We start from the raw sequence: 72,089 nt of genomic DNA, 5'->3' as shown, positions 1-72,089 counted from the left end.
TAACTCTAGCCGTTCGAAGCATCATACCATCCCAACACCGAACATCTCAACTGTCCAATACTATCACTGAATCTTAGACTGAAACAATAAATCATCATACTCCTCATCCTCGACTTCTCAACTCCCGTCCCAACATGTGAATCATCACGAGAACATGGACTCGACTACCATACTCAATACCCATCATAGACAAAAGAGCCACCGCTCTGATATACTCGTCTGGATTACCCGCTGATACCGCTACCACACGCCCTACTATACCAATTAGGGTGTAATATGGTCCTTGACCATCTCAGTCCCCACTGACTACCTGCTCATGATAGATCATTTCCCCACGGCAGACCTGCTGCCTGATACACTGGAGGAATAATTGACATCAATGTCAACCCATAGGGTTTACTCCTAAACTCATAACTGAAATCTCACGTTTCTCCTGTTTCCAACAGAAACATAAATAGGACCCATCAGGTCACAGAAGGTGACATCTCCTCCATTGACTGATCGCTCACTCGGGCCAAAATCCTTCATAAATTCCTTCTCTACAAATCCTTGAGTCTTGCGACTACATCTGACATCTTACCAATACTACTCTGAAATGCTCCCGACCTCCCTCTCAAGGGATGCCTCTTCGGACTCAATCATGGCCCTCAGGCCTAAAACCCCATCGCGTCCAAACTCCACCAATCAATCCCGAGCAGACAACCGGAGAATCACAATCATCATATGCTAAGAACCATGGTACTCATCCCATGACATCTCACCTCAATCGGCCACAATACCTGGCACTCGAACTATAACATCACCCCCTCGATCTGCTAAGATGCATGGTACTCGAACCATGGCATCACTTCCCAATATGCTCCGATGTATGGTACTCGAACCATCACATCACTACTCAATCCGCTCTCGATCCATAACATTATTCCTCAATCTACCCCGATGTATGATACCCGAACCATAACATCACTCCTCAATATGTTCCGATGTATGGTACTCGAACCATAACATCACTCCTCAATCTGCTCCGATGTATGGTACTTAAACCATAACATCACTCCTCAATCTGCTACTTAGAACCTTCAGATTACTCCCTGTATCGAGTATGGGTCCTCTGCTATCGGTAGTACGGGACCATACTACCTGCCACATCTACCCATACTTTCCACACGGACCATCCCAGAGCTCCTAAGTAGCTACTCAACCTTCTCGTTCACCAATTCCACCATGCGTGCTCGCTCCTCAGCGAAATGCTCTACCCCGCTAGCGTACTCATCTGGCTAAGGTTACTCCCTAGGCTCTTCCTTGGTCCTCCCACTTCTCCGCCATCAGCTGCTGAAGAGCTCCTAATGATGCCAGACATCTACCTCCTGGATATCATCATATTCACTCGGTAGCTGACTCTCATCATCGAGATTTCCACAAAGCACGAAGCAAGCAGCATTCGGGCATCAAAGAATACATAGAAATCACTCTGGGTAATAGCTCCGCTTGCTCTGCTCATTCTCCCAAAGTACCACCGAACTCTGCAACTCTACCCCTCGCGGGTTCTAACTATTCTCTCGATAAGCACCACAATACTCATCTAAGTGTCTCTACTAGATTACTCCTCTACTCAAATCCCCTAGAAGGATTCCAACTGTATACTCTCACTCATACTCAAAAGCACATCACATATAACAACAACTCCTAGGCTAAGACATCACAAATCAGGCCATTCTATTCCTATGATATGAAGAACCTAGCCTGTCTCTAGCATGCATAATATCTCATAAAATGTATCATAAATATCTCATAACACAAAAGTAGGGGTATTTTGGGAAATCACCGTTCGGGCTCTGGCTGATTGTACACACTGCTCTTTCTTGCTTTCTCTTTGAACTCTTATTCACTTTTAGAAAATCATTTCCTTGAAAACTCTTCTTACTTCCTCAGTTTGAGTCCAGATTACCCGAAGGTGCATCCGAATCTCTCAAACCAAGGCTCTGATACCAACTTGTAACACCGAAATTTTCAAAACAAAATTTTCATTTAAAATAGTTTATCTCTTTAACACTTTTCATAAAAAATTTCTTTTTGTTTTAATTACAATACATGACTCTTTTGTTCAATCAATTAATAAAACAGGATCCTCAAAACAAACTCTTCCTTTAGTGTGTACAATCGAGCCGGTGCAGTCCCGTGATCCTGAGAAAACCTGAAACATGTAACACAAAACACTGTAAGCACAAAGCTTAGTGAGTTCCCCAAAATACCACGCATAACACGTACTAGCTACTCGAGGCTATAACTCTGCGGGCCCTTGAGCCCTAACTTTGTTGACCCTTGGGTCCTAGCTCTGTGAACCTTCTGGTTCTAACTATGCTATACACATGGCATAAATCACATAGAAATAATAAATCCCAACACATAAATAGCATACAAATACATTGGCACATCTAACTCTGTGGACCCTCTCGTCCTAGCTCTGTGAACCTTCCAGTTCTAACTCTAATATACTCTGATACACACACGGCATAAATCACATAGAAATAATGCAGTGCAACACATCACATAAATAGCATACAATAACTCTGTCACATAACTCTATTACCACTCAAGGTAAGGTATAGTGAGAAGACTCACCTCATATATCTCGGTAAATCTCTGACTCGGTAGAAATATGGCCTAGCCTCCGCCTACTCACATAAAGTAAATACTCTCATAAATAAAACTCTCGAGACTAGATTCAACTCTCTCTTGGCAACCTCATAAGGGTTAAAGACCATTTTACCCCTCCCTTGGCCTAAAGGCCACATTGTTGACCACCCTAAAAGTCAACAATAGTCAACGGTCAAACTTTGACCCGACTCGTCGAGCGCACTTCGGCGACTCGGCGATTCTACACGTGTCCACTAACTCTTTCGTCCCGCTTGGCACGTCGAGTCCATCCCCTTGCTCGACGAGTCACACCTGGCATGAATCGCGGGGCCACCCCGACTTAATTCGCCGAGTCTCAAGAACAACTCGTCGAGTTCCGCCTTGAACTCCAGTCCTCTAATCCCCCTCTGACTCACTGAGTTATTTCCCCAACTCGGCAAGTCTACTCACTGTGCGATTTATGGGAAACCCTAACCCTACTCGCCGAGTCTGATCTTTAGGCTCGGCGAGTTCATGCCATGCACAAACTCCATTGACCTCCTGACGTCAGATCTGTTCCTTTAATCCATAGATCTGACCTTCCCAAGCATGATAATCACGTAAAGTTCAGACCTTGACACTTATATAACATCTAGATGGTTTCACTTGGTGATTTAGCCCCAAAAATAACATCCTAAGTTCATGGCTCCCAAAATAACTCATAAAGCTCCAAGGATTAAGGTCTTTGGACCCCTTTGAGTCTAGATCCAAAGAATAAACTTGAGAAGGGACCAATTGTTCCACATATCCATCCTCTATAGGGGTTAGAAAACCCTAACTCTAAGAATCAACACCAAAACTGAAGAAGGTCCGAATAAATACCTCAAGATGAAGTCTCTGAACTCTGGAATCACCAGAATCACACCTGCTTCAGCCTCCTCTTGCCTTGGTCACCTCCTTCTTGCAATCACACCAACAAAATGATCAAAAATGGCCTCTCCTTCCTCACAAACGCTCTAGATCTCGTAGGGTTTCTCTCTAGGGTTTGGTAGCCGCAAATGACGGCCCTAAGGGCCTTTAAATAGGTCCCAAACCCTGGAAATTAGGGTTTCATTAAACAGCGTGGACTCGTCGAGTCCATTGATGAACTCGCAGAGTCCATCTATGAACTCGGATAAGAATCCGCAACCATACTCGGCGAGTCTAAGTACCAACTCGCCAAGCCCCTTCCCAACCTCCAAAAATAAAGGAATAAAATATTATACCTGGGAATCCGGATGTTTCACATAAAAACGTTATTGATATATAATAGATATAATTTATGTTCACTACCACCACCACTATTTGATAAATTATAACATGCATACTTCATGTTCACTAACACTACCACTATTTGATGAACTATGATATGTATAGTTTATGTTCACTACCACTACCACTATTTGATAAACTATAAATGGTATAGTTTATGTTCACTACCACTACCACTACTTGATGAACTACGATAGGCATAGTCTTGGTCTTTGGTTTTTAAGACTACATTCAATCTAGAATTGTTAGTTTTTAGCCATAATTACTAAGTGTTTATGCTAGAGTTATATAGAATTTAGTCGTGATCGACTTAGAATCAGTGGGTCCACTTTATTTCTTGTTCCTTGTTTGGTTGTGGGCCTAGGGTAGACCCATTACATTCGACGGTCTATTTAACTTCAATTTTATATAACTTATATACACTTAGAGATTATAGAAGGAAACTATTGGAAATTCTAGGATGCACTATTTTATAACATAGAAACTTACGATTCACTCTTTCAGGAAAATATCAGATTTTCTAGAATAACTTTATCGCTTTTACAAGGAAAACAATTTCTTTTTCAAAATAAAACTCTTATGAACTCACCAACTTAATTGTCGACACTCTTTCAAAACTACTTGTATTCTCAGGAAATCAATAAACAGGTAATCAAGTGCTTTTGAGGATGAGACATTAAGGCGTCAAACATTTCATTTTTGTCAACATAATGTAATTGATTTCGAAACATGTAAACCTATACTATGGTGTAACTTTTTCAATTATATTGATGTTGGTTGTGTTTACTTTGATCACTATTGCAATTGTTGTCATGATACTATACATGAAGTCCTCCACCCCCGGACGTTTCCGCCATCCTTGGTTTGGGGGTGTGACATATATCAGTTGAAGGTATAGTGGGTGCCTCAACCCTTCATCAAGTTATGTTAAGTGTATATATTGATTTGTGGGTATGTATACTCTCGATTATTTGGTGATGGAATTTTTGTTCCTAGTCGGCTTGAGTTTGGCAATTGTCCTTGGTTAGTGGAAGTTTGGATGTCAATCTGGTCTTGTTCAACTTTCCAGTGTGACCGTGGTTTAACATATTTTTTATCTTGGGATGTCACTTTTATGGGTTGATATTTAGGGTCAATCCGATCGTGGTTCAAAAAATATTTTTGAATAATTTTGGAATTTTCCTCCAAAAGTGGAAATTTTTTTAGGTTAGTTACGCATTGGTGGGATCTGTTTTGTTTCATTTAATGTGATGTCCTGATTTTCAACCAAAAAATTTCATTTTTATTTGCTAAAAGCATATCAGAGTATAATTACATTATGCAGAAACATGTTGCGAATGCGCCTGTGTATAATCGAACCTTTCCATTCTTACAAATCAATGAAGTACTTGAAAAACATTTATATTCAACAGGGTAAGCACTAGTGAGTTCCCTAAAATACCATATACCATAATACATATACATGCATACAAACAAGGCGTACGATCTTTCAATAATTTGTATCTTAGACTTATGGCCTGCAAATTTCATCTTCAACACGGGTCTATGTGTACTTACGGCCTACACACCATTTCGTTAATACGGCTCTATGTGTACGTATGGCCTACACGTCATTTCATTAACATAGGTCTATGTGTACTTACGACCAACATGCCATTTCATTAACAAGCATGCCTATTGGCTCCCGACCACTTTGTCCTTCCACCATCATCTCCTAACTACATCTAATATCATAAATATTACACAAATAGATACTGCACATTAGACTCTACTATCACATGCACGTTTATACTTTCTACTCTACCAGTTTACACTTAAGCACATAAAGATTATACTATCAACTTTACTCTACTATCTCTCTATCCTAACATACATGGAGATGTATTGTAATACATAGTATAGTGAGATAACTCACATGGGCAATTACTCTGATGATTCACAACTATCTGGGTAGTTCTATTGGCGATCCAATTGACAAATAACACGCCTAATGAGTATTAACCGATAATATTTTTACTTATTACTCTCCATGATAATCTGGTAATGAAAGCTAGCTCTTTCGCTAATACCAAGAGTTCAATCAAATAAGGACCAACCAAGCAGGATAATTGGGAGGCATGACCGTTTCAGCGTATATCCTTTCTGAATTCAATTAACCAAGCCAATGTGACCATTCTAGCCACCTCTCTAGTAAATTGATCAATCAATATTATAACTGAAATTACTGATAAATCTTAATTATAGATTCATAACAACAACTATGAATATAAATATAAGTTACACATAAAGTGTAGTAAGTGCAGCTTAACTTATAGGAGTTTCTAGCGAAAACTAGGATTTATGTTGGCAAGACTTCGATACCGAGCACTTCTATCTGCCCGAACTTGTTCCATAGAGTTTCATAAGGTGGAGTTCTCCAAAGTCTAAAGGGCAGCTTCTCCGCGGTCCTTCGTAGCGAAACACTTCCCAAGCCAGGAGTTAACCTCCTGCAACGATGGGATTACGTTTACTATGAGAAGTATGGCATCCACATACAACACCAGAAAGCTAACTGTACTCCCAGTAGCCTTGACATATATACATGACTCATCCTCGCTTCTCATCAATAATAATAAGTTAGAGTTAGGAAGTTAGAAAGTTAGATGCAGAAATATAAGGAAATATAAATGACAACAAGTATTATATCAAGTATACACTTAAGTTGATTCTTAACAAGGAATGCAATCTGACCAAGTTAGTGTGTGAGATCAAACTTAATGATTAAGTCTAGAAAGACTTGATCCAAAGAGAGATTCCAAACAGTTAAGATTATATGATGAGTAAGAAGGAAGTAAGATAACTGATGAGATTCAAGATGAGTAGAGATGTATATCATTCAGAAAGAGAGAACTCTATTTATAGAGTCTCAAAAATTACAAAAAATCCTATCTGTTAAAAGTTGCCACGCAGGGCACATTGGACAAAAGAGAGTACTAATAGAGAAACGGGTAAAAGACTAAGGCTAAGTGTTCATGACGATGATTGGGCTTGCTGATCTTGATTGTGGTGCTGAGTTTGACTGTGGTTCAGGGAATGATTGTGGTACTTGATGATAACTTCGGGTCTCTTTTAAGGTTAAGATGGTCACTTCTATGTTTCAACAATTTCCCGAAAGTGACCTCTTCAACTTTTCTTTCAAGTGTTGAGCTTGAGGAACTTGATGAGAATCCACCAGAACTTCCTAACTTCCTAACTTCCTTAAGCCACACAGTTCTCCTTGAGATTTCAAACTTCACTTCAACAGTTGTGTGTTTAGATTTGTTGGCTGCATTATGAGTAATCTCTAATTGCTTCCGGATCATGCGGTTCATGTCAGTCACTAGGATGAAGTATTTTGTTTCATCATTTAAGCGTTTGAAAATGACTCCAAGATCTGGAAAGTTAGTTGCTCCAAGAGATATTTCATGAAAGCCTTCAGTCAGGACCGAAGCTGGTTCAAGAGGTGGAAGGTTGAACTTCTGAGCAAGTGTCAGGTGGATGTCCGCATCAATTCTTGCAAAGTCACACATAGTCTCTTTTAGAATGGTACATGCCATTTCGTACGCAGTCTTCAGCTTTGGATGCTTTTCAGACTTGTTCTGAAATACCTTTGCAATCAGGAAGATTTCTTTCGGGTTCATGCAACGAAAATCAGCTTGGGTTCTGATGTAGTCCGAGTTTCTTCTGGTGACGGTATATTAGATGAATTCTGCCTTCATGAATTTTCAGGGCTTGTAGTTTTTAACTACGGTGGGTCTGTCGTTGGACCAGATCTTCTCGATTGCAGATCCATGTTTGGCATGAAATTTGTTAAGTCTTTCAAACTCTAGTGGCAACCTTTTATCATCGGGAAGACTGCGGTCAAAGGTTTCAAATACTATGAAGTATTTCGCATTGGGAGAGATGGGAATGTCCCAATAACCATCATGAGGAGGTTCAACGTATGTGAGGTAAGGATTGTAATCGTTATCAAGTAATATTCTGTGCGGATTGACCCAGGAGTTGATGAGGGATTCATCCATTGTGATATCAACACCATTTTCCCTCCATATTAACTCAGCGAATTTAACTAATCTCCAGTCAGGTTTCTTTTGTTTGGTAGCGGGAGAGTCGACGGAGTGTTCTGATGACATATAAGAAGCTAAGTTCTTGAAATAAGGGGGAGTCTCGGGTCGCTCGGGAGAAGGATGAGATTCTTGAATTGGCGTTTGTTGCGGTGGTGACTGATGACTTAGACTTCTTTGGGGAGAGGGAACATGTGTTTTCTTTTGTGGAGATAGCTGCGGTGAAGGTTGAGGAGTAGGAACTTTTCCTTGGTGTGGATGAGAATGCTGATGAGATATTTGATCCGAGTTTTGATCTCCACTTCCCCCTCTTGAGGAAGGAGCATTTGGTACTTCCTCAAGCCATTGCTTAAGACCATCAATTTTGCTACAAACTTCGTCAAATTGAGTCTTTAGTGCATCAGCAAGTTGTTGGTTGTTTGGGATTTCGGGGTTAAAGAGTAATCTGTGAATCTCCTTAGTGAGGCGCAAGATTTTTGGACCATGAAAGCTGGAGGATAAGGACCTGCAGAGGCTGTTGATGGTTGATTGGAAGGCCAAAATGGCAGATTTATATGCATTGTGCGTTTCATCAGCAAGTTTATGAGATTGAGTAGATTGATCTGAAATGATGGATTGAAGATCATATTTGATGAAGGATACTTCAAAGATAATTTTTTCGGCGGTGGTGATGAAATGTTGATGATCGGCCTTGCGATTGTTATCAAGGGCTCGGATGCCCGTTTCCACTTTACGAGAGATGCGTTCTACGGCAAGACACTCTCTGGCTTCAAGTCTTTCAATGCGGTCAATGAGAGACTGTAGTCCAGGCATATAATCAGGTTGCGGTTGGGAATATTTCACAACATCAAGGATTTTATCAACTTTATCTTGGAAACTCAGGAATTCTTTTCTAGAGACAGCTTGCTTCTTTTTGTTCTTCTTCTCCTTGGGCTTAGAAATGGACTGCTGGGATCCATTGGACTCCTCTTCTTCATCGAAAATCATCATGGGATCATTCGAGGGCTCTGGTTGGTTGACTTCATGAATATCAATATCATCAAAACCAATGGTGGGTGATGAGCTGACTTCGATCGCAGTACCATCCACTTGAGAATCATGCATTGGAGGAGGCTTGGATGGACCTGCATTATGTTGAGCAGTTTGAGAATTGCGGAAGGTCTCGGGCATTTCATCCATCCAGTTCTTGACCTTTAGAATTATAGCCACCGTGTTGGGATTGTTTATGGCGTCGTCCCAGTATTTGGCTACAGTTTGAATGTCCTGCTTCTTCTATTGACGTTGCTTGGTTTGTTGATATTTTCTTGCTTGAAATTCCCTTCGAAAAAGCAACATATTTCTGGGCTTCGGATTCTAGGCTTGGTTTGTAATGCCTCCAGGAATCATTAGATTCATCACCGTCAAATCCTTGAAAACGCACCGAGGTGTCCCTCGGGTTCACAGATCCTTGCACATTTGTGCTCACTGTGCCTAAACCACCTGGAAAATATGTAAGAAAAGTAGGATTTCCGGATCTTCCATGGTCTCCTTGAACCGTGGTCAAGTTTTTCCTAGGCTCCATTCTGGCATGAGCTGAAGAATCGCCCTGTGGTTGGGTAGGTGTATTGAGTGTTTGGATTACAATGTCTAGAATGGAGTGCAACTCATGTTGTTGAATGAAATGAAGTCTGGAATCCCTGGAGACCTTAGGGCAGAAGAACCAATTAGATCCTCTTGGGATCTTGTTGGGGGTGAGTCTCCACGGTGAGATGAAACGAGCACACTTGTTGTGTTCGAGTAGTTGGTTAGCGTAGTAGCAAATGGGTCTGCGGGGACCCCAAGGACTACCGGAGCCTTTTGAGAGGCTACGATATCAGTCCGGTCATGCATTTGGCCAGAGGGTTTGGTTTTACCTTTTATTGAGAATAGAGATAGGAGCATAGTCGAGATCAGAATCATCAGAATATTGATTGGACTCGGAGTCATCATCTGATGATACAAGTTGATGTTTTCGCTTCTTTGAGGGTTCTGCTTCCTTGGCAGCTTTGGCTTTCATGGATGTTTTACGTTTCTTGTGAGTTTTACCAGTTGAATGTTTTATTCCCTTGCTGCGGGGGCCTTGCTTGGGAGAAACTAACTGTTTGATTCTAGAGGCTAAGGGAACATATGATAGAGTAGTAGAAGATGGAGCTGCGGATCGCTCTGATTGATTGCGTGCGGTAGAGGCTAATATGTTCTGAATTAGGAGAGCTGGGGTAGGAAGCTATGGGTCAATACCTTCCATAGCCTCAATGTTATTTGTGACTATTTGGGTCTCAAGTCCAACTGTAGTCAAGATATGAATGGGTAAACGTCAGATTGGTCTAAAGATAGATTGATCTTTAGAAGGAGCGTACCTTTTGAGATTGCCTGTGATAAAGAGATTGATGTCGTTGCCCATATTGAGGTTAGCATCTTGATGAAGATCTGAGATGCAGAGTGCTCAAAAACTAGCAAAAGTAAGCTCGGTTGGATTTCCCTTTGGAGTCTGCTTAAGGATGTATTGGAGAAAATCATCCCATAGGATTTGACCGTAGTTTTCACCATGGCCCGTGAAGATGCTCCATACTATCTCATGTAATTTGAGGCCCATGTAATTAGTGGTTCTGGTCCTTCCTGATAAACTGTGGTTCACAAAATGGCACACAGACTGCCATACCGCAGGGAGCTGGTTCTTCTTAAACTCTCCAATACCCTTGATCTGCTTCTGGTACCCCATTTGATACAGAGTGGAGGTGATGTCTGTGACACTTGGTGAAAAGAACTTGGTCGAGGGATACACCAGGAGGTTGATCACAGTAAGAAACTTGTCTTTGGTCAAGATGACCAAAGAATCATCCACCAAGTTCAGATGAACTTCTTGCAGATTATCGAGAGGGCGATATGTTGAAAATGCACATTTGAACAATGTGGAGATGGGAACCACATCAGTGAATGCGTCGAATGGTCCAAAGAGTGGATGATTGCAGAAGAACTTGATCATGAGACGAATCGAGTCATTGTAGGAAGGATGATCATCGAAAATTGCCCTAAAATTGCTAGATGTCATTAAAGGTGATTAGTTCCATGTAGCAGAATCGGAACCAATTGGTTGAGCAGAGGCTGATGCTTTTGATTTTTTCTTTGAGATTCCTGATTTCACCATTTTGAAAAACTTGAACAACTTGCAGAAAAACTTGATGTGTAAGAGGGAAGAAGATGAATTTATTCGCCTTTGAGGGATCAGAAGGCGTAAAACTTTCTTGGGGAAGAAAAGAGGGTATTTATAGTGGTGGATTTCAAATAATTATTGTTTTTACCCTAAAGAAAAGCGGTTAAGGGTAAAAACCTTTGGTTTTTTTGTTGGTGAATGAAATCATTATCACCCACAAAAACATTTAACAAAAAGTTTTTTTTTGTTACTTTTCAACAATTGCATTTAATGTAATGTCAGGCCCAATACTCCATGTTTGAAGAACGTGTGGTGAAGGGCAATAGTCCGTTGAATAAATGTGGAATTTGTAACGGATTTGAAATTTTGGGGTAAGTGGAAAACACAGTATAAGGAAACGATTTTCTAAAAATATTTCTTTTATTGGAAACTGTTTTATTTTGACATCACACCTCAAATAGATCTGACAAAAGATTTATTTGAAAGGAGGAACTGAAACGATCATATGCAACAAAACGAAAATGAAGGATCATTAAATAGCACACAATGTTTCAAGAATTTATGAAGTAGTTGAAAGTTTCATCACTTGTGATTGCGGTTCGAGTTTTCATTATGGATTAAGACTTCATTGCGGATGACTGGTTAGATAACTGCGGTAGTAGAAACTGAGAAGAACACTTAAACACAATCAGAAATAAATATCAATAAGGACCCATGAAATATAGTTATGATATATGGTTACGGTATATATGGCATATTGCGGTACATAAGAATGTACTGCAATACACAATATACTGAAACTATGTAGGATAGATATATTTAGCTGGGACCGTAATAGTGACGAAGAGTGGTCTGTGGTACCTATCAATTCAAGAGGAATTGCGGGTCCAGATTTATCATTCCTAACATTTGTAAGAAACTGTTAAGTTTTGTAGAGCCATGTGCCTTTGTGAATACATCAACAATCTCTTCATGAGTATGAACAAAAATTAGTTCAATGTTTCCTTTCAGAATGTGGTCTTTAATGAAGTGGTGTTGGAGTTCAATATGCTTCGTTTTAGAGTGATGAATAGGATTATGAGAAATCGTTATGGCACTCTCTGAGTCATAGTAGATCGGTATCCGTAGCATTCTGTATCCGTAATCCATAAGTTGCGTTTTCATCCACAAGACTTGTGAGCAACAGCTGGTTGTTGCCACATATTCAGCTTCCGCGATAGACAGTGAGACACGACTTTGTTTCCTTGATGACCAGCTGACAAGTCTTCCACCATGAAATTGACATCCATCGGATGTGCTTTTCTGTCTAATCTACATCCAGCATGATCCGCTTCTGTGAATGCTTGTAGGCTGAAGTCATTCTTTGTGGGATACCAGAGGCCTAGAGACTTGTTTCCCTTTAATTATCTGAGAATCTGCTTGGCTGTGGTCATATAAGATACTTTCAGATCGGCTTGGTATCTTGCGCATACTCCTGTTGCAAAGACAATGTCTGGTTGGCTTGCAATGAGGTACATCAATGAGCCAATTATTCCTCTATAAGTTTTGTGATCCACAGATTCTCTGGAACTATCAGCAGAAATTCTTAATCCGAATTCCATGGGAACGTTGGCCAAGGAACAATTGTCCATTGAGTATTTCTTTAGCAGTTCAGAGGTGTATTTATCCTGATGGATGAATATCCCTTGATGGACTTGTTTTACTTGAAGTCCTAGAAAGAAATTAATCTCTCTATTCATGCTCATTTGGAAGTTGTTGGTCATGAGCTTTGCAAATTCATCCACCATCCTTTGATCAGTTGATCCAAAGATGATATTATCCACATATATTTGTATAAGCATAAGGTGATTACCATTTTCCTTTCTAAATAAGGTGGGATCAATCACTTTTCTTTTGTATCCGGATGAGACAAGAAATTCAGATAGAGTCTTGTACCACGCTCTTGGAGCTTGCTTTAGACCGTAGACCGCTTTCTCAAGCTTATAACAGTGGTCTGGAAATTCAATACTTTTGAAGCCAGGAGGTTGCTGAAGATAAACCTCCTCTTTCAAGTCACTGTTGAGAAAAGCACTCTTCACATCCATTTGATGTATTTTAATGTTCTTGTGAGCTGCATATGCTAAGAAAATGCTGATAGCTTCCATTCGTGCTATAGGGGTGCTTGTTTCATCCTAGTTAATACCTTCAAGTTGACTAGACCACATGGCGACTAATCTCGCTTTGTTTCGGACTACCGCATCGGATTCATCTAATTTGTTCTTGTACACCCATCTGCTACCAACAATAGTGTGACCTTTTGGCTTCGTAACGAGTTGCCACACTTTGTTTCTTTTAAACTCTTCTAGTTCTTCTTGCATTTCTGTAATCCAATTGGGCTCCATTAATGCTTCTTTGATGGTTCAGGGCTCGACTAAAGACATAAATGCTGCATAGTGATAGTGATTTGATAAGTCTTGTGAGGATCGAGTTAGGATGCCCGCTGATGGGTTTCCGATGATTTGACCTGGTGGGTGATCCTTCATCTATACGTGTAGATGAGGTTCAAGATGGTCAGCAGCTGCGGTGGATGGGATGTCTTCAATATCTGAAGATTCTTCAGTTGGGGACGGTAGTTCCCCCTGGACTTGTGAGCATCCCGCTGTATTGTCTTGAGTTAGGAAGGTGTGATTAGAGTTTTCTTGATCAAATGATTGAGGTTCCCCCTGGATTACGGATGGGAGTTCCTCTTGAACCTGAGAAGGTTACCCCTAGATTGTTTGAAATGTGATAATCCTTGGGTCAATTCTTGTGTTAATGTTCTGTATATTTTCATCATCTGAATCAGAAGAAACATCTGAGGGTAGAGATCCTCTGTAGATAGGAATTGGAGCTACATCATCAAGTACTGGAACCTCGATGGCTGTTACTTGATCCGGAGTGGAGCTTTCCCCCTTAACCGGCTAGGTGGAAGTATTGAGTGATACTTCATCAGATAAAGATGGACCAGATACATCGGCATGCTGCTGTTGAGCTTCCAGGGACACAAGAATTTCGGATAACTTCGCGGTATCTACAGGTTCAAAGAGATCATCACATTTTATTTCAACTATGTTTAATGGACCTAAAGAGGCAAGAATATCACTTTCTAGGATTGCTATGGTCTCGGTTGATGGAGCGATGTTTCGGTGCCATAGCCAACTAACTTCAGATACTACTTTAGATAGAAAACATAATTGCGGTTTGCCAATGATTAGAGAAATGTCTAGAGGATAGATGGTTCCTTCGGACTTGGATTTGATCAAACAGGTGCTTCTATCACTTGTCATTATGTAGCAGTACTAATTGTCAAATTCAACTTTGTGGCCTGCTTTACATATATGGCCTACATTGGTGAGATTGTCTTTAAGGCTTTCTACGTAAGCAACGTTTTGAATAGAGAAGTTTCCCGTAGTAAGAACACCATAACCTCGGATTATCCCATTTGCGTTGTTACCGAAGGTGACATTTCCACCATTGTTGATTGGCCGAAAGTCCCGAAGGTATTCAAACCTTCCGGTCATGTACAAGGATCAGGCACTATCAATTAACCATTCCTCTTCTTGTTCCTCCTTGCACAATACCTGAGAATTACACGGTTAGTTTGGGCATCCAAACAAGTTTGGAGCTCGGGGCTCCAGATTAATTTTTTATGGATGCATGAGCCGAGGTTGTAGGGACAGGTTGTGTCAACTTTGAGTCCTAGACCTGGGTACTTGTAAGTTTTTGGAGATTTCGAAAAGTTACGAGGTCTATGACAGATACGAGGATTCAAAAAAGTATGTGAGTTTTGACAAGTACAAGTTATGTGAAAAATACGAGGTTGGGCTCAAGCAAAACCCTTTTGATGAGAATTAGATGAGCGTCTTTTAGCACTTTCCCTAACATTGTTTCTAGTCAACGGTCTGAAGGATGTGGGATTATGTTTAGGACCGGTCTAATGATGAGATCTGACATTTGTGCCTTTACTAGTTGAGTCAGAGTGCCTTGTCATATTGTGTGCACATGACTGTTTCCTAGGATGTGTCATTGCAAGATACTGACATGATTTGAGATGGGTTGGTGTAGGCAAGATTCCTTTCAATTTTGGGTTGTCTAAGGAATAGATTATATAACCATTGCTTTGAAAAGACTTTTCTCGTTTTTGAGTTTTGTTAGATTTCTTTGAAAAGGTCAGAGGAATTGTACATTCCTTTTTGCGTGATTCTCTGACAGTCGAGATTTTAGAAAGATAGTTTGAAAAAACTGGTTTTTCTGGACTCTTGGAATTTGAAACATTGACTTGTCTTTTTGAAAAACTTTTCTTCCTTTTGATATCGAACTAGAGTTCCTTTTTTAAAGTCATTTTTGCTAAAGTTTTTGGTGTACCGCAGTTAGTGAGATTCAATTGTGGTTTCTTTGAATCCTTAGATTGTTTTTGAAAACGAGGACTTGACTCATCCGAGCTGGATGGTTCAGGATTCTAGGAACATTGACCGTATTCAATGTTTTCTATGAGCAGTTCGTGATGAATTAGCTGAAAGGTTACTGAACTTTTGACTGGGGACTGCGGTAAGGATGATTGGACTACCACATACTAAGATTGTGTTGTGGGACACTTTATGAGGGACAGTTGGTCAGCCTTCGGTGTAGGACTGCAGTCGGCGAGACAGCGATCCGAATGAAGTGAAGAAAAGTTTGTGCAATCTACTGGGTTTTCCATAAAACTTACTTCATCACAAATAGATGAAACCTGAGAGTTGGGATTAATTGTGCCAATGAATGGTTTTTGATCACAGGTGTGATCTGAGGATTCAGGAAGAATTTCCTCTATGACACAATTATTGCTTAGATCATGAAGGCGACCGAAGTGCGTTTTGATGTCCTCAGGGAAGGTTTTCTCATTTACAGGGTAAAGGAACTCTCAGTCCGGAGGGACATAGGGACGTTCCTTGTTAAACCGAGGTGATTAGTCCTTTGCAATATTGTACCCATTGGACCAACCCCAATTATTGATGTTATCTACGATTCCATTGTTCATAAGATTTTTAATAGCTTCACTTTCATTGAACAGTTTTTCTATTAAAAGATTTAAATGTACAATCTCACACTGAGCTAAATCTCTTTGGTTCAATGCTATTTCTAGTTGAGTTTCACTCAACATTCTTGCATCTTTTTCTAACTCTATGTCCTTTTCTAACATAGCTACTTTGAGTCTTTTCTTATCCAGTCGTCCTCTTACGTGAAACATCTCTTGGGACGCTATGTTCTTCTCATCTAGAGGTTTGTTATAGTCTGTCAGGACAGCAGCACATGTGTCATTAAGATTGTCTATGAAGGGTTGACATTCACGCATGCTATGATTTAGAGTTTAAATCATGAGTTTTACCTGTTCGACGATGCTTAGAGTCCCATCATTTTCCATGTAGCAGTAGTTCTTTTCCAACTTTGTAGACCCATCATCATCCACAGTTGCCAGCATGCAACTCTTGCCTTTTCCTTAGACTTGATGTCTTCATCTTCATCTTCATCTCCAGATGACCAGACTTGATGGTCCCTTTTTATATGAGCTACATATGCCTTTGCTTTTTCTTTTTCCTCCAATTCTTGAGCCATTCTAAGGTAGAATGCTCTATCTTTCACTATGTTACCTTTGCAGTCTTTTGCAAATTGATTCTCCTTGTTGCATTTATGACATATTACAACATCACTTTTATCTTCTGAAGAGGTACCAGAGTCAGTTGGATTGATGGGCTTCAGTGCCTCTTTAGGTTGAGTGGTCTCGGGTTGTGGTGGTAGGTGAGGATTCTTGGGATATCGAGAGTGATTATTGAGGTTGCGGTTGAATGGAGGTTTGTTGAACTGCTGATTTTTACGAAAAGAAGGTGGTGGTAGCCGGTTGAACTGTTGGATAACAAGAGCAATAGCATTTTGAAATTCTTCTTCATCATCATATTCTAATTCAGCTTCGTATGGCTGCAGAGGATTGTCATACAAGGGAGAGTAAAATTGAATATGTGGAGCTTGTTCTATGAGAGCAAGTGGTCCTTTGAAGTCAGCACGTTCTTTGAGTACAGTGGATTCTTGTGCTTGCTTGTCACCATAGAGCTTGAAGAGAGATAAAGAGTGGATCTTTCTATCTCCTTGGACTATCATCTTAGCCGTCGTCCAATGTCTTCTCAAACCATTGAGAAACTGAAGATTTGTCTCATGGTTGCTTCGGACCGTGCCAGCATTAGATAACTTAGTGACAATCAGGTTGAATATTTTGAAGGAGTCTTCCAAACTTCCTCCAGTATGAGCTTTGAAATTGTTGAACTCATTGAGTGCGGTTGTGAGCTTCTTATCTTGAGCTTGTTCTGTGCCCTCATATAAGTTTTTGAGAACATCCCAGATCTCTTTTGGCTGATTTGTAGTTTATGATAATGTCGAAGTTGTCGGGAGCAACTCCACAAGAAATTTCATACAAAGCTACAACATCATTTTCCATTTTATCGAGATCGTCTTGGTGGGGCAATTCAGGGTTGGTTGACCTCCTCCTAGTCTGGCTGTGGCGCCGTCGGTTTGAACTGGTGTGAGAATAGGGACATGAGGTCCTTCTTCCACAGATCTCCATACATCTCTTCCAAGTCTTCATAAATATCTTTCCATTCTTTGCGACCAGTGATGATATTCGTTTGCCACAAGTAACGGAGCTCTATTCGAACCACCAACACTTTTGGAAACATTGAGAGATAATGCATGTGCCATATTTCCTTTTTTGAAAAAAAAAATTTTGTTTTTTTTTTTTAGAAATGAGCTTCAGTGGTATAAGTTAGAACAACTGATAATGCAGAATAAAGTTTACCTCAAAGGATCATTAAAGCTTAACATTAATAATAAGTTAGAGTTAGGAAGTTAGAAACTTAGATGTAGAAATATAAGGAAATATAAATGACAACAAGTATTATATGAAGTATACACATAAGTTGATTCTTAACAAGGAATGCAATCAGACCAAGTTAGTGAGTGAGATCAAACTTAGTGATTAAGTCTATAAAGACTTACTCCGAAGAGAGATTCCAAGCAATTAAGATTATATGATGAGTAAGAAGGAAGTAAGATAAGTAATGAGATTCAAGATGAGTAGAGATGTATATCATTCAGAAACAGAGAACTCTATTTATAGAGTATCGAAGATTACAAAAAATCCTATCTGTTAAAAGTTGCCACGCAGGGCACATTGGACAAAAGAGAGTACTAATAGAGAAACAGATAAAAGACTAAGACTAAGTGTTGATGACGATGACTGCAGTTGCTGACCTTGATTGCGGTGCTGAGTTTGAGTGCGGTTCAGGGAATGATTGCGGTTCCAGATGACAACTTTGGGTCTCTTTTATATTTAAGAGGGTCACTTCTATGTTACAACACAAAATATTTGATAGTAGGTAAATGACGATTTACCAATTTCCACCATGAAAAACGAAATTGATTATTAAGTTTTAATTGGATTGAAATTCCTAGATTCCTTTGAGATTCATTAAAATTATCAATGGCATGTTTAAATCTCGATTATGCCCTTCAAGTTTGTGACTGGGTTACCGAGGATTACAAACAAGGTGTGAATAACCATGCAAATGTGCTTGGTACACTCGATGCCATCTTTTACCTAATCAATGTGCCAGTTAAACACACACACTCCATCGATCTATGAAAAACATCAAACTACCATATGCCACCCTTACTAGTCCAAGTTAATGTGTTAGTTAACCACACATGCTCCATTAACGACTTGGCAAGGTGCAAAGTGCAATTTCATGGATTAGCATCAATTTCACATTTTTCCTAAAGTAACTAAGATTGAGAATTTAATAAAACATTTAGTTACTTTATAATTTTCATTATACTTTTAACGAGAAATAATGTCCTATCCAACCCCTTCGGCTAACGACCCTCCACTAATGGTAAGATTGACTTGTCTTATACACACACACACACACACATATATATATATATATATATATATATATAATTATTAAACTTTTAATATTATAATATTATAAGGGTTGAATTTTAAAATTTTAAAATTCTAGGGTTTTGAGTTAAAGTATTCATAAGTGTGACTTTACAAATTCCAAATATTTAGGGCATGTTTTGAAACTCTTCAAACTTTTCATTTCCATAACTTATGAGCTTAATGACTTTTTCAAGAAAAGACTTTTCATTTTCCATAACTTGAGGAGAAGTTATGGAGTCTATAACTTATAAGTTTAATGACTTTCCATAACTAATCATATAAACTAATACAAGTCTTGAAATTATGACAATTATCTTTTAATGAGACAAGCATGATCATTACCATATCAAAAAACAGGTTTCATGGTTCAAAAAACAGTTTGGGGGTAATGATCCTAATCCAGTTCTGGCCAAAAACTCGAAATTCTGCACATAGGAGCACCAACCCGGCGAGTACATGAACTACACTCGTCGAGTTGGTCTGTTTCTGAGTGGACTCGTCGAGTCAGTCAGTGGACTAGGCGAGTTCACCAGTCAGAATGCAAAAAATCGATTTTTTCAACTTTGAAAATCCATAAGCATCAAGTATAACAGAAAAAAATCCTCAGCTCTAATACCATTGATGGTTTTTGATCACTCTAACAACCTTATGGTGCACATGCCACCCTAATTGTTTTGGATCTATGTTTTCTCTAATTCTAAATGAAATTTGATTTTTCAAATCATTGTCCTAACTAGCATACAAAGCATGGGTACTTTAATAACAAAAAAACTAGTTAGATGATTTACCTTTTCTTGTAGCTTGTTAACTTGGACCTTTAAGAGCCCAGCACCCCACATGTGATGCCTCAAATGCTTCACAAAATACCACCAACAATGGAGGACTAGAGAGAGAGTGACTTGCACATAAATCGACTCTTATGATCTCCTTGAACCACTAGTGCCAATTTTAGGAGCATAGGGGCTTCTTTTATAGTGTGGCAAAGTCTTAGATTACATCCATGTAAACCATAATGAACATGACCTTTTATATTACTTAGGACCCATGTGTTAAACCTCCATGTACTATCCATGGACTTATAGCCCATCCTAAATCACAACTGGCCCATACTATAAGAATCATTGATTTACCAACTCAATCCCCGTACATTTAATTAGTCTCTTTTGATCACTAAATTAATTCCAAATTTATTCTTGATCAATACTAATTAAATAATATGATTTCATATTAATATATTAGAACATATAATATATTAATAAATCATAAATAACCTGTTCTCAAAAGTCCATCCTTACAAATTATTCTAGTGAAATGCAACCTAAATGGACCATGCTACTCTCGGGTCAAGTACATAGAAATTATAGTTATGGACTTAGACACCTTATCCAACACTTCAGTCCCTGTGAGTGTCACGACCCCATTTTAATTCTTTTACTTTTTTTAGGATAATACACACATTAAAGTGTGTTATTTCTATTATGTTTATAGAAATGCTATTAAAACTCTATCGAAACTCTGTTCAAACAATGAATATAGTAGAATTGTGGTGTAGTAACTCTATCCAAATATCAAATATAGTATAAATGTATTATAGAACCTCAAATCATAGAATGATTACAGTAAAGTAATGTTGTTGATAGCTTTTCCGGAAACTTGTCATTTAAAGTTAGGGCCATCAAATTGATTCAATATCAATGAATTTAGACGAGACACCCTCATCAACTAAGTATCAAATACTTAGAAACACCTCTGGCATATAACCCTTAATGGTTTGTCACACCCCAGACCAGCGGCGAAAGCACCAGGGGTCGTGACGTCATTGATGGAATCAACGACAAACAACATACATTGAACATTATAGTACTTAAAATGAAACATTACATTCTTCCAAATACAATTGAGTAGAAGGTTTCATTATTGGGAACACGATACTACGGAAACAGGTTCCACAATAAATAATTTGAAACATCAAAAAGGCCAAAACTCATAGGCCAATATAAAAGCAAATAACTAGGATTTTCCAGGAAGTGTGTGACCCATCTCCACCTGATAATTTATTAAGAATACACGTGTTTAAAATACGTCAACATGGTTTTACTTGTAAACCGTACAGTTGTAGATGTCGATCAACATATGATGTATACGTTTGAAATCAACTTAGTTCCTTGTCATGTATTATTGTGTGTTTATTTTACTAAAATAATAAGCCGACATAGTTTCTATGTTCTAAATGTGTGTTCACATATTACACAGAATCTTGTTTCAACCCGTATTAGTACATAGTAATGTATAATTCCTAATTCATATCTTATGCTAATACTATTATTAGCGAACTCTGGGGATACATCAGGTTTCATAATTCGGCTTTGTGGATTGTATCCAGCTCGAAAAATCACATACAAGGGTCGTGCTAATAGTTCCTCGAACGTGTGATCAATGTCGTAAGTGTGCAATTATCACGCGTCTTGACTCGTCGGACAAAGGTTGTAGCTAGCAACCACATACATGGGCCTATAATTCCTCCAATGTGTCATCAATGTTGTAAGTATGCAATAGTTCCTGCAACGTGTTATCAACGTCGTAAGTTTACAATTATTGTGAATCCGGATGCTTCGGATGGAGGTTGTAGCTAGCAACAACATGCGGGTTGTAGCTATAGTGGTGGTCTCCACTAAGTTGTGGTCTTAGTGGTATAGTAACTCACGTAGAAATCCTTAGGAACTCCAGGGCTACATCGAGTTCTATAATCGAGTAGTGTTCTTACTTCAACGGCTAACTCACGTAGAGATCCCAAGGGGCTTTGATGCTAGATTGAGTCCTATAATCGGTCTATATTCCAATTTGTTCAACAAACCACGTAGAAATCCCGAGTTCCACAATCCCATATTTGTGTGCGGTGGACTTTTTACTGTAAAGTGTTATTCTCTTTAAGAGTGAGGCTAGAAAAGTCTCCTAGCGGAATTCTGGCAGCATAACGGTTGCGTAATTTTCAAATCCATATTTCAACTCAATTGAAATCATCAAAAAGTTTAGCAATTTGAGTATGTACAATATGTCGCAAACTAGGTGTGTATATGAATGTAGAATATATTATAACAAGCTCCTATAATATTACTTTTTGTATCCATTTTATTAGAATATACAAGTAAACATATAATCATCAATTCATGAGGTGATTCCTATGTGTATAAATGTATACTTTTAAACATGTATATTTGTCCTGAGTTATGGGATCTACATGTATGTATATAGTGATTATTTATATAATACAGGCATGTGCATGCCTCTCTCTCTATCTCTCTCTCTCTCTCTCTCTCTCTATATATATATATATATATATATATATATATATATATATATATATATATATAGGAAGGATCATTTGAGAACTCATAGTTTCCCAAGAACCCGAGAACCAAAAGTGGAGCGTTGGATCAAAAAAAAGGGATGGTCAAGATGCATTGTGGCATTTTTGTAAATAAGTGGAAAAATAAAGTGACGAGGGCATCAAAATTAAATGGAATTAGGGGCATTTTAGGGTTATAGAAATTGACTCGTACACAATCACCATTCCTTATCAGATCTCTCTCTCTCTCTCTCTCTCTCTCTCTCTCTCTCTCTCTCTCTCTCTTTCGCTGTCCACCGTATATATTCTCCTCGTCTTCATCTTCCCTGCAATCACACATCGGATTGTCTGAAACTTCCCATATCGGCTCGATTTGTTGAAAACAGAAGCTAGGGTTTCGAAATTGAGCGGCTCCACCAAGAAGAATTTCAAATCCGCCTCCCGTTTCGAAATTGCTCGTTCACGTTCTTCCTTGGCGTCTTCTTACTACCTCCTGATTAATATCCACCATGATATCATCTGAAATCTAACACTGATCAATGCTTCATTATTATTGATTATAGACAAGATGAAGGTGCGATCTGTTACCTACTTCATGGGAAACTTTAATCCATTTACACCCGCAGTTGAAATTGATGGGTTTTGAGCATTCTAACACTTCCTAAGTGTACATGCAGCCCTAATAAACCTTGGATCTATCTTTGTCTAAGATTCATGCAAAAATGATTTCCAAGGATGATGATCCTATGTAGCATACATGGGGAACATTTTAACTTAAATGAAAGATAGAATAACATAGCTTGTTGTTGATTTTGATTCCTCGAAACCTTGTGAGCCTAGCACCCCAAGTGTGATGCCTCAAATGCTTCACACAACACCAAATGCTACGGAGTAAACTTGGAGAGAAAGTATAACACTCTAAAATCGGCTCTAGCCCTCAAGTATGCATGTGTAGCCAATTTTGGGAGAAACATGAGCTTTATATAGTGTGTTGCATTAGGTAAACCCTAATGTAACATGACTCTTCATTTCCATAATCCATGGATTAACTCCATGGAGCTTTCAATGGGTGGAACCTAGTTTGATAATCGATGGAGCCTCTTAGCCCACTATATAAGTTATGGATGATTTACATAATCAACCCAAAAATTTAATTAGTTATCTTTTGATCACATAATTAATTCTAAATTAATTTTTGATCAAACTAATTAAATAATATTATTAATATATTAGAACTTATAATATATTAATAAACCAACAGTCTCCCACTTGGATAAGTCTAATAACTATAACTGCAAGTATGACTTCAAGAACCGATCGGCAATCGTAGCTCTTTCAAGGTCTCTCGGAACTGAGAAGATGATGATACGCCATTTAAGATAAGTGATCATATAATCCTCTATTCTAGATATGAGCCGGACAAATACATGGAACAATGTGTTTCTTATTGTCCAGCAGTTTGTTTCCCGATTTCCGATTTGTTTGACAAAGAACTTAATTGAACACATCAACTTAGTTCGGATGGGGCCCGGTACATAGGTCAAAACAAAATCATTGAGGGGCCCATATATCTGCTTCTAATCCAAGAAGGAACATATAAACTTCAACTCATATGTTTGCTCTACTACTTGTTGAATTATACACAAAAGCACGTTTTATAACATCGAGCTACCAATGCGTTTTCATACAATCAATGCATAACCAACTCATAGGCAACAAATCATATCTCTAGGTTTGAAGACTTATATGATGTTACCGTCTCACGATCACTCTAGATAAATTCCATGAAGTGATACCAGTGAGCGTGGGTTGATTCCAATACTCAGAACTTGTGAGTACTCATGAAGTGCTGTCCTAAAACTTGACACATACAACCAACTTCATGACAGTATTTGTTCATATCTACTTCCAACATATGACCAACTGTGGAAAATTTGGATAATATGTAAAACAAAACATAATATTCTGGAAGTCAAAACATGCAAAAGAAATTCTAGCAAACGATTGACAGAAGATAGCAACACTTTACTCATAAATAAAAACAACTTTTGTTCATCATCAAATGTCAATTACACTTTACAAATTTCCAAAGTTATCTAACTACTAAAACTAATATCATCCTTTAGCCCTATTCTCCAAGCATGTTGATGATGCTTAACCCGACTCAGTCCCTTCGTGAGGGGATCTACTGGGTTCTCATCTGATGATACCCTCTTTTTCACGAGGAATTCTTCTTCTATGCGATGTCTGATAAAGTGATATTTTCTGTCGATGTGTCTGGATCTCCCGTGATCCCTTGGTTCTTTAGCTAAGGTAACAGCACTTTCACTATCACAGTAAATTTCCATAGGCTCCTTTATAGCTGGTACAACCCCAAGGTCTCCAATGAAGTTCTTCAACCATATTTCCTCTTTTGCTACCTCGCTCGCTGCTATACACTTTGATTCACAGGTGGAATCAGCCACTGTCTCCTGCTTGGAACTCTTCCAAGTGATTGCTCCTCCGTTTAGGGTAAAGACCCAGCCCGAATGAGAGCGGAAATTATCCCTATCAGTCTGGAAGCCAGCATCACTATACCCTACAACTCTCAAGTCATCACTCCCACCGAGGGTAAGGACCCAATCCTTAGTCCCCCTTAGGTACTTGAGGATATTCTTTACCGTAGTCCAGTGTGCCTTGCCAGGGTTCCCCTGATACCTGCTAACCATCCTCAAAGCAAAGGCTACATCCGGTCGAGTACAAGTCATAGCATACATGATCGATCCTACAACCGAAGCATAGGGTACTCGACTCATTTCTGCTATCTCAGCCTCAGTACTCGCACCTTGAGTCTTACTCAATCTGGCGTTACACTGAATAGGTAACTCTCCTTTCCTAGAGTCCTGCATGCTAAATCTCTTCAGCACCTTATCCAAGTAGGTACTCTGACTAAGTTCAATTATTCTTTTACTCCGGTCTCTCAATATCCTTATCCCTAGAATATAGGTAGCTTCTCCGAGGTCCTTCATAGAGAAACACTTCCCATACCAGGACTTAACTTCCTGCAGAGTTGGGATGTCATTTCCTATGAGTAGTATGTCATCCACAAACAATACCAAAAAGCTAACTATACTCCCACTAGCCTTGACATATACACAAGATTCATCTTCACTCCTAGAAAAGCCAAACTCTTTGACTTTATCATCAAAGCAAAGATTCCATCTGCGAGGTGCTTGCTTTAATCCATAAATGGATTTCTCAAGGTTACACACTCTATTAGGGTACTCAGTATTGACAAAACCCTCTGGCTGACTCATGTAAACATCCTCAACCAACTTTCCATTAAGGAAAACAGTTTTGACATCCATTTGTCATATTTCATAGTCATAAAATGCAGCTATGGCTAACATAACCCTAATAGACTTAATCTTGGCTACTGGAGAAAATGTCTCATCATAATCAACTCCCGGAGTTTGAGAGAAACCCTTTGCAACCAGTCGTGCCTTATAAGTGTGTACATTACCATCCATGTCGGTCTTCTTCTTGAATATCCATTTGCACCCTACAGTCTTATGACCTGGTACATTCTCAACCAAGCTCCAAAATTGATTGTCATGCATGGACTGTATCTCACTATCCATTGCCTCTTTCCACTTGGATGACTCACGGCCTGCCATGGCTTCCGCATAACTGTTAGGTTCATCCAGTCCTACTAGTGTCTCATCACTAATAAGTGTATCACCTTCTGCAGTAATATGGAATCCTTAGCAATGCTCAGGTGCATTCGTAACTCTTGTGGAACGCCTCAGAGGTACGGACTCGTCAGTTGGCTCAACAGGAGTTTCCTCCTCATGTTGAGTGCTAGGGTTTGAAGTACCTTCACCACTTGACTCTTGAATTTCTTCAAGGTCAACTTGCCTCCCACTGTTTCCTTAGCATATGAACTCTCTTTCTCGAAAGAAAGCCCTCCTAGCTACAAAGACCACATTGTCACTAGGTCTGTAGAAGAGGTAACGAAAGGATTTATGTGCGTGGCCGATGAAGATACACCTCTCACTTCGAGGTTCGAGCTTATCATGAGTCTCGCATCTCACGAAATCCTCACAACCCGAAATCTTGATATGGTCTAGTTTGGGTAGTTTACCAGTCCACATCTCATGAGGAGTTTTGTCAACTTTCTTTGTATGGACTAAATTAAGGATATGGGCGGCAGTCTCTAAGTCATACCCCCAAAATGAGATTGGTAGCGAAGATCGACTCATCATGGAACGAACCATATCCAACAAGGTTCGATGACGCCTCTCAGCCACACCATTCAACAACAGTGTCCTGGGAGGTGTCAATTGTGAGACAATCCCATATTCCATTAAGATATTCAAGGAACTCTGAACTAAGATACTCACCACCTCGATCGGATCGAAGCATCTTAATGTTACTGCCCAATTGATTCTCGAATTCCTGTTTAAAGTCTTTAAACCTTTCAAAAGTCTCTGACTTATGCTTGATTAAGTAGATATATCCATATATACTATAATCACCAGTAAAAGTCAAATAATAACGATTAGCATCCCTTGTGGCATGTTTGAAGGGTCCACACACATCCGTGTGTACGAGATCCAACAAACCTTCACCCCTCTCACAAGTACCAGTGAAGGGAGACTTTGTCATTTTTCAAAGTAAGCATGATTCGCAACTATCATCTGACTTTAGGTCAAATGATTATAGGACTCCATCCTTTTGGACTTGGCCTATGCATTTCTTGCTTATAAGTCCAAGACAACAATGCCATAATGATGCTTTATCCAAGTTATTATCATTAACATAATCAATACACAATACATTATTTCCTAAGTTATCTACAATAGATACAGTTTAATACACACCATCACAAGGTAATGCTTTAAAATAAAGAACATTATTAAAGAAATCATTAATCGAACCAACTTCATTATCAAATGAAAAGGTAAAACCTTGTTTATACAATGCATGAAAGGAAATAATATTTCTTGCCATTTCTGGAGAGTAACAACTTTTATTCAAATCTAAACTAAACCCACTACTTATCGATAAAGTATAAACTCCAATCTTGGTGACAGGTAAAGCTTTCCTATTCCTCATGATCAAGTTTATTGTTCCACGCTCCACATTCTCACTTCTTCTTAGTCCCTGCAAATCAGAACAGATATGAATACCGCAACCGGTATCAAGCACCCAAGAGTTAGAATAGGGTGAGTTATTAGATAAGATAGTGTAAATACCTGCATGGTTGGGTTTAACTTTCCCATCCTTCACATCTTGTTAGTACTTGGGGCAGTTCCGCTTCCAATGTGTCTTTTCATGGAAATAGAAGCATTCAACCTCTTTTGGGTCTGTAGAAGGAGTGAAGAAACCTTTCTTGGTTCCATTTGAAGAGGAGACTTCAAGAGTCTTACCCTTGGTAACCTTCGAGGGGCTCTTCCTCTTCTTACTCTTCCCTTTCCCGACTTCCAAGACAGGGGCGGAGTTGATAGGAGTAGGAGTAACAACTGACTTACCCTTAAGACCACTTTCCGCGGTCTTTAGGAGTCCTTGAAGTCTGCTGAGTGTGACCTGTTCCTTATTCATGTGATATGTCATGCGGAATTGATAATAGCACGAGGGTAAGGAGTGCAAAATGATATCAATTGCAAGCTCCTCGTGGAAGTTCACATTAAGCTTCAGCAGACGATCCACAAATCTTTGCATTTTCTGCATGTGGCCCGTGATGGGTTCACCATCCTTCATTCGGTTTGTTATCATGGAGGAGAAGATTTCATACCTCTCTTGTCTGGCACTTTGTATTGGATTAATGTCTAAGTCCATAACTATATTTGGTATGTACTTGACCCGACCCGACATGGTCCATTTGGGTTGCACTTCACCGACATAATTTGTGTGGATAATCTTTTGAGAATAGTATATTTATGATTATATTAATATATTATAAGTTCTAATATATTAATATGGAATCATATTATTTAATTAGTATTGATCAAGAATTAAATTTAGAATTAATTAAGTGATCAAAAGGAACTAATTAAATATGGACACTTATATATATATATATATATATATATATATATATATATATATATATATATATATATATATATATGGAATGGGCCAAGTTTATTTAGGATGGGCTAAGCTTTCATGGATACTCCATGGGGTTTTTAACCCATGGATCCTATGAAATGAGAGGTTATGGGTATTTGGGTTTACATGGATGTAAACCTAATCTTCCATACTATATAAAGAGGCCTTTGGCACAAGAAATGGCACTAGTGTGTGAGGACATAAGAGTGGGTCAATTTTAGTGTGCATACATATTCTCTCATCTAACTAGAACTTTGTAGCATAGGTGCTTCATAATATGCTAGTTAGGATGAAACCTTGGAATATTTAATATTTGCATGTATAATAGAGAAAACATAGATTTAAGGTTTATAGGGTTGCATGTACACTGTAGGAGTGTTAGAATGCTCAAAACCCATCAGTGGTATAAGAGCCTAGGCTTGTTTTCTTTTTATACTTGCTTAAACTGCTTAAAACTCGAATTTTGGTGTTGTCTACACAGCAGACTCGCCGAGTCCAAGGCGAAAAGCACCTAACTCGTCGAGTTTGTTCATGCACTGGACGGGTTGGAACCCCAGACAACATATATTCGACTGTTTTGGATGGAATTGGACTAGGAACATTACCTTAAGCTGTTTTTGGACTTATAAACTTATTTTTGATGTGGTAATGTTCATACTAATCCAATTTCAAAGATAATTTTCAATAGATTCATGTTTTGTAGTAGTTTAAGTGTTATGCTAATTACATGAAAAAGTTTGATTTCAATTATCTTGTTCATATGAGTTGCTTAGATTAATAGAAAAGGTTGATTGATTAGGTGACTTTGATCCATTTTAATCTAAGAATTGATTCTAAAATGTGTTTCTGTAACTTTTCCTCAAGTTATATGAAAAGTCACATTTAAGTTTCATAAAACTCATAAAGTCTTCCATAAGATATGAATAATGAAAAGTCATATTCTTTTAATTGTTTGAAGTACTCCATAACTAGTCCTCAAGTTATGAAACTTGAAGAGTTTTTTAATTAAAACTACTTTAAACACATAAGTTATGGAATTAATTAGTTTTGAATATTTTCAAAAACTTGCCCTCAAGTTTTGGAATTTGCAAAGTTTTCACTTATGAATACCTTAATTCCATGTTAGCCCTTAGAATTTTAAAAGTTAAAATTCAACCCTTATACTTTATAATATTATAAGTTAATAATATTTATATATATGTATAAGAGTAAAGTCAGGCTTACCATTAGTAGGCCTCATACACAAAGCCGGTCTATAAGAGGGGTATAAGGTTACTTCCTATAAAATGGCAGTTTAATGGGTGTTCACTCTCACCCACCGCTTCCTTGACTGGTGGAGGGTCGTTAGCCGAACGGGAAGGACAAGGACTAGAATTCTCCATTCATTAAAACTATTAATGATAAATACTAAGTAACTAAACCTTTTATAAATACCCAATCTTAGTTACTTAGGAAAATGTGAATAAGGTGCTAATCCATGAAATTACACTTTGCCCTATGTTTAAGTCGGTTAGTGGAGCGTGTGTGGTTTACCGGCACACTACCACATATTTAACAAGGTAGGAAAAGGGTAATTTAATGTTTATCATAGTATCGATGGAGCGTGTGTGTGGTTAACTGGCACATCGATTGAGGGTAAACACTTAAGGGTACCAAGTAATTTGCATGGTTACTTCACACCTTGTTTTGTGATCCTCGGCATCCCAGTCACAAAACCTGAAGGGCACACTCGAGATTGAAACATGCCTTTGAAAAGTTCAATGAATCTCAAAAGATATAGGAGTTTCAAATCCAACTAAAACCCAATTAAATTATTTCGTTTTCATAGTGGAAATTGGTGAATCGTCAATCACCTACCTTCAAATATTCTATAGCCTGGATTACGGCATCCCTCTTCCAAGTTATAAAATATTGTGTTGGGTCCTAGCCTTAATATTTCATATTGGGTGTTATATTAAGGGCTTTAGATCAACTATCTTGAATAGCTCCCAAAAGATGTCTAGTTCAGACATCTATGATCCTCCCAAATCTCTTGGAACTTCACTTCCTCCACCTCCTCCAATTATTCTCCCTAACCCACAAGTTCAAGGTCACTCAAGCCCTATTGGCAAGGCAAGGTCTAGGTGTGCTCACGTCTTAGATATGAAGTCACATATTGACAAGCCGGGACAGTTAGATGTCAAAGTCTTGAGAAAGTTGGTGGTTCAATCACTTTCTAAGTCACATAGTGAGTTCCTTTGGGACTCCTATGAAACAGACTATGACAAGACCCTTAATGATCTTATCTATTTGCTTGGTGTTGTTCAATCAGCAATGAAGGCTAGTAAAGAAAATTGAATTAGAAGATCGACTTCCAAAAACTTTATGGACATTGACAATAGTGACACTGGAAATCCAAAAAAAAAACATTGTCTTCCCAATGGAAAGGGATCGGCCATAGTCAACTCGGTTGGCCAAATGGTAAAGAGAAAAGCTAAGTTTGTGATAGTCCCATGTACCATTACCAAAAGGTCCATATGTTAAATTGCCAAAGGAAGGGGCATTGATTGCGAAGCTGCCAAATTTACCTAAGGATGTTAAAGTCAATAAGTTTGAATCTACTTCAGGTAAAGTCCATTGTCTAACTCTGTTAAGCTCCTATTTGGAGATTCTTATTACATAATGTGACTGATTCACACGGTGATGTTATAAGAATCAAAGAAAAGAGAGAAGGCTTAAAGGGAGTATATGCTGATTCTGATCGCGAAGATGGATTTCGATTGCATCAGAATTTTTGAGCTGTTACTTAGGAGTTATGACACATTGCTTAGGAATAGATAACAACAAGGTTTTCATATGGATTGTAAGGATGAGTTTTTCCGCAAAGTTTTTTTTTTTAAAAAATAGGAAAATTTTGATTTTATTTATTTTAAGTATCCTTACAGTGGCATTTGTGAAAAATTGTTGTTTATATGATTCCATTGCTAGTAATATAGGAAAATGGTTTTGATTCTTTCATTTGTGGTAGTGTCTAAATTTACCAAATAAGGAAAGTTTCTCATCACCCAAGTTTAAATTGGACCAAAACTTGGAATCATGAAAGTTGTATAGTATGATGAATGAGAACTTTCAAGCATTGGAAAATTAAGACTAATTACTTGTTCACATGGATGTGTGAATCAAGTGAAGGACTAAGGGATCGGGTACACATTCTTGTGCACTGGTTAGAGTCCACCACAAAAGATCGATAAGACTATTTGTCATAATTTACTAAGGATTAGTAAATATGGTTATACTTACAAGCTTAAGTATAGTTCTGAAACATTGGAAAAGATCCAATGTATGGCAGAGCGAAAAAGAAGAATCAAATTAGGCAGAAGGATAAAAGTTTCTCGAATATGAAAAGATGGGAGAGTACTTTAGTATCATGATATATGATCATCTTAATGATTAAGAGACCTTATCAATTAATCCTCTAAGTGCATTCTGATAGCTAAGAAGAGGAGTTATGCATTGTTGAAGTGGTTAAATCAAGAAGATGATTCATACTTCGTTCTAAAAACAATTCTTAGAGTCATACTCCAAGATTGTAACTTGACTGACACATCTTAAAGAAGGTTTATTTACACTAGTCAAATGTAAGAGTAAAAGGTTTTCCACTCTTGTAGATTTGAAATTGGTAAGTTGTGATGTTTTGGATAAAACAAAGGCCAACTATGGCCAATTGTGTTAAGTGTCTGTGTTGATTAGAATCCACACTATCTCTTGAATATTTCGCAAGAAAGTCTTATAGGACAAGAAGACAGTGGGAGTCTAAATGATCCTGAAAGGGTTTCAAGAAGTAATCAAGAATAAAACCTGTATTTCATCACTAGCACACAACTAGAGGTTTATAGGCTATCGTGTTGACATTTCGGTGCCCATTCCAGTTAAGTTGGTTATACATTTGAGTTCTACATGTTCTCAATTGCTTGCATAGCTACTTGGAAGAAATGGTAGGCCCTTGAGCTGCCAGGTGGCAAAAAGTTAAGATTGCACACGTTCAATCCATATGAGTTAGGATTTGTGACTAACCTAGTCTTGTGATTATTGTTTGACAAATTCACATGGATAAGAACACATACACCATAAAATCTAAGTGTCATAATGTTTCTCTCCGATTCATGAAAATGATGGTGAGGAAATTCTTTCACTAAGTAGATTTTAAGTAGATAGCAATTTTGATATTTGCAGTTCTCAAAGTCGTTAATGGAGCGTGCTTGGTTAACTGACACACTAACATTGACTTATGAGAAATGGCAAAAAAAAAAGTATAAACAATTGAGGCTATGATTACGGCATCCCTTTTCATTGTAACAACGTAAATTTTCAAACAAATTTTTCATTTTAAAATAAAGTGTTTTCATCCAAAACAAGGCATAAACATTCCACGTGTCATAACAGAATACAAATCATATGAATCCCAAGATCCCAAATCATTTATCAGTGTGTACAGATCACGTCGGCGCCTTCCCACGGTCCTCACTAGTACCTGAAACACATACACAACAACTGTAAGCATAATTGCTTAGTGAGTTCCCCAAAATACAACTTATGCACATACGCCTTTCCAGGCCCTGACCTTCCGGTCCATGTGTCTCAGGGGACTTCCGTCCCTGCTGGGTAAACCTTCCGGTCCTACCCACGCCAACCTTACGGTCCACGTCACAACGCCTTCCGGCCCATAACATATTCGCCTTCCGGCCCACATAACATACATAGCACGTATAACAATTAACTTATCACGTATAGCACATATATCTCATATCACATCCGACCTTCCGATCACACAGTCAAACCCTTCCGGGTACAGTATAGTGAGAAGACTCACCTCGTGAATATCGATAGCTAGCAAATCCCGAAGTCACTCGTGCTCGATCCGCCGAGCTACAATCTCCCTATAACATCATACATCTCTTATTAACACTTTTATCTTCTAAGTTTGACTATCCCTAAGAAGTCAAACATAGGTCAACTCTGGTCAACGGTCAACGGTCAACTTGACCGGACTCGGCGAGTGCACAGGGCAACTCGGCGAGTCTAGACATTTTCGCCAACTCCCAAGGATTCCCTTCTTACATGTCGAGTACTCCCCCTGACTCGACGAGTTCCACCTGGAAGAATCGCGGGGCCACCCCGACTCAACTGGCCGAGTTTCAAGAACAACTCGGCGAGTCCCAGCTTGACTTGGTCCACCTGCCAAAACCTTTCCAACTCTCTGCGACTCACTGAGTCGCCCATAACTCGGTCAGGACTACACACTGGGTGGTCTCAAGGACAATCTTCAAGCGACTCGTCGAGTCTGTTCATCAGACCTGGCGAGTCCATGCCATGCACCAGCTAAAATTGGCTTTTGCGGTCAGATCCGTTCCATACATTCATAGATCTAGCCTTTCAAGACTGATTCACCACGTAAAGTCCCTATCTTGGTGCCCATAACACACCCCATGGCTCATAAATAACATTTTGACCTAAGGCATAAGGGTTCCAACCCAAAACTTCCATTGATTCCCAAAAAGCTTGGGCAAAGGGACACTCTGGACCTTTAGGGGTCCAGATCTATGGTCTAAATCTCTTAAGGGACCAAGGGAGCACAAGATCAAGCCACAAAAGGGGTTCAATAAACCCTAAATCAATGTAAACACCAACATAGAAGAGAATAGCTCGAAAGATTACCACAATAGTGTTGCTCTGGACTCCAAACCCTCAGAAGATGGCTCCTCTTGCTTTCCCCTTAGCTGATTCCCCTTTCCTTGCAAAATGACACCTCCAAGATCAATAATAGCCTCCTTCTATGCTCCAAACGCTCACACTCGATTAGGGTTTCACTCAAGGGACTGGTGAGCACAAATGACGGCCATAAGGCCCTTTAAATAGGTCCCAAACCCGAGAAATTAGGGTTTCATTAAACAGCGCAGACTCGCCGAGTCCATATCCTGGACTCGCCGAGTCCAGAAGAATCCCGCGTCCAGAATCGCGACCCTACTCGGCGAGTCTGAGCTCTAACTCGCCGAGTCCCCTCTCAAAACACAAAATAATCAAAACAATAAAGATACCTGGAATTCCGGGCTGTTACAATTCTCCCCTACTAGAACTAGACTTCGCCCTCGAAGTCTCGCTCTGAAAATAGCTCCGGATGCTGCTCCCGCATCTCGCGCTCCGGCTCCCAGGTCATCTCCGATCCCTTCCGGTGTTGCCACTGAACCAACACCAGAGGTACCTCCTTGTTCCTCAGAACCTTGATCTTCCGATCCCTGATGGCCACAGGCCTCTCAGCATAATTCAGACTCGCATCCACCTGAATATCCTCTAATGGAACCACTGCCGACTCATCGGCTATACACTTTCTCAATTGCGACACGTGAAAAGTGTCGTGGATCTGCCCCAACTCTGCTGGCAACTCCAAACGATAGGCTACCCGGCCTACCCTTGCAATCACACGAAATGGCCCAATATACCGGGGCCCCAACTTGCCCCTCTTCCTGAATCGAATCACTCCTTTCCAAGGAGAGAGCTTCAGGAGAACGAAGTCGCCGACCTGAAACTCAAGCTCGGACCGGCGTCTGTCTGCATAACTCTTATGTCGGCTCTGTCTGACCTGCTGAATCTGCTCTGTCGTCTGAAGCACGATCTCTGTACTGCCCATCACTCTCTACCCAACCTCTCCCCAGCAAATGGGGGTCCGACACCTCCTACCATACAACAGCTCAAAGGGTGGCATACCAATGCTCGAATGATGGCTGTTGTTGTAGGAAAACTCTACCAAGGGTAAATACGCATCCCAGCTACCCCCGAAATCCAACACACATGCTCTAAGCATGTCCTCAAGCGTCTGAATCGTCCGCTCACTTTGACCGTCTGTCTGGGGATGATATGCGGTACTAAAATGCAATCTAGTACCCAACTCCTCATGAAATTTCTTCCAGAATCTGGAAGTGAAGCGCACATCACGGTCTGAAACAATCGAGATCGGCACCCCATGCCGAGATACCACTTCTCTCACATATAACTCCGCCAACTTCTCCGCTGAAGAACTTTCACTGATGGCAAGGAAGTGAGCGCTCTTCGTCAACCTATCCACAATCACCCAAATTGCATCAACTCCTCTAGCAGTCCTCGGCAATTTGGTGATCAAATCCATAGTGATCTGTTCCCACTTCCATTCGGGAACCTCCAATGGCTGCAACTTGCCATGCGGTCTCTGGTGCTCGGCCTTAACCCTGCGGCAGGTCAAACACCTCTCAACAAACCAGGCTACGTCCCTCTTCATACAGGGCCACCAATACTCTTTCCTCAAATCCAAATACATCTTTGTGGCCCCCGGATGGATTGAAAATTTCGAACGATGAGCCTCCCCCATCAAAGTAGTACGCGTACCGCCCACAAACGGCACCTAAATCCGACCATGAAAAGTCATAAGCCCTCGTCCATCCGTAACGAACTCTGAAACCAAACCGACGACCCGCTCTCTCTTCTGCATCTCCGGTCGCACAACCTCGGCCTGTGCCCCACGAATGGCATCCAACACTGGAGCTATCACGGTCAATCTCAAACATACATCTCGCAGTGGAGTGCTCTCCGCCCTGCGGCTCAACGCATCGGCTACCACATTAGCCTTGCCTGGGTGGTACAGGATCTCACAATCATAATCCTTGACCACATCCAACCACCTCCTCTGACGCATATTTAGGTTGGGCTGATCCATCAAGTACTTCAAACTCTTATGGTCCGTGTATATCGTACATCGAACCCCATACAAGTAGTGACTCCAAATCTTGAGAGCGAACACTACTGCCCCCAACTCTAAATCATGCGTGGGATATCTCGTCTCATGAGGCTTCAGCTGCCTCGATGCATATGCTATCACATGACCCCTCTGCATCAACACCGCACCCAGTCCCAAAATCGATGCATCACAATATACTACAAAATCCTCCATCCCTTCCGGGAGAGCTAATACCGGGGCTTCGCACAACCTTTGGCGAAGTGTCTCAAAGGAGGCCTGCTGCTCGGGACCCCATGAGAATGCAACACCCTTCCGGGTCAATCTGGTGAGCGGCACTGCGATCTTGGAGAAATCCTTGATAAATCTCCGATAATACCCTGCCAACCCAAGGAAGCTCCTGATCTCAGATGGTGACTTCGGCACTTCCCAACTCATCACCGCCTCAACCTTGGCCGGATCGACCAGAATCCCTTCCTGGTTAACGAGGTGTCCTAGGAACTGGACCTCCCGCAACCAGAAATCACACTTGGAGAACTTTGCATAAAGCTTCTCCAATCTCAACACCCCAAGGACCTCCCTCAAATGCTCCTCATGCTGCTCTCTAGATCTCGAATACACCAGAATATCATCGATGAATACAATCACCGACCTATCCAGCATCGGCCTGCATACCCTGTTCATGAGATCCATGAACACAGCCGGGGCATTGGTGAGCCCAAAAGGCATCACCACAAACTCATAATGCCCATATCGCGTCCTAAACGCTGTCTTCTGGACATCCTCATCCCGCACTCTCACCTGATGATATCCCGACCTCAGATCGATCTTGGAAAACCAAGATGCTCCTTGCAACTGATCGAATAAATCGTCGATCCTCGGTAACGGGTAACGGTTCTTGACCGTCAACTTGTTCAACTCCCGGTAATCAATGCACATCCGGTGTGAACCATCCTTCTTCTTGACGAACAGAATAGGTGCTCCCCACGGCGAGCTGCTCGGCCGAATGAATCCCTTCCCCAGCAACTCTTGAAGCTGCGAGGACAACTCTTGCATCTCTGGAGGTGCAAGACGATAAGGCACCTTAGCGATAGGCGCGGCCCCCGGAACCAGATCAATACCAAACTCCACTTGCCTCACAGGAGGTACTCCCGGCAGCTCCTCGGGAAAAACATCTGGAAACTCACGCACCACTGGAACCTCCTCAACTGATCTCGGTCTCTCGGAAGCCTCCTGCGTATCCATCACATACGCCACAAAACCCTTACAACCCTGCTGTAGACACTGCCTCACCCTAGCGGCCGAACAAAAAGCTGATCCTGAACGGGTACCCTCGCCGTACACTGAAAGAACTCCCCCACTAGGGTCTCGTATAGTCACCAGCTGACGCTCACAGTCGATGACGGCGCCGAATCGGCTCAACCAGTCCATGCCCACAATGACACAGACATCACTCATCGCAATAGGAATCAGATCAATCGGAAACTCGACCCCGAAAATCTCTAACACACATCCCCGGAGAACCTCCGTGGCACAAATCACCCACTCGTCAGCTATAGAAACTCTCAGAGGCTGACTCAACGGCTCACGACTAATGCTGATATGCTGACTAAAGGCCAAAGATACAAAATACCGACTCGCACCCGAGTCAAATAGCACTAAAGCAGGCACAGAGTTCACAAGGAAAGTACCTACGCACAACATAACATAAGCCTAACATCTCAACATCAAAATAAATACATGAAATAAAGCATACCTGCCACAACATCGGGCGCAACGCGGACCTCCTCCGCAGTCAGCTGAAAGGCTCTCCCATGAGCCCTCGGGGCCTCGACCTTCACCGGTCGAGTCTCAGTAGCCCTGGCAGCAGGTGCAGATCCCTGAAGAAGCTGATGGCACTCGGCCTTCCGATAGCCGGTCTGGTTGCAATGAAAGCAAACCATAAACCCCTTGGGGCAATCCCTAGCGATGTGCCCCTCCTTGCCACACTTGTAGCAAGCACCAGAATCGGCGAGTCTGAGCTCCAACTTGCCGAGTCCCCTCTCAAAACACAAAATAATCAAAACATTAAAGATACCTGGAATTCCGGGCTGTTACATTCATAGTTCTGAAATTATTTAGATACACATGTGATCTATCTAAGATAAGGTGTATGATTTAGATAAAGCCTTATCAAAGCAATCTAATATCAGAAATCTAAACTTTGGTAAGAATGTCAATAAAGTATTGACTTCTAGAGGTCCAGCTGTTTTTTGGATACATGTCAAAGCTAGTGGGAGCATAAGTGTTATGCTAATAATCATCATGTTAGTGGGAGCATGATAATTATGATACTTATTACAAGTTGACAATGTTAATTATAGAAAAACTAAAGTTTCAATTCGTGAGGTTGCAGGGGTTGAAAAAGTTGTTTTGCTATAATTAAGGGAGAGGAAATTATACTTCATTTCAATTATAAAAAGCTTATATTGAGTTTGTAATCATTCTAAAGAGTTTATATTGAGATTTTAATCTCCTTTAGTCAAGAATATATATATGAATTTCATGTTGGATTCGTTCAACTTAAGAAAATTTTATATATTGCGTTCTCAAAATTCGATTATGATTACGGCATCCTTTTTCATAGTCAAATTTTGAGAATATGGCAAAAAAAATTATTATGGCAAAAGACTGGTCTAGAACCATGGATTTATGTGAAACATCATGAATCGTGTCCCATTTACTTAGGGTACAAGATCGATTACATGTGCTATAATATTTATCCTTTCTAAATTTTCCAAATGCATTGGGGCATTAAGGAGGAAAATGTGAAGAATTGGATATGACTAAAGTGATTAAGCAATTATCGAGGACAATCTAAGGCTTACCAAAGATTAGTTGCTCAAGGACAGTTGGAAGTATACTGTTAATATTGGAAGGACCATATTGATGTAGTCTGAAAAGAGGCAACTCTTGTTCGGAAGTGATAGTCAAAATGGGAATATAGAGTTGTCTTCATAGGTGGAAACAATATGTGTAAGGTTAAAGAAAATTAATGCAAGAAGCATGTTCAAAGCAATGCGCTTTGAATTTGAGACATCGTTTCCGTGGACTTGCTTTCCATTGGGATACTCTGTAATGATTGTTGCCAAGCCTTTGTGGCTTTGTGCATAATCATTACAAGAGGAACAGTTCATATAAGTTTAAAATCTAAATAGATTTCGATAAATGTTAGGAACTCTTACATTTACGACAAGGATTTGGAATTGTGAAAAGAGAATCATTGAAATTATGTTCAATCGATCTAGTTCACAAAGTAAGGATCATATAGTACATACTTGGTGTATGGCAAAGCTATTGTTTAGAAAAACATAGTGTACATGCTAGGAGCATGGGACAACTAGTGTTTTTAATTCAAGTATAAAGTTGTTAAAATCGAAACAATGAATGATAAGTAATCAGTATGGTGATAAATAAAAGTGGTCTATTTATATTCATAGGGTTTGATACCATATTTGACTCATTTATTCTTGTGTTTCACTTTGCATGTTTTGACTTCCATAATAACTAGGTTATTCCGGAATGACTATGTTATTCAAACCATCTACTGTCGGTCATATGTTGGAAGTAGATATGAATCAAGACTGTCATGGGTTCGCTTGTAGAGGTCCAAGTTGGTGGACAAAGTTGTACTACAACACTCATGAGTGCTCATAAGTTCTGAGTATTGGATTCAACCCGCGCTCATTTGAATCACTTCATGGATTTTATCACGAGTGATCATGAGACGATAATATCTTATATTCTTCAAACCTAGAGATATGATTTGTTACTATGAGTTGGTTGTACATTGATTGCACGAAAACGCATTCGGTAACACGATGTTATAAAACGTGCCTTTGTGTATGATTCAACAAGTAGTAGAACAAGCCATATGAGTCGAAGTTTATCCATTCCTTTTACCTTTGGGATAAAAGCGATATCTATGGGGCCCTCGATGATTTAATGATGACACATGTGAGTGCTTGGCCAAGCCAGGACTGATTTGATTTGTTCAATCAGTCAGTCGTCATGAATCGGAAATCGGGAAACAACAAATGGACAGAGAGAATGATTATAATCCATGTCTCAATCCATATGATATCTAGACTGGAGGAATATATGATCCCTTATCTAATGGACAAGTCATTGACACAGGTCAGAGTTCGACAGCGGCTTTAAGAGCTACGATTGCCAGTTAGGTTTTGAAGTCATACTCAATAATAGTTTTAGACTTATCCAAGTGGGAGACTGTTGGATTAATGTCTAAGTTCATAACTATATTTGGTATGTACTTGACCCGACTCGACATGGTCCATTTGGGTTGCACTTCACCGACACAATTTGTATGGATAATCTTTTGAGAATAGTATATTTATGATTATATTAATATATTATAAGTTCTAATATATTAATATGGAATCATATTATTTAATTAGTATTGATCAAGAATTAAATTTAGAAATAATTAAGTGATCAAAAGGAACTAATTAAATATGGACTCTTATATATATATATATATATATATATATATATATATATATATATGGAATGGGCCAAGTTCATTTAGGATGGGCTAAGCTTTCATGGATAGTCCATGGAGTTTTTAACACATGGATCCTATGAAATGAAAGGTTATGGGTATTTGGGTTTACATGGATGTAACCCTAATCCTCCATACTATATAAAGAGGCCTTTGGCACAAGAAATGGCACTAGTGTGTGAGGACATAAGAGTGGGCCAATTTTAGTGTGCATACATATTCTCTCAAGTTTTTCCAAGCTGTTTTGGTGATTTGTGATTCCACTTGAGGCTTCCACACTATTGGCGCTAAGCTCTTGAAGCTTGAAGACATCAAGCTACATCAAAAGGTATGTCATCTAACTAGAACTCTGTAGTATAGGTGCTTCATAATATGCTAGTTAGGATGAAACCTTGGAATATTTAATATTTGCATGTATAATAGAGAAAACATAGATTTAAGGTTTATACGGATGCATGTACATCGTAGGAGTGTTAGAATGCTCAAAACCCATCATTTTGATGGTATCTTTCCATCAAGTCTTGGTGCATTTTAAAAGTGTAGAAGTCCTCATAGGACTTTTGGAGTTCTGCTGTCATGGTGGCCATCATGATGCATGCCACTTTGGTGTCATCCCTTTGATGTGCCTGAAAGTCAGCGATCTCCTAGGGAGTTGCAGCGGTCTCATCAATCTCTTTAAGCTCCTTATCAGGGACATATTACTTGTCCTCTTAGCGAGTAATCATCCTGATGTTTCTGATCCATTCATTGAAGTTGGATCCATCAAAAGTGACTTTCCCACACAAGTTCATAAGGGTAAAGGAGCCATTAGGATTAGAGCCAGAAGCAGCATCGTTTGAAGACATCTGAGTAAGAAGAAAGACAAGATTAGTTTAGATATTAATTTAGTCCTTAATAAAACACCCAAATGTATTATTAAGGCTAGGACCCAATCACAATATATTATACTTAGAAGAGGTATGTCGTAATCTAAGTAATAACATATTTAAAATGTAGGTCAATGACGATTCACCAATTTCCACCAAAAAACAAAATATTAATATATTAAGTTTTTAATTTGGTTTTTAGAAATTCCTAGATTCTTTTGAGATCCAATGAACTTTTCAAAGGCATGTTTCAATCTCGAGTGTGCCCTCCAAGTTTTGTGACCGGGATACCGAGGATCACAAAATGAGGTGTGAAGTTACCATGGAAATCACTTGGTGTCCTTAATGTTTATTACTTAATCGATGTGCCGGTTAACCACACGCGCTCCACCGACCTATAATAAACTTTAAGTCACCCTTTACCTACCTTGTTAAGTTTAAGTTAGTGTGCCGGTTAACCACACACGCTCCACTAACGACTTAAACAAAGTGTAAAGTGTAATTTCATGGATTAGCACCTTATTCACATTTTACTAAAGTAACTAAGATTGGGAATTTAATTTAAAACATTTAGTTACTTTATAATTATCATTATACTTTTAATGAGAATTTATAAGTCCTTGTCCTACCCGTTCGGCTAACGGCCCTCCACCAATCAAGGAAGCGGTTGGTGAGAGTGGACACCCATTAAGTTTCCATTCTATAGGCAACAACCTTATATGCCCTTATAGACCGGCTTCGTGAATGAAGCGTACTAGCGGTAAGAGGACTTGATCTTATATATATATATATATATATATATATATATATATATATATATATATATATATATATATATATATATATATATATATAGGGAGAGGATCAAATGAGAACACCTAAAAGGTTGAGAACGCGAGAACAGTTCTGGACCAATCATTTTATATGGGTATATTAGTAACTTTATATAAATATTAATTAATGATTTCCTAAAATCTAGGGATAATGATTTTAATTATCTAACAAAATTAATATTTCCTTTTACTTAATGAAATATATATAAACATTTTTTTATGATTTTTCCCAAAAATTATTTATGACTGTTTCAAAAAAAATACCTATAAAAATTAATATTTCCTTTTATTTTAAATCTGAAAAGAAAATCTTAAAAAAATATTATTTTCTACTATTTCACGTTTTTGTTTTAAAAAAAATGAATAGAAATCCAATCCCAAATCAATACACTTCCAATCATAAATGAAAACACATCAAATCACAAATAATTCAATGCATTTTTCATAAATTGAAAATAAAAAATAGTGTAAAAATTATCATTTTTACATAAAATGAATACCTCTAATCATAAATAAATACACTCATTCACATGAATACACAACTATTCATAAATAAATCCAATCATTCACACACGAATCCATTGCAATTGACAAAACGAATATACTGTTATTTATAAATTAATACACATTCTATCATAAATGAATACACATGCTATTCATAAATGAATACAACCATTCACACATAACTACAATGTTATTCATAAATGAATACACGTGCTATTCATAAATAAATACAACCATTCACGCACCCCCTTCTAGAAATTATTACAAAAAAATTCGAAAATTAGGATTGTGTTTCTTTCTTTGCCTCTGTTCTTCAGAAATCTTTCCAGTGGGTCCTCCCATTGCAACCATCCTACCTCCTGAACACTCAAGCAAAGATTAACACTCAAACAAAATCAACACTCCACGATAAAATCAATATGTATAATTATAAAATCTTTTTGTGAGATATGGATGATCAAGAAACAAAAACCCACCGATTCACTATAAAACATCAACAACCAAATATCCATACCTTCATATGTTTCTATCAAAACAAACAAAGAAAAAGTAATTTCCGTTGTTCTTCTTTTCATCTCTGTCAATTTCTGTCAAACAACCAAACCCAAACACCCATATAAACCTATTTATTTAACTTAATTGATTTACAAACAAAATAAAAAGAAAAGAGAAGAGAATCATTACCTTCTGTTTTGCATATAACTCACTGTCAGCGACTTGTTGGCGGGAGTAGAGTGTCGCCTCCGCCATCGCCTTCTGAGCCTCCACTTGTTTCTCCTTCTCATACAGAATTGCCTCAGCGGCCTTCTGTTTTCTGTAAAGCTCCTAATTCGCCTCTTGTACCTTTGTTTAGATCAAACCGATAAAAATTCAATTTCGTGAAACATAGGTGATTAATCATATTCGATTAATTTGTGTTATGTTTGTTACCTTGGTTTCATACTCAACACTAGCTTTGCTCAATAACTCAGCCTTGAGTTTCTCCGTCTGAGTCAACGTGTTCATTATCTCAACCTCCTTCTGCAGCTCCGCCTCCCGAAGCACCACCGCCTTTTTCGACTCCATCTCTGTAACCTATGAATCCTTGGCCCACTTTGCATTCTTCATCACGAGCTCTGCATTTGCTTCAGTCACTTTAGCATCCCTCTGGTTCTCAAGCACCTTCACCTCCGTTTTCACCTTTATCTCCTTCTTCTTCCCACTGTCCTTGCCTTTGTGTCGCTATGATCTTCGTCTCTGCGTCTATCTTCACTGCATTCTGAAGCGTCTGGTCTTGGCGAATCTTGGATCCAATTTCACCCTAAACAACAATCAATCGTGAATCAGAAACTAAGTATCTACCATTCAAAACCTAAGAAACATAAAATTACCTTCATCTTTGCTTTAGAAACATCATTATTAGCTTGATTTGCAGCTTCCTGTTGGACTTTTTGCCCTAAATACGAAAAATACTCTTGTCTAGGTGCGTCGACCATCTGCTTCACATTCGCATTGTAAATCAAAAATCCGAACTGATTAAGTTCCAATTGGACCTCATCAAACACTTCCTTCTTAAAATCCTTCCTCCCTTTGAAAATTTCTTCCATGGTCATTGACGCAGTGAGGACACAGGTCTCCCCTTCGATGATCCCCTTCACGAGCTCAATCACATGGTGCGATTGAATATCGTGAGAGGCGATGAGTTTGGCATATTTGCGGCGGCTGGAATGAGAGGATACCCTAGGGTTGTGACAAATGCAGAAGAAGGGATATAGAGGGAGAGATACAAGATAGACGAGAGAGAGAGAGAGAGAGATAGAGAGAGAGAGAGAGATTGTAAGAATTGCTAAACATAAGTAAACAATCAATTACCATTTTACCCTTATGATAGTTTTAAAGTTACAGTTTAATTCCTGTAATTTTAAGAATATACATAAATGGACCATTCGATAATAGCCTTAGATTTAGTTTTTTAAATGGTTCAGATTTATTCTCACGTTCTCAACCTTTTAGGTGTTCTCATTTGATCCTACTCATATATATATATATATATATATATATATATATATATATATATATATATATATATATATATATATATTATTAACTTATAATATTATAAAGTATAAGGGTTGAATTTTAACTTTTAAAATTCTAAGGGTTGGAACTAAAATTTTAATCATGACTTTACTTGTTCCAAAACTTGAGGGAAAGTTTTGTAAACTTTCAAAACTTTCTATTTCTTATAACTTATGAATTAATTGAGTATTAAAAATGAAGACTCTTCATTTTTATAACCCTTGTGTTCTTTTAATGGTTTTTATTAAAGTGTGACCTTTGGTTTTCCATAGCTTGAGGACAATTTATGGACTCCATTAAAACACATAATGATCATGAATTAAACTACCAAGTAGGTTACACACAATTCCTATGATAATCTAATCTCCATAAGTTCAAGAACATGAATATGAACATTTCAAGAATCATAAATTACTCATAAAACTTGTAATTTTTGATAATTGCCATTGAAAATGGATTAGCATAAACATTACATCATCTAAAACAAGTTTTAAAACACCAAAACAGTTTAGGGTAATGTTTCTAGTCCATTTCCAGCAACAAAAGTCAAAAATCTGCTGTCAGGGCCTCCTACTCGTCAAGTGCATGATCCTACTCGACGAGTAGGATGAATTTTCACTTGGACTCGTCGAGTCCCCCCATGGACTCGGCGAGTCCACTGTTCAGACAGCAAGCTATTTTGATTTTTAACACATTTTTGCACAAATAACAAACAAACAAGCCTAGGCTCTGATACCACTGATGGGTTTTGAGCATTCTAACACTTCCTAAGTGTACATGCAACCCTAATAAACCTTGGATCTACGTTTGTCTAAGATTCATGCAAAATTGATTTCCAAGGTTGATGATCCTATCTAGCATACATGGGGAACATTTTAACTTAAATGAAAGATAGAATAACATAGCTTGTTGTTGATTTTGATTCCTTGAAACCTTGTGAGCCAAGCACCCCAAGTGTGATGCCTCAAATGCTTCACACAACACCAAATGCTATGCAGTAAACTTGGAGAGAAAGTATAACACTCTAAAATCGGCTCTAGCCCTCAAGTATGCACATGTAGCCAATTTTGGGAGAAACATGAGCTTTATATAGTGTGTTGCATTAGGTAAACCCTAATGTAACATGATTCTTCATTTCCATGATCCATGGATTAACTCCATGGAGCATCTATGGAGCTTCCTATGGGTGGAACCCAACTTGATAATCCATAGAGCCTCTTATATTTAATTAGTTATCTTTTTATCACTTAATTATTTCTAAATTAATTCTTGATCAAACTAATTAAATAATATTATTAATATATTAGAACTTATAATATATTAATAAACCATAAGCGTTATTTCTCTCATTTAGTTTATCCAATGCATGGTGTCATGCAACCCAAATGGACCATGCTGGGTCGGGTCAAGTACATACCAGAAATAGTTATGGACTTAGACACCTTATCCAACAGAAATATCGAAATTCCAGATGGTATGTATGACAATTTCTTGCTGATTTAGTTTTGTATGTATATTGTGAATCTATTGTAGAATTAATATGTTTCTCTGTCATATTCTTTGCAAAGACTTCATTCACATAATAATCCATTTGTTTGATAGTAGAAACTTTTTAATCGAGATTGATTGTATAGTTATTGCGTACTGATTTTGTTTTCCGATGTATATCATGAATCTATGTGGAAATAATCTGTTTGTTAAATTTATTATGAGATTTACACATAAACACACATCATATTCGTATAAAGTTCTTTACATTTTCGAGTCATAAACAGTAACTTCCAATGTCTCAAATTCACCATTCTCATCTGTCACACCCCCAAACCTGAACGGCGGAAACGTTCGGGGGCAGATGACTTCATGTGGTAACGTAACAAATGAATACATAGTAAAGAAAGCAATACAACCATCATATATATAATTGAAAGTTTACATTCGTCAAAAGTTACATGTTCAAAACCAATTACAATATGATGTCAAAATATGAGATTTAACTGGTGCCGCAGCGTCCCTTCTTCAAAAGCATATTGATACCTGTAATTACTGAATCCCTGGGACATACAAGTAATTTTGAAAGAGTAGATCAGCATTTAAGCTGGTGAGTTTCATAAGTATTAAATGAAAATGTTTGTATGAAAAGAAATGTTTTGTCCTTGTTTGTTTGTTTCTAGAAAATCCTATATTTTCTACTAGTATAAAAGTAGCCTTCCCTCAAGACCAATGTTTATTTCTAAAAATGTATGTAATTGTAAAATAACCGATATGTTTGAAAACCTCGTAAATCAATGTATTTTTAATACCCCATGTGAGTTATATAACCATACTATTGACTCGGAATGCCTATACACAACGTTCTTCAGGCGTTGGAATGTTATGACGTTTGTCACCCCAAATGGTGGACTGTAGCTAACAGTCAAGGCGCGGGTTGTCAAGCCCGTATAGATCTATACACAAACACCATGCTCCCCCTCCATGAGATTCTGGCATATAATACAGGACTTGAAATGTGTACTCGAATGTACGTGAAGTTAATGTCTCACAAATCGTGGTATAAAAATAGATTTACATGTTAAAATGTTCGTTTGTTCTTGTATATGAAAGTGACTTCTTGAAAATCGTGTTTCTAGTATGTAAAAGTTAGCAATATTCTCGTAAAACTATACCTATTATAGCTTTCTAAAAGTGTGTCTCGTTTGTTTAGAAATACCTAGAAAAGGAATCACTTGTTATGAAAGTAAAGATTTTTATAGTGTCTAAGATAGACACGTTTACATATAATCTAAGCAAAATGTTTAGTTTATACATGCATTACAACAATTTATATTTCAAAAGATAGAATGCTATTGTAATATATTGTATATATACGAGAGTTCCCTATAAAGTTTATAAATCACATATGATTCTATTTAAAAAAAGTGTATAATAAAACTTTATATATAACACCCGATAATAATCGCGTGTTTTACTTGTATTCCCCCTTAGAAAGCATATAAAAGCATTTAGAATATTTAAAAGGGTTAATTACGGGGTATGAACTCACTTGAAAGTTTGAAGAAAGCGAGGTGGAAACCGGGCAGAGTTTCTTCTCGGGAAACGGATTTTTCTCGGGATTCTCGGGAATCTCGGGAGTAAAAACGACCTTTGGGACTTGAGCACAATGACCGGGGCTTCGGGTTAGCACGGGCACGGAAAACGAGGCAAGAACGCAAAAGAAATGAGAGAAATGGAGCCCTTTCTTCGGAACCCTCGCATCCCTTTTATAGGGGCTGGGAACCGCCTCGGTACGCGAGGCGTACGAGGTTACGCAGGGCGTACGCGTATGTCACGCATGACCGAATCCTCGACTGCCTCGAACTTCGGATGGGACAGGGGCTAGCTTCGCATAGGCCGAGACGTGGACGATCCGAGGCCTAGGCCTTGAGTACACGGGGCGTAACTCGGCCCTATCTGATGACTCCCTTCGGATAATACCAAAGATTTATAATTAAATTTATATTTTATTTAATTAATAAACTTCTAAAATTCATATCTTCTTCATACGAATTCCGTTTTCGATGGTCTTTATATCCACGCGTAGGTGAGACTACGCTCTACAACTTTCGTTTAGATTCCGTCGGCAAATTCCGAAATTATTTTTATTATTTATTTTTAAAATGTCGTGTTTAAGGAATTTCTTTAGAAATTCGTAACTTCTTTATCTGACATCGGTTTTTGCCAGACTTTTTACCGCTGAAATACCATTGTCGAGACCTTCGATTCTCGTTTAGGTCATTCCGGCCAAAAGTCGCTCGATCTCCGATTCGAGGTTTTAGCTGTCTGTTGCTAAGCCGAACTTTGGAAAAATCATAACTTCAATATACGAAGCCGGATTTGGGCATTCTTTTTACGTACGATCACGGTTTAATGATATCAAACATAGTTGGAAATTAAATAGAAACTTTTTGAACATTTTATTATCAAAGTTAATTTCATTAACTCAAAAGTGGTTACAATACTTGACTTTTTAGGTCATTACGAAGAGTTGAAATATCAGGTTGTCACATCATCCCCCCGTTAGAGGGAATTTCGTCCCGAAATTTAAAGTAGTAAGGATACTAGTGAATATGAAAAAGATGAGGGTACTTTTGTTTCATCTGTTCTTCGCGTTCCCATGTGAATTCAGGTCCCCGCTTGGCATTCCAGCGAACCTTCACGATGGGTATGCGACTCTGTTTTGTTTGTTTGACCTCTCGGTCCATGATTTCTACCGGTTCTTCCACAAAGTTGAGGCTCTTGTTGATCTCTATCTCATCGAGTGGAATAACAAGAGTCTCATCGGACATACACTTTTTCAAGTTCGAGACATGGAAGGTTGGATGTATGTTACTAAGTTCACGCGGTAAGTTAAGTTTGTAAGCCACAGGGCCGATTCTGGAAAGAATCTCGAAAGGCCCTACGTATCTTGGATTTAGTTTCCCCCGCTTTCCAAAGCGTATTAAACCCTTCCACGGTGAGACCTTCAATAAAACGTGGCCTCCTACCTGGAATTCCAAAGGTTTCCTCCTTTGGTTAGCGTAGCTTTTCTGTCGGTCTCTAGAGGCTTTCAACCGTTCACGAATTTGAACAATCTTCTCTGTCGTTTCCCGTATGATTTTCGGACCGGTGAGAGTGCTTTCAGGAACTTGTCCTCTAGCTAACTGGGTATCGCCAACTTCAGTCCAGCACATAGGGGATCTGCACTTTCGACCATAGAGGGCTTCAAACGGAGCAGCCTTTATGCTTGTATGATAACTATTGTTGTATGAAAATTCGATAAGTGGTAAATGGATATCCCATGCCTTTCCAAAGTCAATCACACAGGCTCTCAGCATATCTTCCAAAGTTTGTATCGTTCTTTCACTTTGCCCGTCTGTTTGTGGGTGGTAGGCTGTACTCATGTCTAGCCTAGTCCCTAGGGAACTTTGTAGTGACTGCCAGAATCTTGAAGTGAATCTACTATCTGTATCGGAGATAATGGATATCGGAAGACCATGCAGTCGCACGATTTCCCTTATGTAAGTTCTAGTAAGCTTTTCCATCTTGTCAGTCTCCTTGATTGGTAGGAAATGCGCGGATTTGGTCAATCTGTCGACGATGACCCATATGGTATCGAGTCCACCCGTCGTCTTGGGCAACTTGGTTATGAAGTCCATAGTAATCGACTCCCATTTCCATTCTGGTATCTCCGGTTATTGTAGTAATCCTGACGGTTTCTGATACTCGACCTTAACTTTAGCGCAAGTAAGGCATTTACTTACGAAGGTAGCAATTTCTGCTTTCATGTTAGGCCACCAGTACAGTTTCTTAAGATCCATATACATTTTATCTGAACCCGGGTGAACGGAATATCTTGTGTTGTGTGCTTCGGTCATGACTACGTCTCTGAAAGCACCATGTTTCGGCGTCCAGATTCGGTCTATGAGATAATATGCTCCGCCACCCCTGACTTCTAGATTCTTTTCCATTCCTCGCAGGGATTCACCTGCCACATTTTCAGGTTGCAAAGCTTCCATTTGTGCCTCCTTAATTTGTGTGGATAAGTGGGAATGGATAGTCATAGTCAGAGATTTGACCCTCCGACCAGTGTATTCCTTTCGAATGAGGGCGTCAGCTACCACGTTGGCCTTGCCAGGATGATAACGAATTTCACATTCGTAGTCATTTAGTAACTCAACCCATCGTCGTTGTCGCATGTTGAGTTCCTTCTGATCAAAAATGTGTTGAAGGCTCTTGTGATCGGTGAAAATAGTACTCTTTGTTCCGTATAAGTAGTGTCTCTAGATCTTCAGAGCAAATACCACTACTCCTAACTCAAGATCGTGGGTCTTATAGTTCACTTCGTGTGTCTTAAGCTGTCGGGAGGCATAAGCAATAACCTTCCCTCTCTTCATAAGAACACAACCAAGTCCTTGGTTTGATGCATCGCAATACACTACGAAATCTTCTATCCCTTCGGGGAGGGATAGTATCGGTGCGGTGCACAAGGCCTATTTCAGCGCTTGGAACGTCTTCTCTTGTTTTGCTTCCCAGTTAAAGGCCAAGCCTTTCTGGGTTAATGTAGTAAGAGGTTTTGCTAGAGAAGTTCTTTATGAATCTGCGATAGTAGCCGGCGAGACCTAGAAATTGACGAATCTCTGTAGGTGTCTTTGGTGCCGACCAGTTCTCAATGGCCTTAATTTTGGAGGGGTCCACGTGTATCCCTTTCTCACTAACAACGTGGCCCAAAAATTCGACTCTTCGAATCCAAAATTCGCATTTAGAGAACTTCACATAGAGTTTCTCCGATCGCAGTGTTCTAAGACTTTTCGTAGGTGCTGACTATGCTCTTCCTTACTTCGGGAGTAGATACGTATATCATCGATAAAGACGATGACGAACTGATCCAAGTAAGGACGGCACACCCTATTCATTAGGTCCATAAATACTGCTGGTGCGTTGGTTAATCCGAACGGCATCACTACAAATTCGTAGTGTCCATAACGAGTTCGGAAAGCTGTCTTGGGAATGTCCCCCTCTAGTACTCGTAATTGGTGATATCCGGATCGTAGATCTATCTTTGAGAAGTAGTTTGATCCTTGAAGTTGATCAAATAGGTCGTCAATATGGGGCAGAGGATAACGGTTTTTGACAGTAAGTTTGTTCAGTTCTCTGTAGTCAATGCACATACGGAACGATCCGTCTTTCTTCTTTACGAACAAGACCGGTGCTCCCCAAGGTGAGAAACTTGGTCTTATGAATCCTTTTTGAAGGAGTTCGTTAAGTTGACTGGAAAGTTCTTGCATCTCTGCTGGTGCTAGACGATAAGGCGATTTCGCTACTGGGGTAGCCACTGGAACTAAGTCGATTCTGAACTCGACTTGGCGTTGTGGTGGTAATCTCGGTAGTTCTTCTGGAAAGATATCAGGAAAGTTGCGTACTTCTGGAATGTTCTTGATGTCCTTCAGTTCCTGACTTGTATCGACGATGTGCGCTAGGAATGCTCGACAATCCTTCCGTAAACACTTTCGAGCTTGGATGCACGAAATGATGCGAAGGTTTGTACTTGATTTGTCGCCGTAAATCACTAATGTTTCATTGTTAGGGAGATTCAGACGAACTGCTTTCTCAAAGCACATGATGTCGGCGCGAAGAAGACTTAAGCAATCCATGCCGACTATGACGTTGAAACTTTTAATTTGGACTGGCATGAGATTGATTGGGAAAGGATGTCTAAAGTTAACGTACAGTCCATGTATATGCAGTTAGTGTTTTCGGTTTTTCCATTGGCCATCTTTACAGTGAATGATTTTTCTAACTTGCTAGGTTTAGGTTTAAGTAAGTGAATAAAGTTTTGACTCACGAAGCTTCTCTCTGCTCCACTATCGAATAATATGCATGCATATGAAATATCTAGAAGGAAAGTACCAGCAACTACAGAAGGATCAGCTACGGCTTCATTGTGGCCTATCGCCAAAACTCGTCCCACCCCGCCGGTATTTGCTACCTTTGGGGAGTTCCTCCTGTAGTGGCCCACCTCGCCACAACCGTAGCAAGTTTGGCCTATACCCGCACTGGGAACTTGAGTGATCGGCTTTGCAGGATCCGTGCAGAAACAGACAGTGTGTCCCTTTCTGTTGCAGTTGGAGCACTACATTTCCCGACAAGGTCCATGATGGTGGTAAGTGCATTTGGTGAACTTTGGAAGATTACCACCATAAGTCTTTGTTGGGTAGGGATTTGTAGGGATGGTAGTAGGTACAGTGGCAGCATTCACTGAGACCAGTTGTTTCTTCGTGGATTCTTGGGAAGACCCACCCTTCCCTTTATTCCATACTCTCTTCCTATTATTGTTGTTGTTTCCCTTTTGTGGTTCTGGTGTAGCAACCGTTGAGTTCTGATGACCTCCGTAGTCAACAAGAGATTGTGCCAGTTCCTTGGCACTTTCAAAAGTGTCAGATTTTGAAGCTAACACGCTCGACCTAATTTGGGGCGACAGTCCCCAAATGTATCTCTCTATTTTCTTGCTCTCCGGAGCAATCATATCTGGGCAAAGGATTGCTAGATCGCAGAATCTGTTGGTATAAGTTGCGATATCGGTACCAACCATTCCAAGAGTCCAGAGTTCGTGCTTGAGTTTTTGAATCTCTCCCCGGGGACAGTATTCTCTCATCAACATGACTTTTAAGCTCTCCCAGCTTATGAAGTTTGCCACTATCAGGGTAAGGACCTTAACGTGGCCGTTCCACCAAGCTAAAGCTCTATCAATAAGTGTGAAGGTTGCAAACTTGACTTTGCTGTGCTCGGGACAGGAGCAGATTTCAAAGACCGATTCTGTCCTTTCAATCCACTGCCTCAGAGCCATCACACCACCAGTTCCATAAAACATTCAGGGTTCGGCATTAGTAAAGTCCTTATAGGTGCATTCTCGGGGTTGCCCATGACTCTCGCCATGGTTGGATAGGTGGGTGCCAGTTCCCGAGCCAGTAGTACTTGAGTTATTGATCTGTGACATGGCAGCTGCTACTGCTACGGTGACTGCTGCTTGGAACATGACAGCATCAAATTGAGGAGGTGGAGGTGGTGATGGTATAGGTGCTTCCCCATCGTTGTTTCGTCCCGGGTTCCTACGCGGAGGCATCCTTCAACTATAGGTTGAAAAGATAAAGATAAGAATTCCATGGCATAGAAAATGTAGGTGTCTCATGAACCAAATTGCTATAGTTCGACAACAAATGATAGTATGAGTCTTAAAATAGAAGAATGAAAGTTATTTGTAAGACTGAAAATATGAATCAAGCATTTGGTTTCTCGATGACTTTTCAAGGATTGAACGAACTACTCTACGTAGTAATAATAGTGCCACTTATATTAATATAATAGTTGATACAACGATCACAAAAATTTGACCCCTAAAAGGGTCTCCGGTTACAAAGTTTAAGAAATTTAAAGACTTTTAGCCGAGGTCCTAACTTATATCAAAATTTGAGATTTTAACAAGCACTACTTGCGATGTAGGTTGCGCTTGGAGCTTGACTCCGCATCCGATTGTTTTGACTCCATTAGACGCCTATCAAAAGCGGCTTGTTTTTCCCTCAATTTGGCGAGGGCTGCAATCATTTGCGCTTGGAATGCCTCGGTTTGGAGTTGAGCATTGTCTTGCATTCTGTCCAGCTTACGGATGTCGGAAGTGTGAACCTGTACTTCCACGTTGACATCCCGAATCCGGCTAGCTTGAACTCCGGATTGATAGGACTGATTGGCTAGTTTGCCCACCATTACTGGGAGTGCCCGATCAGCCGAACCTCCGCCGCGGACATCGTAGAAGTCCTGGCACATGCCGTAGGGAGGGCGTAGGTTTTGTTGTTGGCTCCAATGGTGGAGGTTACTTCCCCAGACGAGAGTCGGTCCTTGAAAGTTCCTTACGAAGATGGGAGGTTGTGCGGGTGGTGGGTTGATCATTTCCGGCTCTGAGTCGGTACCGGAGTCATCATCCACTTCTATGGGTTCTTCGTCCTCCTCGGGATCGTCTTCGACCCATCTTTCGTTGCCTTGGTTGGGAAAGTAGGGGTCGCCGGGGTGGTGAAATCCAGCCATTTGACTGTACGAGAAATAGGGTTATAAGAATTGAATAAAGTTGAAACATGCAAGATTAAACATGTAAGTTAAACTAGTTTATGTAGCAAATACTCCTATAGTATTTTAAATTCTTGTGTTTGATTCTTGTGACGTTTTTGGTAAGTTTTGACTTGTTGCTTACTACGAGCATTCCTCGATATACATTGGTCCGATCTCGGGCAAATATAGTTGATCACGCTATATGTGTCCCAAATCTGATTACATATATCAAGTTTTAATCGTAGTGTCAACTTGTCTAAATACTTGTTGTATAGTTAATAATCATGAAAATAATTTGTTGTATGCATGTATTTGTACTTAAATGAACTAGCAATTTAAGTTAAACGTAACGCTGCTTAAGCGTAAAAACAAAAGAAAAATGTTTTGTCAGAGAGTATTAGTCCCTTAAGCATTTATAGTTTGTATACCTTATGTGGTTCGATATACTTAGTTCACTATAAACATTGCTCTGATACCAATCTGTCACACCCCCAAACCTGAACGGCAGAAACGTTCGGGGGCGGATGACTTCATGTGGTAACGTAACAAATGAATACATAGTAAAGAAAGCAATACAACCATCATATATATAATTGAATCCCTAGGACATATGATGTCAAAATATGAGATTTAACTGGCGCCGCAGCGTCCCTTCTTCAAAAGCATATTGATACCTGTAATTACTGAATCCCTGGGACATACAAGTAATTTTGAAAGAGTAGATTAGCATTTAAGCTGGTGAGTTTCATAAGTATTAAATGAAAATGTTTGTATGAAATCAAATTTTTTGTCCTTGTTTGTTTGTTTCTAGAAAATCCTATATTTTCTACTAGTATAAAAGTAGCCTTCTCTCAAGACCAATGTTTGTTTCTAAAAATGTATGTAATTGTAAAATAACCAATATATTTGAAAACCTCGTAAATCAATGTATTTTTAATACCCCATGTGAATTTTATAACCATACTATTGACTCGGAATGCCTATACACAACGTTCTTCAGGCGTTGGAATGTTACGACGTTTGTCACCCCAAATGGTGGACTGTAGCTAACAGTCAAGGCGCGGGTATTCAAGCCCGTATACATCTATACACAAACACCATGCTCCCCCTCCATGGGATTCTGGTATATAATACAGGACTTGAAATGTGTACTCGAACATACGTGAAGTTAATGTCTCACAAATCGTGGTATAAAAACAGATTTACATGTTAAAATGTTCGTTTGTTCTTGTATATGAAAGTGACTTCTTTGTAACGCCCGTAGATCAGGGCTAGTCAATTTAGAGACAATAAGCGTCAAAATGACTTTTTCATGGAAGATTATTTAGAAGGATTAATCTTAACCAAGTTGTAGTATATTTCACGAGGTTTCCGTGCATATAAAGAACGCCAAAATCCGAGTTATAACGAAGAAGTTATGACCTGTCGAAGTTTCGCGACAGAACCGGCACGACACAGCGCAACGCAAAAAGTGAATTTACGTTGGAGCGATATTTAGCCTTAGCGATCTAAACGAGAATCGAAGATCTTGTTGTTAGTAGCGAAACGACGAAAAGTTAGGCGAGAACGGATGTCAAACGAAGAAGTTATGAATTTATAACGAAGTTTTTCTGTCGCGGCCTATTAAAAATAAATAATAAAAATAAAGTCGAAATTAGCCGACGGAGTCTAAACGAAAGTTGTAGAGCGTAGTCTCACCTTCGCGTGGATATAAAGAACGTCAAAAACGGAGTTCGTATGAAGAAGATATGAATTTCCGAAGTTTATTGAATAAATTTTATTTATTTTTAATCTTTTAATCGAAAGCATTATCCAAAGGAGTCACCGGTCTGATCCGAGGTACGCGCCGCGTACTCGAGTATGCCCCGCGTACTCCGAAGGTGTCGACAGCGCAACAAGTGGCTTCGGATACGTAAGCAGTGACGTTTCTCGGACCAGTACGCCCCGCGTACGTGTGAGATTCAGCCCCTATAAAAGGCTTGCGATGGCAACCGAGAGTTTTGTTCATTTCTTCTCTTCTCTCTCCTGTTTTGCATCGTTTTGTGTGCCAAAAATACCCCGAATCCCCGGTATTATTCTTGAGCCCCGAGGCAAGTCCCGAGATCCCGAAGATCCCGAGAAGTGCGGTTCCCGAGTCGAAGCTCTGCCCGCGAGAAGTTCGATTTTTGTAGAGATCTTCCAGATCTGCTGAGGATTTCTACTTCTACAAGTCGTAGTGCTGTCCGATCATCTTCTGATCAAGTGAGTGTATACTACCTTTCATAAACACGATAATAATACAAGTATGGTTTGAGTGTATTAAGTATACTGGTGTTTATATGCGTGAGTGTGTAGTTACTTTCTTCTAACACATAAATATGAAGTATTTGCTATGAAATATGTGCTATGTGTTTATATGTTATTTGTCTATTTGAGATGGGCATGGAAATTGGAGTTTTATACAGGTGTTAAATGATTTAAACTGTGTAAGTATTTATATCTACAAAATTGTTGGGTAGAACATAGGTAGATGGAATAGTTGGTGACTATGGAGTTAGCGCCTATTGTATAAACCTTGGCGACGATGTGACTTCGTGCCTATTTGATGAATCTTGGCGACTATGGAGTTAGCGCTTGTTGAGTAAGCCTTGGTGACTATGGAGTTAGCGCTTGTTAAGTGAACCTTGGTGACTATGGAGTTAGCGCCTATTGTTAAGTGAACCTTGGTGACTATGGAGTTAGCGCCTATTGTTAAGTGAACCTTGGTGACTATGGAGTTAGCGCCTATTGTTAAGTGAACCTTGGTGACTATGGAGTTAGCACTAGATAACTATGGATCTAGTACTTGATAAGTAAGCTTTGGCAGTAATGGAATTCATGCCAAATTTCTTACGAATGAATGAATGAATGAAGGATAGTTGGTTCTTAGGGTAAAACCTTAAGAAGATAATGGGGATGGGTAATTGGGTTGATTGTTTGCTGATTAAATATAATGATTATATTATTGTGGGTTGAAAACCCTATATGGTCACCAGGCTCCCAAGCCTGACCCACTTAGTTTTCTTTTCATTACAGGTAATGGCACAAGGGTATAAGTTGGTAGACTTGACGAGAGATTTTGGGATTGTAGATCAGTAGTTATAAATAACTATTGTAAGATCTATTTTATATTGTTTATGCTTTTGGTCTGTAACGAACATGACATCCTGAGGTTTTATTATTTAATGAAAATACATTCTTTTCGAGAAATGTTTTGATAAATGGTTATCATATTTTATTTTGGGAGCAAATTCCGCAACCGTTTTCTTTAAACGATCACTCTGATTTATAAAACAAAGCATAAACAAATCGGTCTTTTCTGGCTGTGAAATTGGGGATGTCACAGTTGGTATCAGAGCATTAGTTTAAGCGAACTAGGAATTTGTAGGATTTCTAGACTTAAACTTAGAATGCTAAGTAATGGTTGTGAGGAGTGTGTCTAAAATATGTTAGGTAGTACACCTAAATTGACACAAGCACTAGTTTATTTTAGGAATGATGCCTAAAATGCTCTTATGTGCAAAATGTTTTGTGTGATAGTTATATTGATACTATTATTTGTTTGGATCTATGGTATGTTGCCGACCGGATCTGGAAACCTTATGTTTGTAGGATTCTAAGCGTACGTCTACAATATTAGAACTAGCATGTAATCGTTTCGGAGTGATAAGGAAGATTTGAATATCTATTGTGATTGAGGATCTAATTTCACCTTATTCGGTGTATAGATCAAAAATGGTGAGAGCAAGAAGTGGAGTTGGAAATGCTAATGAAAATAGGAATCAACCACCAGTGATTGAACAAATACCTGTCGTAGCAGCAGCACCTGAGCCAATAACCATGGCTGGTGTGCAATTGATGATTCAAACAATGTTGGATCGTCAGATGGATGAAACTAGGCGGTTGCTTCAACAGAATCGTGAAGAATTGTCAATTCAAGTTGAAGAACCCGAAGTAAATAGAGGTCAGTCTGAAGGAGGAAACTATAGTGGGACCGTTGGTCAAGCCAACCCACCAATAGTTCGCCAAAACAACCAGGATAGAGGAAATGAGGGACGTTGATGCAAGTACAAGGATTCCATGGCATCCAAACCACCATGTCTTTCTGGGAGCCCGACACCGGTGCAAGTCATGGACTGGATCTCCGAAATGGAGACGATGTTTGAAAGTTGCGAGTGTAGCAACAGACAGAAGACCGCTCTTGCAATCCCTCTGTTAAAATCTGGAGTATTGAGCTGGTGGAAGTTACTGGCTGGTTCGATGCCTAAGGGGGAAGCTAGCAAGATGTCTTGGGAAGAATTCGTGGTGCAACTGAAATTGCAATACTGCTCTGAGCAAGATCTTCTGGAAATCAACAATGAGTTCCAGAATCTGAAAAAAAGGAAAATTAAGCGTTACTGAATACGCTACGAGCTTTACGGAGAAAATGAAGCTTATTCCACACCTAATTCCAACTGAACTTTCCAAGGTCAACAAGTTTGCCAATGGATTACCAGCGGACTTTGGTCCGATAGTCAAACAAGCAACCACTCTGAAGGCCGCCATCTGGGCAGCCAAGAATGTTGAGACCCAAATAAAAGAAAAGGGTCTGGAAAGAGCTGAAGTTGGAGAGAAAAGGAAGCGTGAGGGATCTTCAATAATCGACAAAGAAAGTAAATTCTCAAAATCTGGGGGAAGAGATGAAGCTAAGTGGTGTGAGAAGTGTAAGAAGAAACACTTCGGGAAATGTAGCGAGGAGATGACTTGTTACAAATGTGGGAAGACAGGACACTACGCCAATAAGTGCGCACCCCTCAAGAAGGTGTGCTATAGGTGTAACGAAGAAGGTCATATTTCTAAAGACTGCCCACAGAAAAACACACCTCCACAGCCAAGGGCATTCAACATGTTCCTCAACGAAGCAGAAAAGGATGGGAGGATTAAAAGATGAAGACTTCATATTAATATATAAAGTCTGTATCAGGAAGCATAGCCTGTTAGAGGCATAGTATAGGGTGAACTTGAACTTTTGTGTAATAGTTTCAAGAATTAATGTAAACACTAGTTTTGCTATCTGATGTGTTGAATGATTATGTGATTTTCTTGTATGGTGACTTGGTCGACTACGGGACAATACTTGGGACGAGTATGAGTAGGTGTGAAAGGTAGTAGATGCATATACTACTGGAAGCACAGGACTCGCACTTGGATCAGGGAAAGTCACAAGGTTACCAAGAAGCTAGTGATCGATTCCATTTTATTCTGGTATGTCATTACCATTGTTTCGGTAATGACTAGTAAGGTGGTTCTTGTTCCGACCCTAGTGGTCATGTTTAAATTGAGTCCGACTATGAGGAGTTTGTTACGTGGTTCATGGAACCAAGTTAGATGTAACATCTGAATTAAGTCAGAAGGTTGAAGTTAATGCGATTGATAGTGTCGCGCTCATTGTTAAAAGAAGTTTGCAGGTAGAAATGCTACATGCTGAAATGTGATTAAATCACCTTAGAATATGAAGGAATGTATATTCCATTTTGGAATTTAACTTTATTAAAGACCGAGTCTAAGCGTCGCATCGTGCGATGAGAGCTCAATAGAGCACGAACCATCGGTTTGTTACAATAGATAAAGGAAAGTGTTTATCCTGAGAAGAAGAAGGAGTCCACAATGAGAACTCATTTGGTAACTTAAAGGTTATGATTGAAAGTACAACATAGTACGAAAAGCAGATGCAAGATTTGGCATCGTCTGCGGTCAAGAAAGCCATAGAGTTAAATACTCTTTCGAGGAAACGTAGAATTTACGGTTATTACCTAGGATGAAGAGATAACGCGTGGAATCATTAAGCAAGTCCTATTTCGTTGATGATTCCGGGACGTAATCATCCTAAGGGGGAGATAATTGTAACGCCCCTAGATCAGGGCTAGTCAATTTAGAGACAATAAACGTCAAAAATGACTTTTTGATGGAAGATTATTTAGAAGGATTAATCTTAACCAAGTTGTAGTATATGTCACGAGGTTTCCGTGCATATAAAGAACGCCAAAATCCGAGTTATAACGAAGAAGTTATGACCTGTCGAAGTTTCGCGACAAAACCGACACGACACAGCGCAACGCAAAAAGTGAATTTACGTTGGAGCAATATTTAGCCTTAGCGATCTAAATGAGAATCGAAGATCTTGTTGTTAGTAGCGAAACGACGAAAAGTTATGCGAGAACGGACGTCAAACGAAGAAGTTATGAATTTATAACGAAGTTTTTCTGTCGCGGCCTATTAAAAATAAATAATAAAAATAAAGTCGAAATTAGCCGACGGAGTCTAAACAAAAGTTGTAGAGCGTAGTCTCACCTTCGCGTGGATATAAAGAACGTCGAAAACGGAGTTCGTATGAAGAAGATATGAATTTCCGAAGTTTATTAAATAAATTTTATTTATTTTTAATCTTTTAATCGAAAGCATTATCCGAAGGAGTCACCGGTCTGATCCGAGGTACGCGTCGCGTACTCGAGTACGCCCCACGTACTCCGAAGGTGTCGACATCGCAGCAAGTGGCTTCGGATACGTAAGCAGTGACGTTTCTCGGACCAGTACGCCCCGCGTACGTGTGAGATTCAGCCCCTATAAAAGGCTTGCGATGGCAACCGAGAGTTTTGTTCATTTCTTCTCTTCTCTCTCCTGTTTTGCATCGTTTTGTGTGCCAAAAATACCCCGAATCCCCGGTATTATTCTTGAGCCCCGAGGCAAGTCCCGAGATCCCGAAGATCCCGAGAAGTGCGGTTCCCGAGTCGAAGCTCTGCCCGCGAGAAGTTCGATTTTTGTAGAGATCTTCCAGATCTGCTGAGGATTTCTACTTCTACAAGTCGTAGTGCTGTCCGATCATCTTCTGATCAAGTGAGTGTATACTACCTTTCATAAACACGATATAATACAAGTATGGTTTGAGTGTATTAAGTATACTGGTGTTTATATGCGTGAGTGTGTAGTTACTTTCTTCTAACACATAAATATGAAGTATTTGCTATGAAATACGTGCTATGTGTTTATATGTTATTTGTCTATTTGAGATGGGCATGGAAATTGGAGTTTTATACAGGTGTTAAATGATTTAAACTGTGTAAGTATTTATATCTACAAAATTGTTGGGTAGAACATAGGTAGATGGAATAGTTGGTGATTATGGAGTTAGCGCCTATTGTATAAACCTTGGCGACGATGTGACTTCGTGCCTATTTGATGAATCTTGGCGACTATGGAGTTAGCGCTTGTTGAGTAAGCCTTGGTGACTATGGAGTTAGCGCTTGTTAAGTGAACCTTGGTGACTATGGAGTTAGCGCCTATTGTTAAGTGAACCTTGGTGACTATGGAGTTAGCGCCTATTGTTAAGTGAACCTTGGTGACTATGGAGTTAGCACCAGATAACTATGGATCTAGTACTTGATAAGTAAGCTTTGGCAGTAATGGAATTCATGCCAAATTTCTTACGAATGAATGAATGAAGGATAGTTGGTTCTTAGGGTAAAACCTTAAGAAGATAATGGGGATGGGTAATTGGGTTGATTGTTTGCTGATTAAATATAATGATTATATTATTGTGGGTTGAAAACCCTATATGCTCACCAGGCTCCCAAGCCTGACCCACTTAGTTTTCTTTTCATTACAGGTAATGGCACAAGGGTATAAGTTGGTGGACTTGACGAGAGATTTTGGGATTGTAGATCAGTAGTTATAAATAACTATTGTATGATCTATTTTATATTGTTTATGCTTTTGGTCTGTAACGAACATGACATCCCGAGGTTTTATTATTTAATGAAAATACATTCTTTTCGAGAAATGTTTTGATAAATGGTTATCATATTTTATTTTGGGAACAAATTCCGCAACCGTTTTCTTTAAACGATCACTCTGATTTATAAAACAAAGCATAAACAAATCGGTCTTTTCTGACCGTGAAATTGGGGATGTCACATTCTTTAAAATCGTGTTTCTAGTATGTAAATGTTAGCAATATTCTCGTAAAACTATACCTATTATAGCTTTCTAAAAGTGTGTCTCGTTTGTTTAGAAATACCTAGAAAAGGAATCACTTGTTATGAAAGTAAAGATTTTTATAGTGTCTAAGATAGACATGTTTACATATAATCTAAGCAAAATGTTAGTTTATACATGCATTACAACAATTTATATTTCAAAAGATAGAATGCTATTGTAATATATTGTATATATACGAGAGTTCCCTATAAAGTTTATAAATCACATATGATTCTATTTAATAAAAGTGTATAATAAAACTTTATATATAACACCCGATAATAATCGTGTGTTTTACTTGTATTTCCCCCTAGAAAGCATATAAAAGCATTTAGAATATTTAAAAGGGTTAATTACGGGGTATGAACTCACTTCAAAGTTTGAAGAAAGCGAGGTGGAAACCGGGCAGAGTTTCTTCTCGAGAAACGGATTTTTCTCGGGATTCTCGGGAATCTCGGGAGTAAAAACGACCTTCGGGACTTGAGCAAAATGACCAGGGCTTCGAGGTAGCACGGGCACGGAAAACGAGGCAAGAACGCAAAAGAAATGAGAGAAATGGAGCCCTTTCTTCGGAACCCTCGCATCCCTTTTATAGGGGCTGGGAACCGCCTCGGTACGCGGGGCGTACGAGGGTACGCAGGGCGTACGTGTACGTCACGCATGACCGAATCCTCGACTGCCTCGAACTTCGGATGGGACAGGGGCTAGCTTCGCATAGTCCGAGACGTGGACGATCCGAGGCCTAGGCCTTGAGTACGCGGGGCGTACGAGCTTACGCGGGGCGTAGCTCGGCCTTATCTGATGACTCCCTTCGGATAATACCAAAGATTTATAATTAAATTTATATTTTATTTAATTAATAAACTTCTAAAATTCAAATCTTCTTCATACGAATTCCATTTTCGATGGTCTTTATATGCACGCGTAGGTGAGACTATGCTCTACAACTTTCGTTTAGATTCCGTCGGCAAATTCTGAAATTATTTTTATTATTTATTTTTAAAATGTCTTGTTTAAGGAATTTCTTTAGAAATTCGTAACTTCTTTATCTGTCATCGGTTTTTGCCAGACTTTTTACCGCTGAAATACCATTGTCGAGACCTTCGATTCTCGTTTAGGTCATTCCAGCCAAAAGTCGCTCGATCTCCGATTCGAGTTTTTAGCTGTCTGTTGCTAAGCCGAACTTTGGAAAAATCATAACTTCAATATACGAAGCCGGATTTGGGCATTCTTTTTACGTACGATCACGGTTTAATGATATCAAACATAGTAGGAAATTAAATAGATACTTTTTGAACATTTTATTATCAAAGTTAATTTCATTAACTCAAAAGTGGTTACAATACTTGACTTTTTAGGTCATTACGAAGAGTTGAAATATCGGGTTGTCACATCATCTTTCGACTTTTGCCTCAGGGAAAAACTAAAACAATTAAACTAATTTAGTTGAGGTTTGGAACTGCATGACAAAGAGAATCAAATGCATTTTCATATGATTCTCTTTATTGTAAAACTTAAAGATAATAATAGCTCACTAAACCTCATCGGTTTCATCAACAATCACCACACATTTAAATCGGATGCACATGTAACACATGTATGCTTTATTTTGTAAATTCATACAATTCATCTTTATTTTGTAAATTCATACAATTGAAATTGTCCAAATTTACACTAGAGCCTGATTCAATCAACAAACCGTTTTTCATGGTTGTATTGTTTGTAGACAATAGGGATGGGACATACATTGGCTTCTACATGGCAATGAATGTTGGAACTTACAAGATATGTGCTTCATTTGATGGAATGAGTATCTCCCCATGTCCTTTTGAGGTGGCCACTTACAACAGTAAGTTTAATTAGGAGTTGAATATTTAAATAGAAATACAATATGTGACCATATGACCTATTTTTCTTTTTTTCTTCAGGGGAGTACTTTCCTATAGCTTATAGTCTTGATGTCTCTGTTTGGGAGCACGAGTCCATTGTTTTTAATGCACTAGTAAATGATTACTTTGTTGGTGGAAAGGCAAAAGTCATTGAATATGAAAGCGTATGTTATTTTCTATTAGGTTTTTAATTATACATCGATCATCATAATTGTTTTTAATGTTTGAAAAGTTCAAAATACAACTAGTATTCAGCTGGAATTTTATTACTGAATGAAATATATTTTGTATTGGCTGACTGCCTGAATTGCTACAATAGGTCTTCATTATGTAAAAGGGCAGTTGCAGAGCTACTAGTTACCAAAACATAAACATCAAAACGGGTCATTGTTAGCTAGAACATTATTAATAGTCAACCATGTCTCACCTGTGATGTCTCCCATGGGAGCTGCACAAAATGCAGCAAAGGAACTTCTTGATTCTATTGTAGATGCTATTGTTCAGATACTTGGTTAGTATAACTATATAACTTACTAGTTATGTAATCATCATCTATGATTGTGACTGAGTGAGTATATTTTGCAGATAACCATGTGGTTGTTGGAGAGCTTCTTGAGTCAAAATCTTCTCAAAAAGCACCAATGAACACACCGAAATCCATGGTGACTGAGATTTCTGGGAACCCTGATTCTTAATCATCTAAGGACACAAGAGGCTACAGTATTGGGTTTTCCATGACTGTTCTGCAGGTAATTACTTCTTTACTCTTTTTACTATCTTATGAATATTCATTATATAGTTCATGATCTTTAACTGTATATATGACATAGTGAATGCCAACAACTTATTTTTAAGATTCTACGAGCAACTCCTGAAGCTGCATCTGCTGATGCTGCTATTCAAACAGCTAGACTTGCAAATAAGGCTCCTTCAAAAGAAAAGGAGTAAGCAAATATACTCCTTTTTTTCTGACCTTTTCCATTCCCAACTTTTGTATAGCTCATTTTTTTGTTTTGTTATTTATAATAATACTTTTGTTAACAGGGATAAAACAGAAGATGGCCTTACATTCGCCTTTTTCTTCATTGACGCTCCAGTATCCAGCCAAGGTACATGAAAGACTATGCTCTTTGATTTTAAACTACATATTACTACTTATATTTTCAAAGTGTTTTAACTTTTGTGTGGTCTGACTTATGTAATTCACATATGAATTACATGTGATTCACATGTAAATCACATCTAATTTACATATGAATTATATGTAATTCACATGAAAATTACATCTGATTCACATGTAAATCGCATATGAATTACATGTGATTCACATGTAAATCACATGTAATTCCCATGTAAATCACATATAATTCACATGTAATTCAAATATGAATTACATGTGATTCATATGTAATTCACATGAATAACATGTGATTCACATGTAATTCACATATGAATTATATGTAATTCACATGTAAATTACATCTGATTCACATGTAAATCACATATGAATTACATGTGATTCACATGTAATTCATATATGATTCACATGTAAATCACATGTAATTCCCATATAAATCATATATAATTCACATGTAATTCAAATATGAATTACATGTGATTCATATGTAATTCACATATGAATCACATATGAATTACATGCGATTCGCATGTAATTCACATATGAATTACATGAGATTCACATGTAAATCACATATACATCATATGTAATTCATACGTGAATCGCCTGTGACTCATATGTTAATCACATATGTATTTTTGTGAGTGTTTTTGCATCAATCAATTTTTTTTTTAATTTTTTTGTAGATTTGGAAGAAATTGTGGTGAATATTTAAGAGGTGAAGATGATAAACTGAAGAAAAATATGGAAATATTGACACGAAGACATAAAAACGCTTTGAAATTTTGTACATTTTTTTTGTTTTTAATTTTTTTTTTGTATCGAATAAAATACTTATTCTATTGCGTTTATAGATTGGTAAATAAAATGAGTTTTTTTATGATCTACTTACGAATATTATTGTATAAAAAATATGAATATATGCATTTGAAAAAATATGCATATATGCACCTAAAATATTATTTTATTTTTTAAAAAATGCAGTTTTTTTTGAAAAAAATGTAAATTTCTTTAAAAAACTTGCAGTTTTTTTATTAAAAAATGTAGTTTTTTTTTTTTAAAAAATTGCAGTTTTTTTATTAAAAAAAGTAGTTTTTTTTTAAAAAAAATTGCAATTTTTTTTTTGAAAAAAGTACAGTTTGTTTTTGAAAAAAGTTGCAGTTTAAAAAAAAATACTGTTTTTTTGAAGAAAAATGCAAATTTTTTTTGAAAAATTGCAGTTTCTTAAAGAGTATATTTTTTTAATTTTTTTTTTCAAAAATACATGTTTTCTATAAAAAGTTAAAAAATCTATATTTAAAAAAAGCGAAAAATACTATTTTAAAAAAAATCTGAAAAATTTGATTTATGATTTATATTTTTAGACATTTATATTAATCATGGTTGTTAAAACCGGCCTAGACGGCCGATTAATTGGCGCCTAGACGCTTGGCGGCCTCCAACCGCCTTCGAATAGGTGCTAGAGGGTTAGGCTGGGTGGCCTTGGTCGATATCGGTCAAAACCGGCCCAAATCGGTCCAACTCAGTCCTAATCGGTCCAACTGACTCTAAAGGACCCACTGACTTAAAGGAGCCAACTTGCCTAAAAAGATAACTGCTTTTGTTTACATACGAAGGATTCCCTTTTATAGAGTTTATTTTTTTGATAGATTGTTCCCAGCTTCGATATGGGATGTTCAAACTTTTACACTTCCATTTATTTCCTTTGCCTTATGTTCTTCCCCATTTTTCCTGATGGTCCGACTCCTACCCTGCTCGACTCCGAAGTCTGAATCCTCTCCTCCTGCTACCGTTAACCGTTAGCCGTCGACACCCCTGAAGCAAAAGTGAGGACACCCTCCGAATTGCAAATTGTAACCATTATCCATTAGCCGTTAGCCATAGACACCCCTGCTATCATGCTATCGTTCTTTCTTCTTCTTCAATTTTCTTATTCGTATGTTTAGAGGATGTTTGGGATTCTTGTTTTTAACGGAAAAGCCTACTCCACCGATTTCATATGATTTTGTTCAGATATTTGATTGTTTTCTTTTCTTTAATCCGCTCGCCTGCTCGACTCACCTGTTCGACTCTTTCTTTAATCCGCTCACCTGCTCGACTCTTTCACAGGGCTGAAGAACAAGCATCGGTTTGATCGGAAAAGCGTAAACCTACTGCTCGATATCACTTCATCGGAATTCGTCGCAATTGAAATCAACTGCCATATGATCTCGTTAGCCTAATCCTGCTCACCTTCTTGACTCTTTCTCCCTCTCGTTAGCGATTCAAATCAACTGTCATATGATCTCGTTAGCGATTGAAATACTGCTCACCTGTTCTCATTCTTAATCATCGTGAGGAGCAATCAACTGCCATCGTGACAACGAAACAAGTAAACTGGAGTTGTTCCTTATTCTCCTTCTTGTTATATATTAGTTGTGAATTTGTGAATTTGTGAATTTGTAATGACTTTGGGTTTCATTCTATTTGGTTGTATACTAGAAATAAATAATTATTTGTATATTGGAAATAAGAAATTGATGCTTGTGTGTTGTATTTTATGTTTATCAACCTACATACAATGTGCTCGATGAATTGCCTAAATAAGAAATTGATACAGGAAATAAGAAATTGATCCTTAATAAACAGTGGGGGTGGGAGGGTAGATATGGATTAAACACATGGTTTACTGGTTTGTTTGGAGGATTTCTGTTGAATTATTTGGTATACCATCATTATGGAGAGAGCATGATATTGGGTTAATCACAAGAATGACCATAGTGCTCGATCTCATTCCTGATCGAAGAACAGTCTCATTCTAAACTGATTATGCTTATTTTGGATGATAAATGGTTGTTCTTGGTAAACTTATTAAGTTAGTATTGAACTTTTATGCTTATTTACTTATATTCTTAGTATTAAAGTTAGATTTATAAAATTTTGAATTATTTTTTTAGTAATTAATGGTCCCCGATTAAACCCGTCTAACATATTAATCCATAGCCCCAGTCCACCGCCTAGCTAACGTCTAGCGTTTTCTGCAACCTTGATATTAATATATTAAATAACAGAAAAAAATTAAACATTAAATGAGATTGGTAAAATGACGATCATGTCCTTAACGGATTACTTTTGATCCATATATATATATATATATATATATATATATATATATATATATATATATATATAATGACAAGTTTTTGTGCTCAGCAAGCAAATATACACTCAAGGTCATATTTTTTTTTATCATCCAAATTATACGTCCATTTCCATGCATAGAAATGATAGCAAATTTTATGTGCATGTAGGAATAAATTTCTATGCTTAAGATAACGAGATTTTGACACAAATAGAAGTTATTTTATGCGATTAAACATAGGATGCAAGATGCATGGTATTCTCTCCCGAAAACATTTAAAACAATTAAAAAGGGGGATGTGGAACTCACGATGCTTCGAAATGGTGTTATTGATGCCTTGAGCTAAAGTTCCACACGATCTACTACCGATGCTCTACAATAAAATTACATACTAGTGAGCCCTTAGCCGAAAATCTGACATTAGTATAATTGTCAATATTGTGTCAAAAATTACCTTTTGTGTAAGCTACCATCATTTTTCTGTACTATCATATTTGTATGAATAACCTTGTCTAATAACAAATTTAAGAGGAAAAATGTAATTTTTGCAATGTTAATTATAATGTAATTATAACATTTTTAGAGGTGTTTCAAAGGTTAAATATTCAAAAATCCAACCAAAATAGGTCTAAAAATTTTTAAACTTTATATTTCAGTTTTAACTGATGTCAAGGACCTCAATATAAGTTTTCATGAATTTTGATGTATCTAGCTATTTTCACCATTAAATCTGTTGAATAATCGTAAAAACATGGAAAATAGTAAATCTTAATGAAAAATTCTTACAATTTTTGTGAAATTGGATTACAATATTCATAAACTAGAGAAATAGTAAAAGTCATTTTTGATCAGTAAACCCCGATTTTTGTAATTTATGTGTGCTTAATACCAAGAAATTTAAAATAAATAGTAAACAGTAAATAAAATCCTCAAACTTTTTATCTCTGATCTTATTATAATAAAGGATATCCTGGTAAATTTCAATGAATTTCGGATATATTTAGCTATTTTTCTCTTATTTAATTCTTTCTATAGGCATTAAATCATGGAAAAATAGAAAAAGTTATTGAAACTTATCAAATTTTTTCTGGCAAGGTTATATAGTATTTAGAAGTTGAAAATAAAATACTAGATGTGGTTTTTAGTACTCAAAACCCATTTTTGTGATTTATTTGAGTTTAACAAAAGTAAAATAAAAAATAATCGCAACCGATAATAAAATTACTCAAACTTCATTAAAGAGGTTTGCCTTAGTATATGTACTGTCATAATTTTCCAAGAATTTATTGGCCCTGGGGAGTATTTTATGTGATTTATGGCCTAATTTTCTTCCAAAAGTTACAATAAATTATGAATAATGAATTAATACGTAGAAATTTCTAGGTACTCTTGCAATATCAGTAAGATTTTGAGAAGAATTGGATTTGAATGAAAAATGAGTTTTAAATCTTTATAAACATATTTGAAGTCTTTTAACAATCAACTTTGACATCTAGCATTCAAGCTAGAAGTTAACCACATGCATCGTGGTATAGAGCACATTCATGACGTTAAAATATAGTCTTGATAGTTTACAAAGGATTTAGATTTAAAAGCCTCAAAGTAAAAAGAAGAAGGTATTGAAAATCACCATTTTCAAGCTTGTGTGTGCACTTTCTTTGATTTTAACTTAGTTTGACAATGGATTCTCACCATTTTCGTGACATGCAACATGTTTTAGCAAGAATCTACAACCATCAAGATCGAAAGAAAGTTTCAAGCAAGAAAAAGCTATAGAATACCAAAATAGAAAAGAAAATGTTTAAAACTTGTAAATAATGTTGTGCAATCTTCAAGAGATGTATGATTTACCTTTTCTATGGTTTGTGGCCTCAAAAAAACACCATATAATATCGTAATTTTCATGGATTTTGGGGCTGATTTATAGATATAAATAATACGGGTTTTTAGAGAGAAGAGAAAGAGAAAAGAAAGATTTTATCTCTATGGATATCATATCTTTCTCATCGTCTCATTGGGGTTTCACTCCACCACAATCGCCCACGAAGCTACAAAAATGTATCTTAACTTGTAAAGAAGTGAATGGCTAAATCTATCCTACATATTATGTTCCAAGTTTGACATAACTAGAGAGAAGGAACAGGGAAATTTTAGAGAGAGAAGTAGAGAAGTCAAGTGAGGGAATGGTAAAATGATTAGGATTGGGGAAGAGCTGATCTTGGGAGGTGTATGGCCTAATTTTTGGTGAATGGGAAGGCTTCCGTGTCTCCACCGTTAAAATTCATATCCTTTATTATTATAAAATTCCTCATGATGGTTTTCTAAAATGCACATTTTATCAAAATTAGTTTATAACTAATGGTTTATTTATCTCACAACTTAGGGTGAAAATGTTAGTATCTCATGAATTATATTTCCTAATTTTGGTTATTCTAAATTGATATTATAAGGCTCATAAATTATTTTTGGCTTTCATATCTCTTTTCCATTTAGCAATAATGTTTTTAATTCCTTTTTGTCGGATTATAGGCATTCTATGTAGTGGTTTTGTGATTCATGTGCAATTGAAGGATCAAGTATGCTAGTCGTAGCTTTCAACTTTGACTTAAGTTTCTATAGGATTTTGACCTAATTTCTAATACTAGGTCAAGTGTATGATGTGCCTACATGATTGTACCAAGATTCTCGAGTCAAGGAATGACCTAAATTTTACAGTTGTCACAACATGTTATAAAATAAAATCAAATAGTATGCCTATCACTTGGTTCAAAATAGGGTAATCCACACACAACGACACATAACAAGATATTTCATGCATAATAGTGTAACATCCCAAAACTCATAGAAAAAATTTCATTTTTAATTAGGAAAACATTCAATACATACATCATAAAGGATCATCAATGTCAATCAATGTTTCAAAAGAACATCAGAGTATCATCAAATCATAAGTGTGAAATCTCTAGTGGATGCGATGAAATCATGCCAGGCCCTTCCCTTTTGTACTGGAAGTACCTAAAAATTTTAAACCATAAAAACTATAACCTCGAAGCTTAATGAGTTCCCCAAAATACTACACACCAAACGAATGGCCCCAACCCAACATACAAATAGGCCCAACCTAACAG

General features: G+C 38.4%; 1 pseudogene; it reads right to left on the bottom strand.

Annotated features, from left to right (window-relative positions):
* Positions 1 to 43,373: 43,373 nt before the first annotated feature.
* LOC111915406 (flotillin-like protein 4) lies at positions 43,374 to 64,522 on the bottom strand (annotated as a pseudogene).
* Between the last annotated feature and the right edge of the window lie 7,567 nt (positions 64,523 to 72,089).

Source organism: Lactuca sativa, chromosome 2 (genome assembly GCF_002870075.4).
Source record: "Lactuca sativa cultivar Salinas chromosome 2, Lsat_Salinas_v11, whole genome shotgun sequence".
NCBI lineage: Eukaryota > Viridiplantae > Streptophyta > Magnoliopsida > Asterales > Asteraceae > Lactuca > Lactuca sativa.
The sequence above is the reverse complement of the archived record's forward strand: the minus strand, read 5'-3'. Positions and strand labels throughout refer to the sequence as shown.